This window comes from Bufo gargarizans, chromosome 3 (assembly GCF_014858855.1).
Source record: "Bufo gargarizans isolate SCDJY-AF-19 chromosome 3, ASM1485885v1, whole genome shotgun sequence".
NCBI classification, from domain to species: Eukaryota; Metazoa; Chordata; class Amphibia; order Anura; family Bufonidae; genus Bufo; species Bufo gargarizans.
This window is the reverse complement of record NC_058082.1, coordinates 12,384,185-12,456,273: the sequence shown is the minus strand read 5'-3', so window position 1 is coordinate 12,456,273 and position 72,089 is coordinate 12,384,185. Positions and strand designations below refer to the sequence as shown.

Sequence of the window (72,089 nt, the reverse complement as noted above, 5' to 3'; positions counted from 1 at the left end):
CTCCAAACTAAATGTCAGAATGGGAAAGAAAGGTGATTTAGGCAATTTTGAGCGTGGCATGGTTGTTGGTGCCAGACGGGCCGGTCGGAGTATTTCACAATCTGCTCAGTTACTGGGATTTTCACGCACAACCATTTCTAGGGTTTACAAAGAATGGTGTGAAAAGGGAAAAACATCCAGTATGCGGCCGTCCTGTGGGCAAAAATGCCTTGTTGATGCTGGAGGTCAGAGGAGAATGGGCCGACTGATTCAAGCTGATAGAAGAGCAACGTTGACTGAAATAACCACTCGTTACAACCGAGGTATGCAGCAAAGCATTTGTGAAGCCACAACATGCACAACCTTGAGGCGGATGGGCTACAACAGCAGAAGACCCCACCGGGTACCACTCATCTCCACTACAAATAAGAAAAAGAGGCTACAATTTGCTTGAGCTCACCAAAATTGGACTGTTGAAGACTGGAAAAATGTTGCCTGGTCTGATGAGTCTCGATTTCTGTTGAGACATTCAAATGGTAGAGTCCGAATTTGGCGTAAACAGAATGAGAACATGTATCCATCATATGATGGCTACTTCCAGCAGGATAATGCACCATGTCACAAAGCTCGAATCATTTCATATTAGTTTCTTGAACATGACAATGAGTTCACTGTACTAAAATGGCCCCACAGTCACCAGATCCCAACCCAATAGAGCATCTTTGGGATGTGGTGGAACGGGAGCTTTATGCCCTGGATGTGCATCCCTCAAATCTCCAGCAACTGCAAGATGCTATCCTATCAATATGGGCCAACATTTCTAAGGAATGCTATCAGCATTTTGTTTAATCAATGCCACATAGAATGAAGGCAGTTCTGAAGGCAAAAGGGGGTCCAACACCGTATTAGTATGGTGTTCCTAATAATTCATTAGGTGAGTGTATGTACACAGTGACTGCAGCTGCAGAATAGTGAGTACAGCTCTGGAGTATAATACAGGATGTAACTCAGGATCAGTACAGGATAAGTAATGTAATGTATGTACACAGTGACTGCAACAGCAGAATAGTGAGTTCTGCTCTGGAGTATAATACAGGATGTATCTCAAGATCAGTACAGGATAAGTAATGTAATGTATGTACACAGCGACTGCAACAGCAGAATAGTGAGTGCAGCTCTGGTTGTATAATGAAGGATCTAACTTTGGATCAGTACAGGACAAGTAATGTAATTTACAGTATGTACACAGTGACTCCACCAGCAGAATAGTGAGTTCAGCTCTGGAGTATAATATAGGATGTAACTCAGGATGAGTACAGGATAAGTAATGTATGTACACAATAACTCCACCAGCACAATAGTGAGTTCAGCTCTGGATGTATAATACAGGATCTAACTTTAGATCAGTACAGGACAAGTAATGTAATTTACAGTATGTACACAGTGACTCCACCAGCAGAATCGTGACGAAGTGCAGTACCCCAAAATAGCATAATTGCTAAATTGTTATAATTTTGCATTGATAAGTTAGCGTTAATAATCCTGACTTTGGTCTTGTAGTAGGCTAGAAGATGGACTTAGGTCTGCTCCTAGTTGAGTTTGTTGAGAGATGAGGAAGTGAAAAGAGGCCACTTCTTGTCCAACCCTCAGATTACTAGACTTAAAATCCAGAGAACCTTCATCACTGAGAGAGCTACAGAGAGAAAACATTATTTTATTTAGTGTACTCCAGAACGAGAGAGAAAGGAAGAGGGTTCAGAATCTGCAAGATTGTGCCCCACGTTCAGTCAGTAAGTTACTGCTTTAGTTTAAGAATTATAAACTCTTAACTGCAGTGAGAGGGACATTGCTAAGACATCTTTCACAACTGTACACTGTCTAGTCAGCCTTATCTTAATCCTGTACTGCTCAGCTCGGAATTACATTCAAGTTTACAAGAACCTCATTGCCAGCCTTGGTATCTGCAGAATTTTTAATGATGGAGGAAAAGATTACTACAACCCCTATCCTGCCTATATGCATACATTGCTAAAATGGGAAGATTTAAATGGTGAATTTTCTAGAACTATGTTTGGTACCGTTAGATTTACTACATCCCCCATTGGACATGTCATCCCCCATTCTGTACTTTAGAGACTTGTTTATTTTCTACAACTGGTCTGGTTACTGTCCAGCACCATTCACTTGCCACTGCCCCTATGTTTACTGCCTTGCTCATGCACCAGACCCACAACACCAAAGGCACCCCAACTACCATCATGCAGGAGCCTCAATATCATGGTGTGCCCCAAGGGAAGAAAGAGTGAATCCTAATAACACTGCCTTGGCCTTAAAGAGCATAGGTGTGAGAATTGCCACTGTAAACAAATATTGCAGCCAGAGCCAACCATCTCCCCTCCATCTTGGATTTTCACCATCAGTGCTGAAACTCTGCACATTCAAGTGTGTAAAACAGGAGTGTACATCCTGCAAGGAGCAGGAAGTTCAACTGTACCACATCCCGCTGGAAGTTCAAGACTACTTTCATCTTGGAAATAGGTGTCACGGACGTTCCTGCAACAGGTGGCAGGAGATCAGTGAGACTGGCAACACGTGTTTTGATCCGACTTGTTTTGCGTTTAGATCAAATGACGTCTGTGTTGTTTCTTGTGCTTGCCACACCTTCTTTCCCCAGGTGTGGCTATTAGGGTCATTTAACCGTCAATATTCACAGTTGCTTCTCCCACAATGCTGTGTGGTTTATAGTTTCTGTTTGGACCTTTGGAAAGATTGTGGTTGGATTCCTGTTGCTTCCATTGAAGTTAAGTCTTTCCTTTCCCTTTTTGTATTTTGTTTGAGTTCTGTGTGTTGCATTTCCTTATTGTTTATATTAGGCCTGAAGGAGACTCCTGGTCGTCTTTCCTTTTGGAGAAACAGGTAGTCTCGTCCCTGCCATTAGGACTCTAGGTATTCCTGCGTATGAACTCACCTACCTTTGGGGTCTGTTCATACTGGTAGTCAGTCAGGATTTTTGTTAGGGTTTTCACTAGGAGGTGTCCATTTTCCTTCCCTAGTTCTCAGGCCTGATTTCTTGTCCCCCCCCCCCCCCCCCCCATGTACGGCGTGGTGCTTTCCTCCCACACCAAAGTGTGACAATATAAACCGCCAAAACCGTAACTTTTTTGTTTGTGTGTAACCATGGATTCTATTGTTGCACTGGCAGGTCAGCTATGACCGTCTTGCAGATGCAGAGATCACAGGCTGTTGGACCTGGTGATAGCGGTGGAGACCAGGCCTATCTGGAGCCTAAAATTTCCCTCCCGGACAGATTTTCTGGGGGACATGATAATTTAATTTTGTTTAGTGAGCCGTGCAAGCTATATTTTAGTCTACGTCCACCCTCATCTGGGGATTAGAAACAGTGAGTCGTTGTGAGGACTCCTTGGCCTTTCATAAAACCCCAGTGTCTCTGGAGGCTGCTATGTCTCTGGCTACACGCATGGATAGACGCCTGAGAGAGAAAGATCTAGGGGCTCCCACTCTCAGGACATACTATCACATGATGTATTGTCCTCCTCTGATACTTTGGGTGAAGCTACTCCTGGGTATATGTTTGGGGTTGAACCCTGCAATTATGGGGAGCTACTCCTGGATCCGCTTTTAAGCATACTAGTAATAGGAAGGTAGTATGTTTTTTCTGTGGACAAAAGGAACATTTTATCATAACATTTCCATGCATTCAATGGCAAAAAGAAAAAGAGGAACATTTAATTCCCACCTGACTTTTGGAGAGGTGAGAGAAAAGTCATAAAATGTGCATTTGTCTTTTACCGGTAGTACCAAATTCTTCCTGGCTGCTGAGGTGGCGCTAAAGTCAATAACTCTGGGGAGTGAGGTGTTTTTCGACAGCGGGGCCGGGGTGAGCCTGATTGATGCTCAGTTCGTCCGTATGCACGGGTTGTCACCAAGTAGATTAGAAAAAAATATTTCTGTTTTTGCTATTGATTCTGCACCTCTAGCCCAGAAGTGTTTATCTCAAGTGGTGCATGATATCAGATTAAGATTGGGTGACTTTCATCAAGAATTTATTTAGTGTTTTGTGTTGTAGAGTCTCCCTGCATCGGTGGTTCTGGTTTACTGTGGTTAAGCAAGCACAAGCCAACCATCAATTGGCAAACTAGACAGATTCTGGATTGGGATGATTATTGCATTGACAATTGTCTGAATACATCTTTTTTTGTTTTAACTACTAAGACATTGCCTTCTTTTATATCTAATTTTTCCAACGTGTTTTCTGAGAGTGGATGCCAGGATTTACCTCCGCATCGGGAATATGATTGTCCTATCAATCTTATTCCTGGAGCTAAATTGCCAAAATCTAGGTTGTTTAACCTTTCTGAACCTGAAAGACTGGCCATGAGAAAGTATTTTACCTAGAGTTTGGCACACATAAGACTTTCCAAGTCTCAGGTGGCAGCAGGGTTCTTTTTGTTTAAAAAAAAAGGATGGAGGTCTTCGGCCATGTCTGGATCTCCATGAACTCAATCGGATTACTGTCCGTGATTCTTACCCTTTTCTTTGATTCCCGATTTATTTAACCAGATTATTGGTGCCAAGGTGTTCTCCAAGTTGGACTTAAGGGGGGCATATAATCTGGTTAGGATCAAGGAATGGGATGAATGGAAGACGGCTTTTAATACTCCTGACAGGCACTTTGAGAATCTGGTCATGCCTTTCGGGTGGACCAATGCTCCTGTGGTGTTCCAGCATTTTGTGAATGACATTTTTCATCACCTTGTGGGGAGGTTTGTAGTCGTGTATTTGGATGACATTCTAATTTATTCTCCAGACGTGGAAACACATCAGGATCACGTTAGACAGGTGTTACAGATCCTAAGAGATAATAAATTGTACGCAAAATTAGAGAAGTATGTTTTTGCTGTGCACGAGGTGCAGTTTTTGGGCTACCTGCTGTTATCTTCAGGTTTTCAAATGGATCCAGAGAGAGTCTGTGCTGTATTGGACTGGGATCGACCCGAAAATCTGAAGGCTCTTATGCGGTTTTTGGGGTTCACCAACTATTACCGAAAATGTAACTATTCGACAATAGTAAAACCCTTAACTGACATGACTAAAAGAAAGGGAAATATGTCTCAGTGTGGTCTGACTCGGTGTTGAGAGCCTTTTCTGCAATTAAGGAATGCTTCTCTTCTGCCCCTATATTGGTGCAGCCAGATGTATCACAACCTTTCATTGTGGAAGTGGATGCGTCCGAGGTGGGGGTAGGAGCAGTTTTATCGCAGGGCCCGTCACCTGGTAAATGGCATCCATGTCCCTTTTTCTCTAAAAAACTCTCTTTCGCAGGGAGAAATTATGATGTGGGTAACAGACAGTTACTGGTCATTAAGTTGGATTTTGAGGAATTGTGTCATTGGTTGGAAGGAGTGATTCATCCGATCACGGTGTTCCCAGTTCACAAAAACCTGGCTTACCTGGAGTCGACTAAACGACTAAACCCGAGACAAGCCAGATGGTCTTTGTTTTTCACCAGATTCAATTTCATTGTCAACTATCATCCTGGGATTAAGAACGTCAAGGCAGATACCTTGTCAAGTATTTTTTCGTGGAGGTGGTGATTTTGAAAATCCGAGTCCCATACTGTCAGAAGGAGTGGTGATATCCGCTCTTTACCCTGACCTAGAGGTGAAGGTGTTAGAGGCCAAGGTAGACGCACCCTATTCTTGTCTCTCTGGGAAACTGTTTGTGCCATCGAAATTGCGTCACAAGGTGTTTGAGGAACATCACTGTACAGTTCTTACTGGCCACTCTGGGAGTAAATATCCCGTAGATTCTGGTGGCCGGGGTTGCGTAAGTGTGTTGAGGGCTATGTGTCAGCTTGTAGTACCTGTGCACGTGCTAATTTGACACATACTCGGCCTTCCAGATCTCTACTTCCCTTGCCCATCCCGTCAAGACCATGGACTTACATATCCATAGATTCCTAATTTTTCAGAAAAAGCAGTTATTCTGGTGGTAGTTGATTGCTTTAGTAAAATGGTGCACTTTATAGCGTTGCCGGGCCTACCTAATGCTAAAACACTTGCACAAGTGTTTGTTGACAACATTGTGAAACGCCATTACATTCCATTTGATGTGGGATCGTATCGTTTGTTTCCAGATTTTGGAAGGCATTTTGTACTCGACTGGGGGTACAACTGTCCTTTTCTTCGTCTTTTCATCCACAGTGGAATGGACAGACAGAAAGCACTAGTCAGAGTCTGGAGACTTACTTGAGATGTTTTGTCTGTGAGAACCAGGAGGAGTGGTCTTCGTTTTTGTCTTTGGCAGTGTTTGCCATAAACAATCGTAGACAGGAGTCCACTGGTAAGTCACCATTTTTTGGGGCATATGGGTTTCACCCGCAGTTTGGCACATTTTCTGGTTCTGATACTTCTGGTATCCCTGAGGAGGAACGTTTTTCGTCATTATTGTCATCTATATGGTGAAAAATTCTAAATAACTTGATGAATACGGGCAACAAGTATAAACGTGTGGCTGATAGGAAACGTATGAATGGTCCGGACATAAGAGTGGGTGATTCTGTGTGGCTGTCCACAAGAAATATTAAGTTGAAGGTACCTTCTTGGAAGTTGGGTCCAAGATTTATTGGTCCATATAAGATCACTGCCATTATTAATCCTGTAGCTTTTCGTCTTTAGCTTCATCAGGCTAAATTTATAATGTGCTTCATAAATCTTTGTTGAAGAGATGTTGAAGCTTTGGAGCCGTCTTCCTTGCCACCCGCTCCTGTCATGGTGGACGGTAGTTTGGATTTTCAGATCGCCAATATAATTGTCTCTCGACTCGAGTTCTCCGTAGATCTCTTCAGTATCTTGTTCACTGGAAGGGTTATGGACTAGAAGAGAGGATTTGGGAACCGGCATCTGAAGTGAATTCCAGTCGTTTGGTGAAAGCTTTTCACAGGTTTCACCCTGATAAGGTTGGTCCTGGGTGCCCGGAGGTCAACCGACGTTCCCGTGACAGGTGGCAGGAGATCAGTGAGATTGGCAACATGTGGTTTGATCTGAAAGGATCCTTGTGGATCAATAGGCGTCTGTTTTGTTTCTGGTAATGGCCACACCCCTTGCCTAAGGTGTTGCTTATGTGGTCATTTATTGGAAAAAAGGGATCCGCTCACCTCTATTCTCTCAGGATAGGTGCTCCAAACCAAAAATTGAGTCATCCCTCAAAAATCAGGTATCAATAGTAAAAAAAAGGTATGGGATGGTCACTCATATATGGAATTATATAGGACACTTTATTGAACATATAAATTAAAATTACATTTGATAAAAATGACAATATCTTACAATAATCTATTAAAACAATTTAACAAAGCACAATATACTTGTTCCCTATCAAAGCACAATATACTTATTCTCACTGTGAACAATGATGTATTCTTGTGGGAGAACCGTTTGAGCAGATACTGGTAACTCCAAAACTCTCTCTCCAATGTTCCCAATTGGGCCTATCAGGTCCTGGGTATAATAAATGTATTGCTGATTTGTTTGGAGAGGAAGATTGGTGCAAACAGTCTGCGTCTGTTTAGATAGCTATTCGTCTACTACCTTTGTAGGATAGCAACATTCATCAGGGACAGCGAGGTTAGGAAGAAGTTGGTCAAGTCAGATGCAGGTAGTCGTCCAAGCCGGAATCGGGTCCAAAGCTGGTAGTCATCTAAGCTAGGGTCAGGTCCAAAGCGGGTAGTCGTCCAAGCCGGGGTCAGATCCAAAGCGGGTACGTCTGCCGATGCGGGGTCGAAAGCCAGAGGAAACGTCAGCCAGGCCAGATCATACACAGGAAAACACAAGGAGCTCAGACTGCCAGAGATGCACCTTGGAGAACAAACGCAAGAGCATGAACCTGAAGCAGAGCAGACTGATATAGTCAGGTGTTTTCCACATCATCACTGTGCGATGCCCAGGCAGCAGGCAGGTGATGATGAGACTGCAGTCTGCATATGTCCAAAATGGCCTCTGTGGCCTCATCATACTGCCACCACCTCCAGACTCTGTCATTGTGCCACTCGGTAACCTCTTCATACTGCTGCAACCTCAAGACTCTTTCATTGTACCACTTGGTGGCCTCCCCATACTGCCGCCACCTCCAGACTCTCTCATTGTGCTACTCGGCAGCCTCCTCATACTACTGCCAACTCCAGACTTTGTCATTGTGCCACTCGGTGGTCTTATCCTGATGCTGCCAACTCCAAACTCTGTCATTGTGCCACTCGGTGGTCTTCTGCTGATGCTGCTGATGCCACCTCCAGACTATGTCATTGTGCCACTCAGTGGCCTCCCCATACTGCTGCCAACTCTAGGCTCTGTCATTGTGCCACTCGGTGGTCTCCTCATACTGCTTCCACCTCCAGACCCTGTCATTGGGCCACTCTGTGGTCTCCTCATGCTGCTTCCACCTCACCACTATGTCACAGGTACACTCTTTAAATTTATCACGCTGTTCCCACCCTCCTCACATCATGACTGGTCCACTATTTTGGCTTTCGACCTGGATGACATCATCATTTATTTGACCTATCTTCTGTTCTGTCAGAAGGAAGGAAATATGAGACATACAACGGATCCTGTCTATATAGCAGCTGTAAGGCCTCTATGGTCCCATCAGAATTGGCTTATGATTTGGTAGCCAAAAGCAGGAGTGGGTACAAAACACAGAAGACATGCAAATATTCCATTCACGTGTCATCTCTGTTTTGGATCCACTCCAGTTTTTTTTTTTGCCTTTAGCAATATGGATGGATTATTGAGCAAATGCTGACCAAGTGAAGGTGGATGCTCTACAGACAGGATCCGTTATTATTGGGTTATTGTTCTGACAGATCAGAGGAAGGGCAAAATAATCAGTGACCTTAACATAAACTTACTACTGACACCCTCTCCACTCTGTCAGGGGGCTCTACTTGTATATTCATTTAATAGAACAGGTTCTGTAGACATTGTAGGGATTTGCTCTGGTAGGCAGGGTAAGCGGACGCAATACAGAGGCAAAGCCATGGTTGATAAACAAAAGTCAGTGTTTATTCACACAAAAAGGCAGGATAAAAACACAATACTAGGCAGGGGCCTGGTGTTAATTCACACTGCAGGAATCCTCATGTTAATTCACACAGCAAAAGTCCACAGAAGTCAAAGAAACACGTCACCTGGCAGTCCACAGCAGGCTTTAGGGCGCCTGGCTTCTAGCTGGCAGCTCTCATGCAGCTCTCAGCCTTGTAGTATGGTAGAAATACTCAGCTTCCAAAACATAGAGCTCTACTTTCACCTGGAGGTTCATTCCACACCCAGCTGAGCTGCTGGCTGGGTTTTTAAACTCCAGCCCAAAACCTGGCCTGGACGTGGGGAACAGCCACCCACCCTGCTCTTTGGCTGCTCCCAATAAGAACCGGCCCGAATGTGCTTTTCAGCCACACTAAGAAAAAAGTGTCAGCGAGCACTAGCTGCCGCTGACATACAAAATAACCGGTTCCTATCTCACCGAGGCCAGGAACCTCGGTGACACGTACCTTCCATCAATGACGGACCCTTGCGCCTTCCTACAACATCTATGTGGAATCAGTTGATGACGGTGTAAAAGGAGTGCGCTTCTTCTTGGCGCTAACATCGACCTCTAAGGCTGAGTTGACGCTTCAGTTATTTGGTCAGTTTTGGCCCCGTGACTGCCCAAATAAGGATCGGAGCAAATCTTTTCAAAAAAATTTGAGAAATTCACTCATCTCTAGTCACTACTAAGAGCAGTCGTACAATGGGGGTTTCTATTGTACGAGAGGTCACAATAAGGAGGTCTCCACTGTAATAACCATTATACTATGGAGCTTCTTCATATGTCAGGATGGATTATTTTTTTTTTTATCTTCCTCCGGATGAAGACTGCAGGATTATACAGTAGGTGGAGATAGATGAAGGACTTTTGGCACCTTCTTGCTATGTTAGTTTGGATTTTGGCAGTAGGTAAGTAGTTGCCACCAAGGACATTCACTTTTTGTTCTCCAGAGATCAGCACTCATCTCGTATGAACATATAGACCAATGCTTCATGGCTGATCTGCTGTTTCTGCTTGTCATTATAGCACACACATGATCTAAGCCCCTCAAATAGGGCAAAAATTTGGCAGTACAGGGCTCCAGATGGCAACCAAAATGGTCGCCAATGCGACTTAGAATTTATAAATGGCGACAAGACTTTTTAGTCTTGTCGCCATTTGCCACTAGACCCTCCGCGGCAGCTCTGCAGTAGAACAGCGGCGGGCACAGGAGCTGATAGTTCTCTGCCGCCAATGTTCTTCTCAGTCTGAGTCAGCTCGGTCACAGCACACAGAGCCGCTGGCAGCAGGGAGGGGAGGGGCTCGGGAGGAGTGTAATCTGATCCTAGAGTGGAAGCTGCTTCTGCCAGCCCCTCCCCTCCCCGCCCACCAACCAATCAGAGCTGAGGCAAGGCGAGCACTAGCAGCTCTGAGTCACTGACAAGTACAGGGAGAAAGAATCGAATGAGTCGCAGGTGAAAAGAACTAAAGATCTGACTTAGTGACTCATTCGATTCTTTCTTATTAGACTCCCTGTACAGTGTGCCCCCCCCAACACCCCAGTATAAGAAACATTGGTGGCACAGTGTGCCCCCCCCAACACCCCAGTATAAGAAACATTGGTGGCACAGTGTGCCTCTCCCAACACCCCAGTATAAGAAACATTGGTGGCACAGTGTGCCTCTCCCAAACACCCCAGTATAAGAAACATTGGTGGCACAGCGTGCCCCCCCCCCCCCCAACACCCCAGTATAAGAAACATTGGTGGCACAGTGGGAAGTGCCAATGAGGGTTAAAAAATAACTCACCTCCTCCAGTTGATCGCGTAGCTGCCGGTCTCCTGTTCTTTCTTCAGGACCTGTGGTGATGTCACTGAGCTCATCACATGGTGAATCATGTGACGTATTATGTGATGAGCACAGTGATGTCACCACAGGTCCTTTGACAGGTCCTGAAGAAAGAACAGGAGACGATCAATTGGAGGAGGTGAGTTAATAATTTTTTTTATTTTTTAACCCTCATTGGCACTGCCCACTGCGCCACCAATGTTCATTATATTGAGGGGGGGCACACTGCACCACCAATGTTTATTATACTGGGGTGTTGGGGGGGTGCGCACTGCGCCACCAATGTTTATTATATTGAGGGGGGCACACTGCGCCACCAATGTTTATTATACTGGGGTGTTGGGGGGGTGCGCACTGCGCCACCAATGTTTCTTATATTGGGGGGGCGCACTGCGCCACCAATGTTTATTATACTGGGGTGTTGGGGGGGTGCACTACGCCACCAATGTTTATTATATTGGTGGAGCACACTGCGCCACCAATGTTTATCATACTGGGGTGATGGGGGGGCGGCACTGCGCCACCAATGTTAATTATATTGACCTTCTACTAAGCATTCTGTATTAAAGAATGCTATTATTTTCCCTTAGAACCATGTTATAAGGGAAAATAATACAGTGAATAGACTTTCATCCTAGCAACCATGAGTGAAAATCACACCGCATCCGCACTTGCTTGCAGATGCTTGCGATTTTCACGCAGCCCCATTAGCTTCTATGGGGCCTGCGTTGCGTGAAAAACGAACAACATAGAGCATGCTGCGGTTTTCACGCAACGCACAAGTGATGTGTGAAAATCACCCCTCATGTGCACAGCCCCATAGAAGTGAATGGGTCCGGATTTAGTGCGGGTGCTTTCCGGTATTTTGAATGCCAGATCCGGCACTAATACATTACTATGGGAAAAAATGCTGGATCCGGCATTCAGGCAAATCTTCAGGTTTTTTTCGCCGGAGATATAACTGTAGCATGCTGCGGTTTTATCTTTTGCCTGATCAGTCAAAATGACTGAATTGAAGACATCCTGATGCATCCTGGACGGATTACTCTCCATTCAGAATGCATGGGGATAATCCTGAGATCAGTTCTTTTCCGGTATTGAGCCCCTAGGACGGAACTCCGTGCCGGAAAAGAAAAACACTAGTGTGAAAGTGCCCTAAAATATTACGTTTAAATCCCCCCTTTCCCAATTTTACATATAAAATATATAAAGAATAAATAAACATATTACATAGCGCTGTCCAAACTATTAAATTATAAAAAAATATCTCCTATGCGGCGAGCATTCACCATTTTTTAGTCACCTTGTCACCCCAAAAAATAGGATAGGACTGTTCTATTATGGGCCGAACGTTTCATAAAATGCGAAATGCACGCGGCTTTTTTTGGTGTGTTTTTTTTTTTTTTTTTTTTTGCGCGGTATTGAGTATCGCAATACTTTTCTATGGTGATGAAAGCGAATCAAAATTTTGGTATCAAAACAACCCTGTTTCGGAGTAGCGTTGTCACGATACCAAAATTTTGATTCGGTTTCGATTTGGCGACTAAAAATTTGATTTGGCTCCTAAATTTTTCAGTTCAGGAGCCAATGGCTACCAGGAATTTTTTTTTGTCTGGAGCCCTGCGGTATCAAAGGTGGCATCTGTTTGTAAAACTGAAAGTCATTAAGCTCTCCAGTATGAGCACCTCTGTTACCTTTATCAATGGAGATTTCTTGATATTAGGACCCTGCTATCAATGTGACTCCTAGTGACTTGTCCACCGAAAACAATATCCATTTATATGAGAAGTACAGATGTTGAGAAATGTATTCATTTGTGCAGAACTTTATTGGAATAATTATAATTTTTCCAAACCTGATTGTGGACAATTGTGACAAGTTATTGAGCAACTTTTTATTATATGTTTTTGAAAAGCTTCATCTCTGATCCCATAGATCAGTGGACTGAGGAATCTGGGCACACACATGAAGAACATGTAGTCTGTAACAAATAAGACATACAAGTAATTGTTCACATAGACCTCAGAAACGTTGGACATGAAGGCGACCATACTTAATATGAGTTGGAAGGCATGGAGCATCATAGTTTTACCAGCTTTTAGGGCTGAAGATCTACCGGATCCGATCTTCCTGGCAACCAGCATGACATTAATATAGGAAAATACAATGATCAAAGCGACCCCAGAGAAGCTGAATATATTGATGAACGTGCCAATCTGGCTTATTATGGGGCTTATACTCATCATTGGCCTATCATCACACAACACATAAAGAGAATATAAGGTTCTGTCTGCTAAGCTCAACGCTATAATGAAGTTTACAAGACATAGAGACAAACCTATAACCCAGACCACAAGAATAGCATATTTAGCTCTCTTTGGTGTACAAAACTGTAAGCGTCTCAGTGGGAAACATATGGCTATGTAACGTTCTAGAGACATGAGGGCCAGGTTGTATGGAGTCACTAGAAACATGCAGCCAGTCAAAGTGTTAATGATGAAACAGAGTATTATGGGGAAGTATACAGCATGCATGTAAGACACTACAAGGAAAGTTGTGATGATGATAAACAATGTGTCGTTGATGAGCATGTGGACAAAGAGGATGTATCGAGGGTCCTCCTGCATGTGAGCAGTGGTGAAGAAGACCTTCAGCATAATGGCGATGAAGTAGAAGAAGAAGGTGAAACACAAAAAGGACATAACCAGAAAAACAGTTCGGGTGACATCATCAATCTCATAAGAGAAGTTCAAGGTAACAGTTCCAAGAGCAGATGTGAAATTCTCCATTGAAATCTAGATGGCAGCAATTCTAGGAGATCTCAAACAGGAGCATAATAGTGATGAGCTTGTCAGATGTCTAGAATACAAAGATGTCTGCATTATTAGTCACTCAGACTTCTCTTGTGCTGCACTTACAGTACTTCTAGAATTAATATTTACCTACTGTATCAGATTAACCTCTAACCATAAAGAAGGAATAGGTGGATGACTCAAGTCCACCAGAATGGAACAGAAAAGCTTAGAGGGGTTTTGGAGTAACAGACTCATCCCTATGACATCTATATCACCTAATATAAAAGTTGGCGTAGACCCAGGCATACTGGATCTTTTTTTGACATGTCCCCGTAGTGGTAAAGTCCATAATCTCCTATAACAAAAGGGGTCTTTGGAGCTATACTGTCTGGCTTTAAGCTTGGAGATGGCCATAGACGTTGAGGAGACTGTATTAAACTTCCCCCTTCATTCCAGCCATTGATGTAGTCCTTCCTCATACTGCTAACTCTGGCCATACCTTTGTCTAGAACAGGCATGGCCAAACTGCGGCCCCCCAGCTGTTGCAAAACTACAACACCCAGCATGCCCTAATAGCTGTAAGCTATCCAGGCATGCTGGGAGTTGTAGTTTTGCAACGGCTGGAGGGCCGCACTTTGGACATGCCTGGTCTAGAACAATGTTTTCCAACTTATGACTCTCCAGTGCCATTTCTCTTGGATATGGCAAAAGAAACACAAACTTGGAAGTGGTCACAAACTTCTATCATCTATATATTCAGTATCTACATATCTACATGCAAGTTAATGGATACTCACAGCACTATAGTCAGCATTACAGTGTAGACACACGGGGGGTTCGACTGCATTTCTCTGAGGTTGCTGCAGGGTGCACATATTTATAGTTGTAGGGTGAAGCTCCCAGTAGAGTCCTATGAACCTGGATTCAAGGAATCAGCAAGTGCCATTTAAAATTATAACACCAGAGAAATAGAAAGCTATTTCAGTATCTTAGTTTCGAGGCACTAAATTAGGCTCTGGAGAGTTTTCTCAAAGTTCCTTCACAGCTTTGGTTCTGCATGGCTCAAAGGTGTATTTTTTAAAGGGCATTTTCAGCAGATTTGTACCTATTACACTGGCTGACCTGTTACATGTGCACTCTGCATCTGAAGGCATCTGTGTTGGTCCCATAATCATATGTGGCTGCATTGTTGAGAAAAGTAATGTTTTAAAATGTGCAAATAAGCCTGTATGAGCAATAGGGGCTTTGCCGTTACACCTAGAGGCTCTGTTCTCTCTGCAATGCCACTCTCTCTGCACCTTGATTGGCAGGCCCGGGCAGTAAAAACATCATCACACCTGGCCTTGCCAACCAAAGTGGAGAGGAAGCGTAGAAGAGAAGTAAAAGTTTGTAGAATAGCAACTGCAATTCAGGTATAGAATACAAACTGCACCTCGATATGTACATAGTTACTCCACTAGTAGAATAGTGAGTGCAGCTCTTGAGTGTAATATAGGATAAAACTCAGGATCACTAGAGGATATGTAATGTATGTACACAGTGACTCCACCAGCAGAATAGTGACTGCAGCTCTGGAGTATAATACAGGATGTAACTCAGGATCAGTACAGGATAAGTAATGTAATATCTGTACACAGTGACTGCACCAGCAGAATAGTGAGTGCAGCTCTGGAGTATAATACAGGATGTAACTCAGGATCAGTACAGGATAAGTAATGTAATATCTGTACACAGTGACTGCACCAGCAGAATAGTGAGTGCAGCTCTGGAGTATAATACAGGATGTAACTCGGGATCAGTACAGGATAAGTAATGTATGTACACAGTGACTCCACCAGCAGAATAGTGAGTGCAGCTCTGGAGTATAATACAGGATGTAACTCAGGATCAGTACTGGATAAGTAATGTAATGTATGTACACAGTGACTGCACCAGCAGAATAGTGAGTGCAGCTCTGGAGTATAATACAGGATGTATTCCAGGATCAGTACAGGATAAGTAGTGTATGTACACAGTGACTCCACCAGCAGAATAGTGAGTGCAGCTCTGGAGTATAATACAGGATGTATCTCGGGATCGGTACACAATAAGTAATGTAATGTGTGTACACAGTGATTGCAACAGCAGAATAGTGAGTTCAGCTCTGGAGTATAATACAAGATGTAACTCAGGATTACTACAGGATAAGTAATGTATGTACACAGTGACTGCAACAGCAGAATGGTGAGTTCGGCTCTGGAGTATAATACAAGATGTAACTCAGGATCAGTACAGGTTAAGTAATGTATGTACACAGTAACTGCAACCGCAGAATAGTGAGTGCAGCTCTGGTTGTATAATGCAGGATCTAACTTTGGATCAGTACAGGAGAAGTAATGCAATTTACAGTATGTACACAGTGACTCCACCAGCAGAATGGTGAGCGAAGTGCAGTACCCCAAAATAGCATAATTGCTAAATTATTAAAATTTTGCATTGATAAGTTAGCGTTAATAATCCTGACTTTGGTCTTGTAGTAGGCTAGAAGATGGACTTAGGTCTGCTTCTAGTTGAGTTTGTTGAGAGATGAGGAAGTGAAAAGAGGCCACTTCTTGTCCAACCCTCAGATTACTAGGCTTAAAATCCAGAGAACCTTCATCACTGAGAGAGCTACAGAGAGAAAACATTCTTTTATTTCGTGTACTCCAGAACGAGAGAGAAAGGAAGAGGGTTTAGAATCTGCAAGATTGTGCCCCGCGTTCAGTCACTAAGTTACTGCAACACGTGTTTTGATCCGACATGTTTTCCATTTAGATCAAATGACGTCTGTGCTGTTTCTTGTGCTTGCCACACCTTCTTTCCCCAGGTGTGGCTATTAGGGTCATTTAACAATCTCTAGTCACATTTGCTTCTCCCACAATGCTGTGCGGTTTATAGTTTCTGTTTGGACCTTTGGATAGATTGTGGTTGGATTCCTGTTGCTTCCATTGCTCCATTGAATGTTAAGTCTTTCCTTTCCCTTTTTGTATTTTAATTGAGTTGTGTGTGTTGCATTTCCCTATTGTTTGTATTAGGCCTGAATGAGACTCCTGTTCGTCTTTCCTTTTGGATAAACAGGTAGTCTCGATCCTGCCATTAGTACCAGGGTCCAATAGGGCTTGGTAGGACTCTAGGTATTCCTGCGTATGAACTCACCTACCTTTGGGGTCTGTTCATACTGGTAGTCAGTCAGGATTTCTGTTAGAGTTTTTACTAGGAGGTGTCCATTTTGCATTCCCTAGTTCTCAGGCCTGATTCCTTGTCCCTCCCATGTACAGTGTGGTGCTTTCCTCCCACACCAAAGTGTGACAATATAAACCACCAAAACCGTACATTTTTTGTTTGTGTGTAACCATGGATTCTATTGTTGCACTGGCAGGTCAGCTATGACCATCTTGCAGATGCAGAGATCACAGGCTGTTGGACCTGGTGGTAGCGGTGGAGACCAGGCCTATCTGGAGCCTAAAATTGCCCTCCCGGACAGATTTTCTGTGGGACGTGATAATTTCATTTTATTTAGTGAGCCGTGCAAGCTATATTTTAGGCTACGTCCACCCTCATCTGGGGATTAGAAACAGTGAGTCGTTGTGGTTATTTCCTTGCTTAAGGGGGATGCGCAGTCATGGGCTTTTTCTCTGCCGACTGGATTGCAGTCTCTCTGGTCAGTAGATGAATTTTTCAAAGCTTTGAGTCGTATCTACGATGATTTGGATCGGACCTCTCTAGCCGAAACCAAGCTGCGCGGCCTTCGTCAGGTTGATCGTTTCACTGAGATTTATTGCTCTGAGTTTAGGAGGTGGGCTAGGGATACAGAGTGAAATGATCCTGCCCTCCATAGCCAGTATTGTCAAGGGTTATCAGAGCGGCTGAAGGACGCCTTGGCCTTTCATAAAACCCCAGTGTCTCTGGAGGCTGCTATGTCTCTGGCTATACGCATGGATAGACGCCTGAGAGAGAAAGATCTAGGGGCTCCCACTCTCAGGACATACTATCACATGATGTATTGTCCGCCTCTGATACTTTGGGTGAAGCTACTCCTGGGTATTTGTCTGGGGACAAACCCATGCAATTATGGGGAGCTACTCCTGGATCCACTTTTAAGCATACTAGTAATAGGAAGGTAGTGTGTTTTTTCTGTGGACAAAAGGAACATTTTATCATAGCATTTCCATGCATTAAATGGCAAAAAGAAAAAGTGGGACATTTAATTCCCACCTGATTTTTAGAGGGGTGTGAGTAGAGTCGGAAAATGTGTATTTGTCTTTTACTGGTAGTACCCAATTCTTCCTGGCTGCTGAGGTGGCGCTAGAGTTAAAAACGGTGGGGATTGAGGTGTTTTTCGACAGCGGGTCTGGGGTGAGCCTGATTGATGCTCAGTTCGTCCGTATGCACGGGTTGTCACCAAGTAGATTAGAAAAAAATATTTCTGTTTTTGCTATTGATTCTGCACCTCTAGCCCAGAAGTGTTTATCTCAAGTGGTGCATGATATCAGATTAAGATTGGGTGACTTTCATCAAGAATTTATTTTGTGTTTTGTGTTGGAGAGTCTCCCTGCATTGGTGGTTCTGGTTTACCGTGGTTAAGCAAGCACAAGCCAACCATCCATTGGCAAGCTAGTGTCATGGAACCATGAACCAGACGTACAACAAGAGATAAGTGGAAATAAGAAGGCTTTATTGAAAATCAAGCTGTAAGGCAAAAGTCCAAACGGATGGCTAAACCGAAGCAGGGTCTTGCGAAGCCAGAGGTCAGGAACCAGAAGGGTAGTCAGACGAAGCCTGGATCAGGAACCAGCAGGGTAGTCAGACGAAGCCTGGATCAGGAACCAGCAGGGTAGTCAGACGAAGCCAGGATCAGGAACCAGAAGCAGCAGCAGTCTTAGAAGCATGTGAACACAGGGGGACCAAGCAAGGAACTGAAGCCACAGGCCTCCTATATATATGAGCTGGGCATCCAGCTCCTCCCAGTGGGAAGGAGAAGCCGCAGGGTGGGAGGCTACAAGAAACCCAGAAACCAAGATGGCCGCCAGCACATGTCAAACGAAGGAGAACAGCAAGAAGGTAAGACCATGACAGCTAGACAGATTCTGGATTAGGGTGATTATTGCATTGACAATTGTCTGAATACATCATTTTTTGTTTTAACTACTAAGACATTGCCTTCTTTTATATCTAATTTTTCCAACGTGTTTTCTGAGAGTGGATGCCAGGATTTACCTCCGCATCGGGAATATGATTGTCCTATCAATCTTATTCCTGGAGCTAAATTGCCAAAATCTAGGTTGTATAACCTTTCTGAATCTGAAATACTGGCCATGAGTAGAGTTGAGCGAACACCTGGATGTTCGGGTTCGAGAAGTTCGGCCGAACTTCCCGGAAATGTTCGGGTTCGGGATCCGAACCCGATTCGAACTTCGTCCCGAACCCGAACCCCATTATAGTAATGGGGACCCGAACTTTTAGGCACTAAAAAGGCTGTAAAACAGACCAGGAAAGGTCTAGAGGGCTGCAAAAGGCAGCAACATGTCAGTAAATCCCCTGCAAACAAATGTGGATAGGGAAATAAATAAAAAAAAAAAAAAAAAAAATTAACCAATATCAATTGGAGAGAGGTCCCATAGCAGAGAATCTGGCTTCACGTCACCCACCACTGTAACAGTCCATTGTCATATATTTAGGCCCCGGCACCCAGGCAGAGGAGAGAGGTCCCATAACAGAGAATCTGGCTTCATGTCAGCAGAGTATCAGTCTTCATGTCATAGCAGAGTATCATGCTTCACATCACCCACCACTGGAACAGTACATTGTCAGATATTTAGGCCCCGGCATCCAGGCAGAGGAGAGAGGTCCCGTAAAAGAGAATCAGGCTTCATGTCAGCAGAGAATCAGTCTTCATGTCATAGCAGAGAAACATGCTTCACGTCACCCACCACTGAAACAGTCCTATGTCAGATATTTAGGCCCCGCCATCCAGGCAGAGGAGAGAGGTCCCGTGAAAGAGAATCTGGCTTCATGTCAGCAGAGAATCAGTCTTCATGTCATAGCAGAGAATCATGCTTCATGTCACCCACCACTGGAACAGTCCATTGTCAGATATTTTGGCCCAGGCACCCAGGCAGAGGAGAGAGGTCCCGTAACAGAGAATATGGCTTCATGTCAGCAGAGAATCAGTCTTCATGTCATAGCAGAGAATCAGGCTTCACGTCACCCAACACTGGAACAGTCCATTGTCAGATATTTAGGCCCCGGCATCCAGGCAGAGGAGAGAGGTCCCGTAACAGAGAATATGGCTTCATGTCAGCAGAGAATCAGTCTTCATGTCATAGCAGAGAATCATGCTCCGCGTCACCCAACACTGGAACAGTCCATTGTCAGATATTTAGGCCCAGGCACCCAGGCAGAGTAGAAAGGTCCCGTAACAGAGAATATGGCTTCATGTCAGCAGAGAATCAGTCTTCATGTCATAGCAGAGAATCATGCTTCACGTCACCCACCACTGAAACAGTCTATTGTCAGATATTTAGGCCCCGGCATCCAGGCAGAGGAGAGAGGTCCCGTAAAAGAGAATCTGGCTTCATGTCAGCAGAGAATCAGTCTTTATGTCATAGCAGAGAATTATGCTTCACGTCACCCACCACTGGAACAGTCCATTGTCAGATATTTTGGCCCAGGCACCCAGGCAGAGGAGAGAGGTCCCGTAACAGAGAATCTAGCTTCATTTTAGCAGAGAATCAGTCTTCATGTCATAGCAGAAACTCATGCTTCCCGTCACCCAACACTGGAACAGTCCATTGTCTGCTATTTAGGCCCAGGCACCCAGGCAGAGGATAGAGGTCCCGTAACAGAGAATATGGCTTCATATCTTCAGAGAATCAGTCTTCATGTCATAGCAGAGAATCATGCTTCACGTCACCCAACACTGAAACAGTCCATTGTCAGATATTTAGGCCCCGGCATCCAGGCAGAGGAGAGACGTACTGTAACAGAGAATCTGGCTTCATGTCAGCAGAGAATCAGTCTTCATGTCATAGCAGAGAATCAGGCTTCACGTCACCCACCACTGTAATAGTCCATTGTCATATATTTAGGCCCCGGCACCCAGGCAGAGGAGAGAGGTCCCGTAACAGAGAATCTGGCTTCATGTCAGCAGAGAATCAGTCTTCATGTCATAGCAGAGAAACATGCTTCACGTCACCCACCACTGAAACAGTCCTATGTCAGATATTTAGGCCCCGCCATCCAGGCAGAGGAGAGAGGTCCCGTGAAAGAGAATCTGGCTTCATGTCAGCAGAGAATCAGTCTTCATGTCATAGCAGAGAATCATGCTTCATGTCACCCACCACTGGAACAGTCCATTGTCAGATATTTTGGCCCAGGCACCCAGGCAGAGGAGAGAGGTCCCGTAACAGAGAATATGGCTTCATGTCAGCAGAGAATCAGTCTTCATGTCATAGCAGAGAATCAGGCTTCACGTCACCCAACACTGGAACAGTCCATTGTCAGATATTTAGGCCCCGGCATCCAGGCAGAGGAGAGAGGTCCCGTAACAGAGAATATGGCTTCATGTCAGCAGAGAATCAGTCTTCATGTCATAGCAGAGAATCATGCTCCGCGTCACCCAACACTGGAACAGTCCATTGTCAGATATTTAGGCCCAGGCACCCAGGCAGAGTAGAAAGGTCCCGTAACAGAGAATATGGCTTCATGTCAGCAGAGAATCAGTCTTCATGTCATAGCAGAGAATCAGGCTTCACGTCACCCACCACTGTAACAGTCCATTGTCAGATATTTAGGCCCAGGCACCCAGGCAGAGGAGAGAGGTCCCGAAACAGAGAATCTGGCTTCATGTCAGCAGAGAATCAGTCTTCATGTCATAGCAGAGAATCAGGCTTCACGTCACCCACCACTGTAACAGTCCATTGTCATATATTTAGGCCCCGGCACCCAGGCAGAGGAGAGAGGTCCCATAACAGAGAATCTGGCTTCATGTCAGCAGAGAATCAGTCTTCATGTCATAGCAGAGAATCATGCTTCACGTCACCCACCACTGAAACAGTCCATTGTCAGATATTTTGGCCCAGGCACCCAGGCAGAGGAGAGAGGTCCCGTAACAGAGAATATGGCTTCATGTCAGCAGAGAATCAGTCTTCATGTCATAGCAGAGAATCAGGCTTCACGTCACCCAACACTGGAACAGTCCATTGTCAGATATTTAGGCCCCGGCATCCAGGCAGAGGAGAAAGGTCCCATAACAGAGAATATGGCTTCATGTCAGCAGAGAATCAGTCTTCATGTCATAGCAGAGAATCATGCTTCACGTCACCCAACACTGGAACAGTCTATTGTCAGATATTTAGGCCCCGGCATCCAGGCAGAGGAGAGAGGTCCCGTAAAAGAGAATCTGGCTTCATGTCAGCAGAGAATCAGTCTTTATGTCATAGCAGAGAATTATGCTTCACGTCACCCACCACTGGAACAGTCCATTGTCAGATATTTTGGCCCAGGCACCCAGGCAGAGGAGAGAGGTCCCGTAACAGAGAATCTAGCTTCATTTTAGCAGAGAATCAGTCTTCATGTCATAGCAGAAACTCATGCTTCACGTCACCCAACACTGGAACAGTCCATTGTCTGCTATTTAGGCCCAGGCACCCAGGCAGAGGATAGAGGTCCCGTAACAGAGAATATGGCTTCATATCTTCAGAGAATCAGTCTTCATGTCATAGCAGAGAATCATGCTTCACGTCACCCAACACTGAAACAGTCCATTGTCAGATATTTAGGCCCCGGCATCCAGGCAGAGGAGAGACGTACTGTAACAGAGAATCTGGCTTCATGTCAGCAGAGAATCAGTCTTCATGTCATAGCAGAGAATCAGGCTTCACGTCACCCACCACTGTAATAGTCCATTGTCATATATTTAGGCCCCGGCACCCAGGCAGAGGAGAGAGGTCCCGTAACAGAGAATCTGGCTTCATGTCAGCAGAGAATCAGTCTTCATGTCATAGCAGAGAAACATGCTTCACGTCACCCACCACTGAAACAGTCCTATGTCAGATATTTAGGCCCCGCCATCCAGGCAGAGGAGAGAGGTCCCGTGAAAGAGAATCTGGCTTCATGTCAGCAGAGAATCAGTCTTCATGTCATAGCAGAGAATCATGCTTCATGTCACCCACCACTGGAACAGTCCATTGTCAGATATTTTGGCCCAGGCACCCAGGCAGAGGAGAGAGGTCCCGTAACAGAGAATATGGCTTCATGTCAGCAGAGAATCAGTCTTCATGTCATAGCAGAGAATCAGGCTTCACGTCACCCAACACTGGAACAGTCCATTGTCAGATATTTAGGCCCCGGCATCCAGGCAGAGGAGAGAGGTCCCGTAACAGAGAATATGGCTTCATGTCAGCAGAGAATCAGTCTTCATGTCATAGCAGAGAATCAGGCTTCACGTCACCCACCACTGTAACAGTCCATTGTCAGATATTTAGGCCCAGGCACCCAGGCAGAGGAGAGAGGTCCAGAAACAGAGAATCTGGCTTCATGTCAGCAGAGAATCAGTCTTCATGTCATAGCAGAGAATCAGGCTTCACGTCACCCACCACTGTAACAGTCCATTGTCATATATTTAGGCCCCGGCACCCAGGCAGAGGAGAGAGGTCCCATAACAGAGAATATGGCTTCATGTCAGCAGAGAATCAGTCTTCATGTCATAGCAGAGAATCATGCTTCACGTCACCCACCACTGAAACAGTCCATTGTCAGATATTTTGGCCCAGGCACCCAGGCAGAGGAGAGAGGTCCCGTAACAGAGAATATGGCTTCATGTCAGCAGAGAATCAGTCTTCATGTCATAGCAGAGAATCAGGCTTCACGTCACCCAACACTGGAACAGTCCATTGTCAGATATTTAGGCCCCAGCATCCAGGCAGAGGAGAAAGGTCCCATAACAAAGAATATGGCTTCATGTCAGCAGAGAATGAGTCTTCATGTCATAGCAGAGAATCATGCTTCACGTCACCCAACACTGGAACAGTCTATTGTCAGATATTTAGGCCCCGACATCCAGGCAAAGGAGAGAGGTCCCGTAAAAGAGAATCTGGCTTCATGTCAGCAGAGAATCAGTCTTTATGTCATAGCAGAGAATTATGCTTCACGTCACCCACCACTGGAACAGTCCATTGTCAGATATTTTGGCCCAGGCACCCAGGCAGAGGAGAGAGGTCCCGTAACAGAGAATCTGGCTTCATTTTAGCAGAGAATCAGTCTTCATGTCATAGCAGAAACTCATGCTTCACGTCACCCAACACTGGAACAGTCCATTGTCTGCTATTTAGGCCCAGGCACCCAGGCAGAGGATAGAGGTCCCGTAACAGAGAATATGGCTTCATATCTTCAGAGAATCAGTCTTCATGTCATAGCAGAGAATCATGCTTCACGTCACCCAACACTCAAACAGTCCATTGTCAGATATTTAGGCCCCGGCACCCAGGCAGAGGAGAGACGTACTGTAACAGAGAATCTGGCTTCATGTCAGCAGAGAATCAGTCTTCATGTCATAGCAGAGAATCAGGCTTCACGTCACCCACCACTGTAATAGTCCATTGTCATATATTTAGGCCCCGGCACCCAGGCAGAGGAGAGAGGTCCCGTAACAGAGAATCTGGCTTCATTTCACCAGAGAATCAGTCTTCATGTCATAGCAGAGAATCCTGCTTCACGTCACCCAACACTGGAACAGTCCATAGTCTGATATTTAGGCCCAGGCACCCAGGCAGAAGAGAGAGGTCCGGTAACAGAGAATCTGGCTTCATGTCAGCAGAGAATCAGTCTTCATGTCATAGCAGAGAATCAGGCTTTACGTCACTCACCACTGTAACAGTCCACTGTCATATATTTAGGCCCCGGCATCCAGGCAGAGAAGAGACGTCCTGTAACAGAGAATCTGGCTTCATGTCAGCAGAGAATCAGTCTTCATGTCATAGCAGAGAATCAGGCTTCATGTCATAGCAGGGAATTATGCTTCACGTCACCCACCACTGTAACAGTCCATTGTCATATATTTAGGCCCCGGCACCCAGACAGAGGAGAGATTCATTCAACTTTGGGTTGCCCCGCAATATAATGGTAAACTGAAAATAAAAATAGGATTGCATGAGGAAGTGCCCTGGAGTACAATAATATATGGTTAAGGGGAGGTAGTTAATGTCTAATCTGGACAAGGGACGGACAGGTCCTGTGGGATCCATGCCTTGTTCATTTTTATGAACGTCAGCTTGTCCACATTGGCTGTAGACAGGCGGCTGCGTTTGTCTGTAATGACGCCCCCTGCCGTGCTGAATACACGTTCAGACAAAACGCTGGCCGCCGGGCAGGCCAGCACCTCCAAGGCATAAAAGGCTAGCTCTGGCCACGTGGACAATTTAGAGACCCAGAAGTTGAATGGGGCCGAACCATCAGTCAGTACATGGAGGGGTGTGCACACGTATTGTTCCACCATGTTATTGAAATGTTGCCTCCTGCTAACACGTTGCGTATTAGGTGGTGGTGCAGTTAGCTGTGGCGTGTTGACAAAACTTTTCCACATCTCTGCCATTCTAACCCTGCCCTCAGAGGATCTGGCCGTGACACAGCTGCATTGGCGACCTCTTGCTCCTCCTCTGCCTTGGCCTTGGGCTTCCACTTGTTCCCCTGTGACATTTGGGAATGCTCTCAGTAGCGCGTCTACCAACGTGCGCTTGTACTCGCGCATCTTCCTATCACGCTCCAGTGCAGGAAGTAAGGTGGGCACATTGTTTTTGTACCGTGGATCCAGCAGGGTGGCAACCCAGTAGTCCGCATACGTTAAAATGTGGGCAACTCTGCTGTCGTTGCGCAGGCACTGCAGCATGTAGTCGCTCATGTGGGCCAGGCTGCCCACAGGTAAGGACAAGCTGTCCTCTGTGGGAGGCGTATCGTCATCGTCCTGCGTTTCCCCACAGCCATGCACCAGTGATGGGCCCAAGCTGCATTGGGTGCCACCCGGATGTGACCATGCTTCATCCTCATCCTCCTCCACCTCCTCCTCATCCTTCGTCCTCCAGTAGTGGGCCCTGGCTGGCCACTTTTGTACCTGGCCTCTGCTGTTGCAAAAAACCTCCCTCTGAGTCACTTCAAAGAGACTGGCCTGAAAGTGCTAAAAATGACCCCTCTTCCTCCTCCTCCTCCTGGGCCACCTCCTCTTCCATCATCGCCTTTAATGTTTTCTGAAGGAGACATAGAAGTGGTATTGTAACGCTGATAACAACGTCATCGCCACTGGCCATGTTGGTGGAGTACTCGAAACAGCGCAACAGGGCACACAGGTCTCGCCTGGAGGCACAGTCATTGGTGGTGAAGTGGTGCTGTTCCGCTGTGCGACTGACCCGTGCGTGCTGCAGCTGAAACTCCACTATGGCCTGCTGCTGCTCGCACAGTCTGTTCAGCATGTGCAAGGTGGAGTTCCATCTGTTGGGCATGTCGCATATGAGGCGGTGAGCGGGAAGGCCGAAGTTACGCTGTAGAGCAGACAGGCGAGCAGCGGCAGGATGTGAATACGATACGTACGTCCTATTAGCCATTCTGCAAGTGAATTGTGATTGTTAGATATATATATTTTTTTTTGGGTGTGTATTAACCGCTTCCTGACCGCCTAACGCAGGATTGCGTCCTGGGGACGGTCGGGTTATTCCTCCTGGACTCATCCATGCATCATCTCGTGAGACGCGCTATGACGCTCCAAGCCGGCCCGCACATGCGCAGTGCGGGCCGGGAATCGTCGCAGGAGAAGTTCGTCACCAGCCTGCCAGCCAATGATCATCGCTGGCAGGCTGGTGACTTTTGAAAAATCGAATCAGAAGCCATTTACCACACTATATTTATAAATATAATGTGTTAAATGGCTTCTGTGCTCTCTGTTGGGTCCTTTTCGTCGGTTGGTCCCAGCAGAGAGCACGGATAAACTGTAAGTGCACAAAACACCACACATTTAGCCTCAGATCACCCCATTCCCATCACCCTAATTAACCCCTTGTTCACCCCTGTCAATCACTAGTGAAAGGGAAAAAAGTGATCAGTGTAAACTTTTTTTCCACCAGTATTGACGGTTAGGTTTTAATTTAGTTTAGGCCCCTTTGGTAGGTAGTTAGCGTCAGTTAGCGCCTAGCCCACCGCACCGCAGTCACTCATTCACTGATTAGCGTATCGCTAATCAGCATTTGTACTTTTATAGTATCTGTAAGTGATCAGTACTGATCACAGTCAGATCTATAATAGTATTAGTGTCACCTTAGTTCGCCCTCCACCCAAAACGCCTGATCGGTCGCCCACACGTGCGTTCACCCACGCCCGGCCCGGCTGCAATGACAACATTTTTATTTATTTTTTATCACTGCGCAATCACTACACAAGCGCTGCGGCGATAAAAAAAATCTGTTTTGATATTTTTTATCAATCGCAGAGGCTTCCTGTACTTCGCTAGCCTCCCATTTGTAAGACAGGCTTGTATTTTTTCTTGGGTAGTCTCAGGGAATACCCCCTAAATTTAGTTGACCAAATGTCAAACAAGGGGTATTCTTCTGAAGAGGCCTACAGGCTTCTGACCCAGTCGGATGAGGAATGGGAACCCTCATCTGACGAATCCAGCGGGTCAGAATACGAACCTGTAGAAAGAAGTGGCAGTCTGACCCAAAGTTCGGATGATGAGGTTTAGGTCCCTGATACCACCAGGCGTACCCGGCCCCGTGTTGCTAGACCACGCGTTGCGCAGGATCCACTTCAAGGGCAGCAGAGTGGGGCTGGCGCTGTTGGATTACGTGGTGAGGCATACACCAGCAATGCAGCCCATCCTGGACCTAGTACCAGCACTGCCGTACAGCATGGTGAAGTGGCGAGCACCAGAAGGGCAGTTGAAGCTGGTACGGTGGCACGTGCATTAGTTCCCTCGTCGCAGCCACCGCACAGACAGGCCCGTAGAGCCCCTAGAGTGTCACGGAAGATGTACAGAAACTAGAAGACACAAAATGAAGATCCGACTGTCTGGATCCAAAACAAAGGAACCAGAGGGTAAGCCCTGTAACAGCCCTAGCACTCTCCCTTACTGCTCAGCTTATGCAAAAATCTCTATGGTAGATGATTGCATAGCCTCGTTCCTCGACTGTATGACACCTGAACACCCTATAATAGTGAGGGGACACGACCACCGGCTCCCTACACTTAATACGGAGGGAGTCAGGGTCACCTAGGATCCAGCAAACAGGAAAACACAAATGAATGAACAAACTTATCTGTAGAAGACTCAGTAGTAGCATCCAGCATGCACACACTCCAGGAAGTTGTATAAACCGCAAAGTGATGCAGTATGGGAAGGGATTTAAAGGGATGCAATCAGTGCAACTACATGACAGCTGAGAGAGGCTAACGAGATGAGAAAACAAAAGCAAAACAAAAGGAACCTCAAGCAGGAGGTTCTGAAGAACGTCTGTCAGAGCTTCTCAGATGTCTGGTGGTGACAGTACCCCTCCTTCTACGAGTGGACTCCGGACACACAGAGCCCACCTTCTCAGGATGGGACCTATAGAATGCCCTGATGAGACCAGTGGCCTTAATGTCCGTCACTGGGACCCACATCCTCTCCTCAGGACCATAACCCTCCCAATGAACGAGGTATTGGAGAGAACCGCCGACAACACGAGAATCCACAATCCTAGAGACCTGAAATTCAAGATTACCATCAACCACAATCGGAGGAGGAGGCAAAGACGAGGGTACAATGGGTTGGACATAAGGTTTTAATAAGGACTTATAAAAACATTATGGATCTTCCAAGTCTGAGGAAGATCAAGATGGTAGGCAACAAGATTGATGACGGACAAGATTTTGTAAGGCCCAATAAACTTAGGACCCAACTTCCAGGAGGGAACCTTCAATTTGATATTCTTAGTAGACAACCACACCAGATCACCAACATTTAGGTCCGGACCAGGCACACGTCTCTTATCCGCCACACGTCGTGCCCCTATCAGAGACTATGTCTGAAGGAATACCATGCAATTTGATAATGTGATCAATAAATGCCTGCGCCAGCGTCTTAGCATTGGGCAAGCCAGGAAAAGGAATGAAATGCACCATTTTGCTAAAATGGTCCACCACCACCAGAATCACAGTCTTCCCCGAGGAACGAGGCAGGTCCGTAATGAGGTCCATGGACAGATGTGTCTAAGGACGGGAAGGAATGGGTAACGGAAGGAGAGGACCTGATGGCCGTGAATGAGGGACTTTGGCACGAGCCCACCTTCTCAGGATGGGACCTATAGAATGCCCTGATGTCTTAAAGCGAGAGGCACAAACAACCTCCCTGGAGGACAAAGACCAGGAGCCTCTGACTGGGCTACCTGAACCTCCGACTCCAATTCAGGATAAAGAACAGAGACCACCACACCTTCAGCCAAAATGGGACCCGGGTCTTCAAAATTCCCACCTCCCGGAAAACAACATGACAGGGCATCCGCCTTCACATTCTTAACCCCAGGGCAGAACGTGACAACAAAATTAGACCTTGAAAAGAACAAATACCATATGGCCTGTCTCGGGTTCAGACGCTTGGCTGACTCCAAGTAGGCCAGATTCTTATGGTCAGTAAACACGGTATTAGGGTGTCTGGCTCCCTCTAGCCAATGGCGCCATTCCTCAGAAGCTAACTTGATGGCCAACAACTCCCTATCTCCCACATCGTAATTTCTTTCTGCGGAGGAGAGTTTTTTCGATAAAAAGGCACACGGTCGCCATTTGGCAGGAGAGGGACCCTGAGACAAGACCGCACCCACACCCACCTCAGAAGCGTCCACCTCAACTATGAAGGACAGAGAAATATCAGGTTGTACCAAGATGGGAGCGATAGCAAAACTCTCCTTGATATTAGAAAAAGCCTTACGTGCCTCTACCGACCAGGAGGAAAAATCTACCCCCTTTCTAGTCATATCAGTGAGTGGTTTAACAACAGAGGAATAATTCAAAATAAACTTCCTGTAATAATTGGCAAAACCCAAAAAATGCATTAGCGCCTTCTGATTCTCAGGAAGCTCCCACTCAAGCACAGCGCGGACCTTCTCGGGGTCCATGCGATAACCAGAAGCAGAGAGAAGGAACCCCAGAAATAGAATTTCTGGAACCGCAAACACACATTTTTCCAGTTTAGCGTACAATTTATTCTCCCGCAGGATGAGCAAGACCTGACGTAGGTGGTCCTTATGAGTTTTGAAATCAGGAGAAAAAAATCAAAATGTCATCTAGATACACTAATACAAATTTCCCTATTAAATGATAAAGAATGCTGTTCACAAAATGCTGAAAGACGGCTGGAGCATTCATCAAACCAAAAGGCATAACCAAATTCTCAAAATGGCCCTCAGGGGTATTGAAGGCCGTCTTCCATTCGTCTCCTTCTCTGACCCTGACCAGGTTGTATGCCCCTCTTAGATCCAACTTGGAAAAAACTTTAGCCCCAACAATCTGGTTAAACAGGTCTGGGATCAGAGGAAGCGGATAAGGGTCACGAATTGTGATACTTTTCAGCTCCCTGAAATCCAGACATGGTCTTAAAGAACCATCTTTTTTCTTAACAAAGAAAAAACCAGCGGCAACAGGTGACTTCGAGGGTCGTATGTGTCCCTTTCTCAGACTCTCAGAGATATAAGCATGCATAGCGACCCTTTCAGGTTGGGAGAGATTGTATAAACGAGATTTAGGCAGCTTGGCGCCTGGGGTGAGATTAATAGGGCAATCGTACTCCCTGTGAGGGGGCAAGTCCTGAACACCACTCTCAGAAAACACATCCTAAAATTCAGAGAGAAAAGATGGTACAGTCTTAGTAGAAACCTCTGAAACAGATGTCGTGAGGCAATTCTCTCTGCAAAAGTCACTCCAACCATTTATTTGCCTCGCTTGCCAATCAATGGTGGGGTTATGTTTAGTGAGCCAGGGTAGCCCCAACACTAGAGGAGTAGGCAACCCGCTTAGGACGAAACATGACACATTCTCAACATGAGTATCACTCACAATCAAACGGATATTGTGAACTATGCCCTTTAACGAAAGTGGAGCGGAATCAATAGCAAAAACAGGTATATCCTTTCCCAAAGTGCCTACCTGGAAACCATGTGTTATAGCAAATTGATTATCAATGAAATTGACAGCTGCTCCACTATCTACAAAAATCTCACAAAAAAATTTCTTGCTCTCTAGCACCACCCTGGCAGGTAGGACAAAACGGGAACTACAAGCAAACGGAAAACCTTCAATTTCCGCATCAACCTTGCCAATAGTAACAGATGGAACGTTTTTAGAGGTTTTTTTTCTTTTTGTTTCTTTATTACTCTCAACAAACTGCCTGAATCTCCTAGAGGGACAAACATTTGCCAAATGATGTATACCTCCACAACAGAAACAAACCCTCCTCTGAGAGCTGAGAGCCTATTGTCAGAGGCAAGCAAACCCAGCTGCATGGGCTACTGCTCAGAGGGGATTGAGAGAGACTGAGACCCCTGCGCACTGAATAAGACCGTCGCACAGTCCTTGGACTGAGTATGACAGGAAGGAGTGATCTCTCCTCTCTCTCTAAGATGCCTGTCAATACGAACGGCCCGAGACATGGCAGAGTCCAAGGAGGTAGGTCTCTCATGAAAGGCAAATGCATCTTTCAATCCCTCTGAAAGACCATGGCAAAATTGACTTTGGAGTGCAGCATCATTCCAACCAGTATCAGCTGCCCATCTCCGAAATTCTGAACAGTATATCTCTGCGGACTGTTTACCCTGGCATAAAAGACATAGTCTAGACTCAGCCAGAGCAATACGATCCGGATCATCATATATCTGACCCAGGGCAAAAAAAAAAATCATCCACTGCCCCCACCGGCAGCAAAATGGCCCAAGACTGAGCATTATCCCTGAGCAGCGAGATGATGATCCCCACCCTCTGCTCCTCATCACCAGAGGAATGGGGAAGTAGGCGAAAATCGAGTTTGAAAGCCTCTCTAAAACGAACAAAATTCTCACTACCACCGGAGAACGTATCCGGGAGCGAGATCTTAAGCTCAGAACAAACTCCATGAACGTAAGCTGAACCGGTCACCTGAAATTGAGATACAGTTTTACGGAGATCTGCTACCTCCAATGAAAGACCCTGCATGTGTTCAGTCAAAAGCGAAACCGGATCAATGCTCGAGACGGTTTTGGCGGTTTATAATGTCACGGATGGTGTAACAGAAAACAAGAAGTTACTAATAAGGATCCGACTGGCTTGATCCGAAACTAAGGAACAAAAGGGTGACCCCTATTTAAGCCCTGAAACTCTCCCTGTCTTCTCAGCCCATGATAGAAAATTGCATGCCCTTGTGCCTCGACTGTATGACACCTGAACACCCTATAATAGTGAGGGGACACGAACACCGGCTCCCTACACTTAATACGGAGGGAGTCAGGGTCACCTAGGATCCAGCAAACAGGAAAACACAAATGAATGAACAAACTTATCTGTAGAAGACTCAGTAGTAGCATCCAGCATGCAGACACTACAGGAAGTTGTATAAACCGCAAAGTGATGCAGTATGGGAGGGGATTTAAAGGGATGCAATCAGTGCAACTAGATGACAGCTGAGAGAGGGAAACGAGATGACAAAACGAAAGCAAAACAAAAGAACCTCAAGCAGGAGGTTCTGAAGAACACCTGTCAAAGCTTACCATACCAATACTCAACAGTTCATGAAGGAGACCGGGCTCAGCTCACCCTAGCATTGCAGTGACCCCAGCACCCCACAGTATGCAGTATAGCACCCTTTAGTATATAGCACCCCACAGTATGCAGTATAGCACCCTATAGTATACAGCACTCCACAGTATGCAGTATAGCCCCCTATAGTATGCAGCACCCCACAGTGTTCAGTATAGCACCCCTTGAAATAGCACAGCCAAATAATCCACAGAGCAATACATCGCTAGTATTGCTGGTATCGCCGGTATCGCTGGTATCAACAGTATCGCTGGTATCGCCAAATAAGTCCATACATGAGCCAAAGCTGAATGCTGGAACAAGACTTTACTGGAAGCAACCCAGGCATTCAGAACTACCCTTGCTTTTATGCCCTGCTCCCATGCAAGGTAGACACCCACAACAAATATACATTAACCAATAACACAAAGGTTACAACCCACATAGAATCCTTCCCTCTGCCTGTTATATAATTATGGCACACAATGGTTAACATAATTATCACAGGCAGGAACATACACAGTGTCTTCTGTCCTGGAGACAACCGAGGTGTAATTGAATTATCTCTCAGGACAAAGGGAAATCGCCAATACACACGGGGGGAGACAATAGGACAGACATCACTACTTAAATATACAATGTCCCACCCTTTATAGTACACATAGACATTTACCATCCCAAAATGGCACAAATTAGACCAGGGGTTCAAAAGTTAGTAAAAGTCTCTTTGGCCTGGCTGTACTAATGGTTTTTCTGCCCAAAACCGGTCCTACACCTACACAGTCTTTTGTCCTGGAGACCATTGAGAAGTGATCCACTTATCTTCCAAGGACAGAGGCAAGACTCCATTAGCCACATGGTAGCAAAAGACAGCAAAATACATGAACTTATATAACTATGCAGCTATTACATAAAACAGGTACATTCAACATGGGACCGTAATCACATGGTAAGAGGCTGGCAAGTAGTCCTCTCCAAGTACTCGTGGCAAACTCAAAAGAGGGGAATTTGTCACAGTGGGCAGTGGCCAGCGGGGCTCAAAAGGCAGCTGCCTTGGGCCCCCCAGGAGATACTGGGCTTGGGGCAGCTGCCCATTTTGGCCCGCGTTAAAGACGGCCCTGCCGAGTGTATGTGTGAACTACCGTATTTCTCCCACGGCATCCCTCCCAAACTTCCCAGTGAAGCCACAGTGTCTGGAGATTCAGGGAGTCCAGACGGGAACTCCTCTTGTCCTACATTCCCGATGCACTACCACGATACATTACCAAATTTTATATGCACCTTAAAATACCACAAAAATAATACACCTTATAAACCAGTAATCTTTAGTCAGCTCTCCACATTCATCCCCCACTTTTTCAGCACGGTAAGCACTGTGCTACAGGTCATGGAATTGTTTCTTGTAGTTTTTATTGTCCATCTATTTCTGATGGTGAGCACTTGGGTTAGAGTCCTCCTCAGTTTTTCTCGATAGGCCATCAGCATTGCCATGGACTCTACCCTTTTTGTGGCAAATGATAAAGTTAAAAGGTTCAATGCCAGGCTCCATCGTAACAATCGCCCGTTCTCCCCTGCCACCCGATGTAGCCAGCTTGATGGATTGTGGCCTGTTATGACCGATAATTCCCTCCCGTACACATACGATAACAGTTTTTAAGTGCCCAGACAATGGCCAGGCATTTTTTCTCTATGGTGGCATACGCTTTCCTCCTGTCTAACAGTTTCCTTGAGAGATACACCACCAGGTGTTCCTGACTTTGACCATCCACCTGACTGAGGACTGCCCCCAACACTTGTCTGGCGCATCAGTCTGCACAAGAAATCTCTTTGTATAATTGGGCACAGCCAGCACAGGGGCCCAGTAATCCTCACAGCCAGCTCATCACTCCTTGCCATACTGTTTTCTCAGCGTACACTATGAACCTGGGACACACAGACCCCGTCACTGATTTTTCAATATAAAGTACAGTGATGGAAAGATAATGGGAAATCTATAAGATGATGGTAATTAGATAGACAGTCTGGAATAATCTGCACCGTGAACCAGGGTAAAATGTCCGGGATGGAGAGAATATTCCATCACTCTAGGATATCAGAGAGAGAATTCAGCAATTTATTCTCAATCAATATCATACATGTAATTTCAAATATTTATAACGTGAACAATAATGTGCAATTACATATACAGAGCATAAAAAAGTGAAATACAATAAATGATGAAATATATAAAAGTGTTGAGCAGAGTCACAATCTCATAATCTGTATTTAGTGCTACCCCTTCCTGACACATCCACTTTTCCTTCTTTGTTCCCCCCCATTCCCGAAGCCATAACGTTTTAAAATTTTTCCATTCACATCGCCGCTTGAGGGCTTGTTTTTTTAATTGCGGGATAAAGGCTCATGCACACGACCGTATGTATTTTGCGATCCGCAAAAACTACGGATGACATCCGTGTGCATTCCGTATTTTGCGGAACAGAACAGCTGGCCCCTAATAAACCAGTACTACATTACGGACAATAATAGGACAAGTTCTATTTTTTTTTACTGAGCGGAAATACAGACATACGGAAACGTAATGCACACAGAGTAACTTCTGTTTTTTTTTTGCAGACCCATTGAAATGAATGGTTTCGTTTACTGTCCTAAAAAAAAACGTAACGGACATGGAAAGAAAATACGTTTGTGTGCATGAGCCCTAAGTTTTACTTCTAATGACACCATTTAATATTCCATACGATGCAGCTGGGAGCTGGAAAATAAATCTAACATGGTAACACTGTAAACATTATCACACCATGGAGGTATCTACTGTAAGAGCAGTCACACTATGGAGGTCTCTACTGTAAGAGCAGTCACACTATGGAGGTGTCTACTGTAAGAGCAGTCACACTATGGAGGTGTCTACTGTAAGAGCGGTCACACTATGGAGATCTCTACTGTAAGAGAAGTCACACTATGTAGGTCACTACTATAAGAGCAGTCACAGAATGGGGGTTTCTACTGTACGAGAGGTCACAATAAAGAGGTCTCCACTCAAAGAACCATTATACTATAAAGCTTCTTCATATTTGTCAGGGTGGATTTTTTTTTCTCTTCCTCCGGATGAGGACTGCAGGATTATACAGTAGATGGAGATAGATGAAGGACTTTTGGCACCTTCTTGCTATATTAGTTTGGATTTTGGCAGTAGATATGTACAGTAGTTGCCACCAAGGACATTCACTTTTTGTTCTCCAGAGATCAGCACTCCTCTCGTATGAACATGTAGACCAATGCTTCACGGGTGAGCTGCTTCTGCTGTTTTTGTTTGTCATTATAGCACATACATGATCTGAGCCCCTCAAATAGGGCAACAATTTGGTGGCCATCAGAGGTGGCATCTGTTTGCAAAACTGAAAGTCATTGAGCTCTCCAGTATGAGCACCTCTGTTACCTTCATCAATGGAGATTTCTTGTTTCTTGATATTAGGACCCTGCTATCAATGTGAATGATTCCTATTGACTTGTCCACCAAAAATAATATCCATTTACATGAAAAGTACATATGTTGAGAAGTGTATTCATTTGTGCAGTCCTTTATTGGAATAATTATACATTTTCTAAACCTCATTGTGGACAATTGCCACAAGTTATTGAGCAATATTTTCTTATATGTTTTCGAAAAGCTTTATCTCTGACCCCATAGATCAGTGGACTGAGGAATCTGGGCACACACGTGAACAAAATGTAGTTTGTAACAATTAAGAGATACAAGTAATTGCTCACATAGACCTCAGTTACGGTGGAGATGAAGGCGACCATACATAATATGAGTTGGAAGGCATGGAGCATCACAGTTTTACCAGCTTTAAGGGCTGAAGAACCACTAGATCCGATCCTCCTGGCAACCAGCATGACATTTATGTAGGTAAATACAATGATCAAAGCGACCCCAGAGAAGCTGAAGATATTGATGAAGGTGCCAATCTGGCCTATTATGGGGCTTATCCTCAGCATTGGACTATCACACAACCCATAAAGAGAATATAAGGTTCTGTCTGCTAAGCTCAACGCTATAATGAAGTTTACAAGACATAGAGACAAACATATAACCCAGACCAGAAGAATAGCATATTTAGCTCTCTTTGGTGTGCAAAATTGTAAGTGTCTCAGTGGGAAACATATGGCTATGTAACGTTCTAGAGACATGAGGGCCAGGTTGTATGGAGTCACTAGAAAGATACAGCCAGTCAAAGTGTTAATGATGATACAGAGTATTATGGGGAGGTATACAGAATGCATGTAAGACACTACAAGGAAATTTGTGATGATGATATACAATGTGTCGTTGATGAGCATGTGGACAAAGAGGACATATCGAGGGTCCTCCTGCATGTGAGCAGTGGTGAAGAAGACCTTCAGCATAATGGCGATGAAGTAGAAGAAGAAGGTGAAACACAAAAGGGACATAATCAGAAAAACAGTTCGGGTGACATCATCAACCTTATAAGAGAACATCAGGGTAACATTTCCAAGAGCAGATGTGAAATTCTCCATTGAAATCTGAATGGCTGAAATTCTTCTAGGAGATCACAAACAAGAGCATAATAGTGATGAGCTTGTCAGATGTCTAGAATACATAGATGTCTGCATTATTAGTCACTTAGACTTCTCTTGTGCTGCACTTACAGTACTTCTAGAATTAATATTTACCTACTGTATCAGATTAAGCTCTAACCATAAAGAAGGAATAGGTGGATGTCTCAAGTCCACCAGAATGGAAGAAAAAAGCTTAGAGGGGTTTCTGAATAACAGACCCCTCCCTATGACATCTATATCACCTAATATAAAATTTGGCATAGACCCAGGCATACTGTATCTTTTTTTTGACATGTCTCTGTAGTGGTGGAATCCATAATCTCCTATAAGAAAAGGGGTATTTGGAGCTATACTGTCTGGCTTTAAGCTTGGAGATGGCCATAGACGTTGAGGAGACTGTATTAAACTTGCCCCTTCATTCCAGCCATTTATGGTGTCCAATTTCATACTGCTAACTCTGGCCATACCTTTGTCTAGAACAATGGTCTCCAACTTATGACTCTCAAGTGCCATTTGTCTTGGATATGGCAAAAGAAACACAAACTTGGAAGGTGTCACAAACTTCTATTATCTATATAGTCAGTATCTACATACAAGTTAATGGACACTCACAGCACTATAGTCAGCATTACAGTGTAGACACACGGGGGGTTCGGCTGCTCTTCTCTGAGGTTTCTGCAGGGTGCACATATTTATAGTTGTAGGGTGAAGCTCCCAGTAGAGCGTGATATCCCTGGATTCAAGGAATCAGCGAGTGCCATGTATAATTATAACACCAGAGAAATAGAAAGCTATTTCAGTATCTTAGTTTCGAGGCACTAAATTAGTCTCTGGAGAGTTTTCTCAAAGTTCCTTCACAACCTTTGTTCTGCATGGCTCAAAGGTGTATTTTTAAAGGGCATTTTCAGCAGATTTGTACCTATAAAACCTGGCTGACCTGTTACATGTGCGCTTGGCAGCAGAACACATCTGTGTTAGTCCCATAATCATATGTGGCTGCATTGTTGATAAAAGTAATGTTTTAATATATGAAAATAAGCCGTAGGCACAATGGGGGCTTTACTGTTACACCTAGAGGCTCTGTTCTCTCTGCAACTGCCACGCTCTCTGCACCTTGATTGGCAGGCCCGGGCAGTGAAAACGTCATCACACCTGGCCTTGCCAACCAAAGTGGAGAGGAAGCGTAGAAGAGAAGTAAAAGTTTGTAGAATAGTAACTGAAACTCAGGTAAAGGATAAGTAATGTAATGTATGTACATAGTTACTCCACCAGTAGAATAGTGAGTGCAGCTCTGGGGTATGATACAGTATGCAACTCAGGATCAGTACAGGATAAGTAATGTATGTACACAGTGACTGCACCAGCAGAATAGTGAGTGCAGCTCTAGAGTATAATACAGGATGTAACTCAGGATCAGTACAGGATAAGTAATGTATGTACACAGTGACTCCACCGGCAGAATAGTGAGTGCAGCTCTGGATGTATAATACAGGATATAACTCAGGATCAGTACAGGATAAGTAATGTGATGTATATACACAGTGACTGCACCAGCAGAATAGTGAGTGCAGCTCTAGAGTATAATACAGGATGTAACTCAGGATCAGTACAGGATAAGTAATGTATGTACACAGTGACTGCACCAGCAGAATAGTGAGTACAGCTCTGGAGTATAATACAGGATGTAACTCAGGATCAGTACAGGATAAGTAATGTATGTACACCGTGACTCCGCCATCACAATAGTGAGTTCAGCTCTGGATGTATAATACAGGATGTAATTTTGGATCGGCACAGGACAAGTAATGTAATTTACAGTATGTACACAGCGACTCCACCAGCAGAATAATGAATGTAGTGCAGTACCTCAAAATAGAATAATTGCAAAATTGCTATCATTTTGCATTGATAAGTTAGTGTTAATAATCCTGACTTTGGTCTTGTAGTAGGCTAGAAGATGGACTTAGGTCTGCTCCTAGTTGAGTTTGTTGAGAGATGAGGAAGTGAAAAGAGGCCACTTCCTTTCCAACCCTCAGATTACTAGGCCTAAAATCCAGAGAACCTTTATCACTGAGAGAGCTACAGAGAGAAAACATTCCAGAACGAGAGAGAAAGGAAGAAGGTTCAGAATCTGCAAGATTGTGCACCGCCTTCAGTCAGTAAGTTACTGCTTTAGTTTAAGGCCGAATGCACAAGGCCGTGTTCCGTGGCCGAGAGCGGTCCATGGTAACACGGCCTGGCATCCTGTTGAGAGCAGGAGCGCACAGCATCATTGGTTGCTATGACGCCGTACGCTTCATGCCGCCGCTGGACTACAGTAATACACTCGTATAGTGTATTACTTTAGTCCAGCTGCGGTATGAAGCGCACGGCGTCATAGCAACCATTGACGCCGTGCGCTCCTGCTCTCAACAGGATGCCAGGCCGTGTTACCACGGACCACTCTTGGCCACGGAACACGGCCGTGTGCATTCGGCCTAAGAATGATAAAGTCTTAACTGCAGTGAGAGGGACATTGATAAGACATCCTTCACAACTGTACACTGTCTAGTCAGCCTTATCTTAATCCTGTACTGCTCAGCTCGGAATTACACTCAAGCTTACAAAAACCTCATTGCCAGCCTTGGAATCTGTAGAATTTTTGGTGAGATTTTGGTGAGATTGAGGAAAAGATTACTACAACCCCCAGCCTGCCTATCTCCATATATTGCTAAAATGGGAAGATTTGCATTGTGAATTTTCTAAAACAGTGCTTTGATACCATTGGATGTACTACATCACCCATTGGACATGTCATCCCCCATTCTGTACTTTAGAGACTTGTTTGTTTTCTACAAATGGTCTGGTTACTCTCCAGCACCAATCACTGGACACTGCTCCTTCGTTTACTGCCTTGCTCATGCACCAAACCCACGGCACCAAAGAGACCCCAACTACCATCATGCAGGTGCCCAAAGATCATGGTGTGCCCCAAGGGAAGAAAGAGGGCATCCTAATAACGCTGCCTTGGCCTTAAGGAGCATCGGCATGAGAATTGCCACCGTAAATAATTATTGCAGCCAGAGCCAACCATCTCCCCTCCATCTTGGATTTTCACCATCACTGCTGAAACTCTGCACATTCAAGTGTGTAAAACAGGAGTGTACGTCCTGCAAGGAGCAGGAATAGGTGTCCCGGACATTCCCGAAACAGGTGGCAGGAGATTGGTGACACTGGCAACACGCGGTTTAATTTGACATGTTTTCTGTTTGGATCAAATAAAGTCTGTGTTGTTTCTGGTGCTTGCCACCCCTTATTTCCCCAGGTGTGGCTATTAGGGTCATTTAGTCTTCTCTATTTATAGTTGCTTCTCCGACAATGCAGTGCAGTTTATAACTTCTGTTTCGACCTTTGGATAGATTGTGGTTGGATCTCGGCTGAATTCCTGTTGCTTCCATTGCTCCTTTTAAGTTAAGTCTTTCCTTTCCCTTTCGTATTTTGTTTGGGTTCTGTGTGTTGCATTTCCCTATTATTTGTATTAGGCCTGAAAGAGACTCCTGTTCGTCCTTGCTTTTGGAAGAACAGGTAGTCTCGTCCCTGCCATTAGTGCCAGGGTCCTATAGGGCTAGATAGGACTCTATGCATTCCTGCGTATGAACTCACCTACCTTTGGGGTCTGTTTATACTGGTAGTCAATCAGCATTTTAGTTAGGGTTTTCACTAGGAGGTGTCCATTTTCCTTCCCTAGTACTCAGGACTGATTCCCTGTACCCCCCTTCCCTCCTATGCTTGGTGTGGTGTTTCCTTTCCACACCGAAGTGTGACATTATAAATCGCCAAAACTGTCATTTTTTGTTTGTGTGTAGCCATGGATCCTATTGCTGCACTGGCAGGTCAGCTGCAAGGGCTATCTTTGGAGGTAGCTGACCTCTGCATGACCATTTCACAGATGCAGAGATCACAGGCTGTTGGTCCTGGTGGTAGTGGTGGAGACCAGGCCTATCTGGAGCCTACAACTGCCCTCCCGGACAGATTTTCTGGGGGATGTATTTTAGGCTACGTCCACACTCATCTGGGGATGAGAAACAGCAAGTCGGTGTGGTTATTTCCTTGCTTAAGGGGGATGGCAGTCATGGGCTTTTTCTCTGCCGACCGGATCGCAGTCTCTCCAGTCAGTAGATACATTTTTCAAAGCTTTGGGTCTTATCTATGATGATCCGGATTGAACCTCTCTAGCCGAAACCAAGCTGTGCAGCCTTCGTCAGGGTGATAGTTCCATTGAGATTTATTGCTCAGAGTTTAGAAGGTGTGCTATGGATATGGAGTGGAATGATCCTGCCCCCCATAGACAGTTTTGTCAAGGGTTATCAGAGAGACTGAAGGGTGCTTTGGCCTTTCATGAAACCCCAGTGTCTCTGGAGGCTGCTATGTCTCTTGCTTTACGCATGGATAGACACCTGAGAGAGAGATCTAGGGGCCCCCACTCTCAGGACGTAGTGACGTACTATCACATGTTTTATCATCCTCCTCTGACACTTTGGGTGAAGCTATTCCTGGGTTTATGTCTGGGGACGAACCCATGCAATTAGGGTGAGCTACTCCTGGATCTGCTTTTAAGCATACTGGTAATAGGAAGAGAGGGTGTTTTTTATGCGGACCGAAGGGACATTCTACGTCCATACATTTAACGGTAAAAAGAGAAAAGAGGAACATTTAATTCCCATCTGACTCTTGGAGGGGTGAGAGGAGAATCAGAAAATGTGCATTTGTCTTTGACTGGTAGTACCCGATTTCTCCTGACTGCTGAGGTTGGGTAATGCTAGAGCATGGATGTCAAACTCGTGGCCCTCCAGATGTTGCAAAACTACAACTCCCATCATTCCCTGATAGCTGTAGTATGCCCAGGCATGATGGGAGTTGTAGTTTTGCAACAGCTGGAGGGCCACGAGTTTGACATCCCTGTGCTAGAGTAAAAAACTGTTGGGATTGAGGTGTGTATCGACAGCGCGGCTTGGGTGAACCTGATTGATGCTCAGTTCGTTTCTATGCACGGGTTGTCACCGAGTGCATTAGAAAAAAAAAACATTTCTGTTTTTGCTATTGATTCTGCACCTCTAACTCAGAAGTGTTTATCTCAAGTTGTGCTTGATATCAGATTAAGAGTGGGTGACTTTCATTAAGAATTTATCTTGTGTTTTGTCTTGGAAGATCTCACTGCTCTGGTGGTTCTGGGTTTACCGTGGTTAAGCAAGCACATTCCAGCCATCGATTGGCAAGCTAGACAGATTCTGGATTGGGGTGATAATTGCATTGACAATAACCTTTGAACTCCTATGAATAACCCAAAACACCATACGAAATGCTCACAAAAAATTGTAGTTATTGTAGTACATATCTCAAGACAATAAATATGATGAGGGCCCTTGACAAAGCGTGAAAGCGAAACGTACGTTGGGCCGGTCTCCAGCACCCGGGTATGTATTGTACATATGCCTATTAGCTTGCAGCTGTAACGTTGGTACTCTCTGTCTCTTAGGAGATAGTTTAGGTGTTCCTAGCCATTATGTTATATGGATGCCTGCTGGTACCGATTTATTACAACATTATGGGCAGGTGGACTTAGTCCACATAAGCTGCATAGCTGTGTAATTCAATTGTATTTAGTCCCGGGGTTGCTGGGGACATATGTTTTTCCCTATTCTTGCACTTCTTATTTATGTTTTTTATCATATTTATTGTCTTGAGATATGTACTACAATAAGGTTTTTGGTGAACATTTCGTATGGTGTTTTGGGTTATTCATAGGAGTTCATGGTAATTTTCCATATGTGACTTTTTTTTTTTTTACTTAATTGGAGCTAATTGTATAACCTTTCTGGATCTGAAAGACTGGCCATGAGATTGTATATTGCCGAGAGTTTGGCTAAAGGACACATAATACCTTTCAAATCTTCAGTGGCAGCAGGGTTCTTTTTTGTTAAAAGAAAAAATGACTGAGGTCTTCGGCCATGTCTGGATTTCCGTGAACTCAATCGGATTACTGTCCCTGATACTTACCCTCTTCCTTAGATTACCGATTTGTTTAACCAGATTGTTGGTGCCAAGGTGTTCTCCAAGTTGGACTAAAGGGTGGCATATTATCTATTTAGGATCAAGGAAGAGGATAAATGGAATACAGCTTTTAATACTCCGTAGGGGCACTTTGAGAACCTGGTCATGCCTTTCGGGTTGACCAATGCTCCTGCGTTTTTTCAGCATTTTGTGAATGACATTTTTCATCACCTTGAGGTTTGTAGTCGTGTATAGAGTTGAGCGAACACCTGGATGTTCGGGTTCGAGAAGTTCGGCCGAACATCCCGGAAATGTTCGGGTTCGGGATCCGAACCCGATCCGAACTTCGTCCCGAACCCGAACCCCATTGAAGTCAATGGGGACCCGAACTTTTCGGCACTAAAAAGGCTGTAAAACAGCCCAGGAAAGAGCTAGAGGGCTGCAAAAGGCAGCAACATGTAGGTAAATCCCCTGCAAACAAATGTGGATAGGGAAATGAATTAAAATAAAAATTAAATAAATAAAAATTAACCAAAATCAATTGGAGAGAGGTTCCATAGCAGAGAATCTGGCTTCCCGTCACCCACCACTGGAACAGTCCATTCTCAGATATTTAGGCCCCGGCACCCAGGCAGAGGAGAGAGGTCCCGTAACAGAGAATCTGTCTTCATGTCAGCAGAGAATTAGTCTGCATGTCATAGCAGAGAATGAGGCTTCACGTCAGCCACCACTGCAACAGTCCATTGGCATATATTTAGGCCCAGCACACACACAGGCAGAGGAGAGAGGTCCCGTAACAGAGAATCTGGCTTCATGTCAGCAGAGAATCAGTCTGCATGTCATAGCAGAGAATCAGGCTTCACGTCAGCCACCACTGCAACAGTCCATTGTCATAAATTTAGGCCCAGCACCCAGGCAGAGGAGAGAGGTCCCGTAACAGAGAATCTGGCTTCATGTCAGCAGAGAATCAGTCTTCATATCATAGCAGAGAATCAGGCTTCACGTCACCCACCACTGTAAGAGTCAATTTTCATAAATTTAGGCCCAGAACCCAGGCAGAGGAGAAAGGTCCCGTAACAGACAATCTGGCTTCATGTCAGCAGAGAATCAGTCTTCATATCATAGCAGAGAATCAGGCTTCACGTCACCCACCACTGTAAGAGTCAATTTTCATAAATTTAGGCCCAGAACCCAGGCAGAGGAGAAAGGTCCCGTAACAGACAATCTGGCTTCATGTCAGCAGAGAATTAGTCTTCATATCATAGCAGAGAATCAGGCTTCACGTCACCCACCACTGTAAGAGTCAATTTTCATAAATTTAGGCCCAGAACCCAGGCAGAGGAGAAAGGTCCCGTAACAGACAATCTGGCTTCATGTCAGCAGAGAATCAGTCTTCATATCATAGCAGAGAATCAGGCTTCACGTCACCCACCACTGTAAGAGTCAATTTTCATAAATTTAGGCCCAGAACCCAGGCAGAGGAGAAAGGTCCCGTAACAGACAATCTGGCTTCATGTCAGCAGAGAATCAGTCTTCATATCATAGCAGAGAATCAGGCTTCACGTCACCCACCACTGTAAGAGTCAATTTTCATAAATTTAGGCCCAGAACCCAGGTAGAGGAGAAAGGTCCCGTAACAGACAATCTGGCTTCATGACAGCAGAGAATCAGTCTGCATGTCATAGCAGAGAATCAGGCTTCACGTCAGCCACCACTGCAACAGTCCATTGTCATAAATTTAGGCCCAGCACCCAGGCAGAGGAGAGAGGTCCCGTAACAGAGGATCTGGCTTCATGTCAGCAGAGAATCAGTCTGCATGTCATAGCAGAGAATGAGGCTTCACGTCAGCCACCACTGCAACAGTCCATTGGCATATATTTAGGCCCAGCACACACACAGGCAGAGGAGAGAGGTCCCGTAACAGACAATCTGGCTTCATGTCAGCAGAGAATTAGTCTGCATGTCATAGCAGAGAATGAGGCTTCACGTCACCCACCACTGCAACAGTCCATTGGCATATATTCAGGCCCAGCACCCAGGCAGAGGAGAGAGGTCCCGTAACAGAGGATCTGGCTTCATGTCAGCAGAGAATCAGTCTGCATGTCATAGCAGAGAATCAGGCTTCACGTCAGCCACCACTGCAACAGTCCATTGTCATAAATTTAGGCCCAGCACCCAGGCAGAGGAGAGAGGTCCCGTAACAGAGGATCTGGCTTCATGTCAGCAGAGAATCAGTCTGCATGTCATAGCAGAGAATCAGGCTTCACGTCAGCCACCACTGCAACAGTCCATTGTCATAAATTTAGGCCCAGCACCCAGGCAGAGGAGAGAGGTCCCGTAACAGACAATCTGGCTTCATGTCAGCAGAGAATTAGTCTGCATGTCATAGCAGAGAATCAGGCTTCATGTCAGCCACCACTGCAACAGTCCATTGGCATATATTTAGGCCTAGCACACAGGCAGAGGAGAGGTTCATTCAACTTTGGGTAGCATCGCAATATAATGGTAAAATGAAAATAAAAATAGGATTGAATGAGGAAGTGCCCTGGAGTCCAATAATATATGGTTATGGGGAGGTAGTTAATGTCTAATCTGGACAAGGGACGGACAGGTCCTGTGGGATCCATGCCTGGTTCATTTTTATGAACGTCAGCTTGTCCACATTGGCTGTAGACAGGCGGCTGCGTTTGTCTGTAATGACGCCCCCTGCCGTGCTGAATACACGTTCAGACAAAACGCTGGCTGCCGGGCAGGCCAGCACCTCCAAGGCATAAAAGGCTAGCTCTGGCCACGTGGACAATTTAGAGACCCAGAAGTTGAATGGGGCCGAACCATCAGTCAGTACGTGGAGGGGTGTGCACACGTACTGTTCCACCATGTTAGTGAAATGTTGCCTCCTGCTAACACGTTGCGTATCAGGTGGTGGTGCAGTTAGCTGTGGCGTGTTGACAAAAGTTTTCCACATCTCTGCCATGCTAACCCTGCCCTCAGAGGAGCTGGCCGTGACACAGCTGCCTTGGCGACCTCTTGCTCCTCCTCTGCCTTGGCCTTGGGCTTCCACTTGTTCCCCTGTGACATTTGGGAATGCTCTCAGTAGCGCGTCTACCAACGTGCGCTTGTACTCGCGCATCTTCCTATCACGCTCCAGTGCAGGAAGTAAGGTGGGCACATTGTCTTTGTAGCGTGGATCCAGCAGGGTGGCAACCCAGTAGTCCGCACAGGTTAAAATGTGGGCAACTCTGCTGTCGTTGCGCAGGCACTGCAGCATGTAGTCGCTCATGTGTGCCAGGCTGCCCAGGGGTAAGGACAAGCTGTCCTCTGTGGGAGGCGTATCGTCATCGTCCTGCCTTTCCCCCCAGCCACGCACCAGTGATGGACCCGAGCTGCGTTGGGTGCCACCCCGCTGTGACCATGCTTCATCCTCATCCTCCTCCACCTCCTCCTCATCCTCGTCCTCCTCGTCCTCCAGTAGTGGGCCCTGGCTGGCCACATTTGTACCTGGCCTCTGCTGTTGCAAAAAACCTCCCTCTGAGTCACTTCGAAGAGACTGGCCTGAAAGTGCTAAAAATGACCCCTCTTCCTCATCCTCCTCCTCCTCCTCCTGGGCCACCTCCTGTTCCATCATCGCCCTAAGTGTTTTCTCAAGGAGACATAGAAGTGGTATTGTAACGCTGATAACGGTGTCATCGCCACTGGCCATGTTGGTGGAGTACTCGAAACAGCGCAACAGGGCACACAGGTCTCGCATGGAGGCCCAGTCATTGGTGGTGAAGTGGTGCTGTTCTGTAGTGCGACTGACCCGTGCGTGCTGCAGCTGAAACTCCACTATGGCCTGCTGCTGCTCGCACAGTCTGTCCAGCATGTGCAAGGTGGAGTTCCACCTGGTGGGCACGTCGCATATGAGGCGGTGAGCGGGAAGGCCGAAGTTACGCTGTAGCGCAGACAGGCGAGCAGCGGCAGGATGTGAACGCCGGAAGCGCGAACAGACGGCCCGCACTTTATGCAGCAGCTCTGACATGTCGGGGTAGTTGTGAATGAACTTCTGCACCACCAAATTCAGCACATGCGCCAAGCAAGGGATGTGCGTCAAATTGGCTAGTCCCAGAGCTGCAACGAGATTTCGCCCATTATCACACACCACCAGGCCGGGCTTGAGGCTCACCGGCAGCAACCACTCGTCGGTCTGTTGTTCAATACCCCGCCACAACTCCTGTGCGGTGTGGGGCCTGTCCCCCAAACATATGAGTTTCAGAATGGCCTGCTGACGTTTACCCCGGGCTGTGCTGAAGTTGGTGGTGAAGGTGTGTGGCTGACTGGATGAGCAGGTGGAAGAAGAGGAGGAGGAAGCCGAGAAGGAGGAGGTGGCAACAGGAGGCAAAGAATGTTGCCCTGCGATCCTTGGCGGCGGCAGGACGTGCGCCAAACAGCTCTCCGCCTGGGGCCCAGCTGCCACTACATTTACCCAGTGTGCAGTTAGGGAGATATAGCGTCCCTGGCCGTGCTTACTGGTCCACGTATCTGTGGTTAGGTGGACCTTGCTACAGATGGCGTTGCGCAGTGCACACTTGATTTTATCGGATACTTGGTTGTGCAGGGAAGGCACGGCTCTCTTGGAGAAGTAGTGCCGGCTGGGAACAACATACTGTGGGACAGCAAGCGACATGAGCTGTTTGAAGCTGTCTGTGTCCACCAGCCTAAATGACAGCATTTCATAGGCCAGTAGTTTAGAAATGCTGGCATTCAGGGCCAGGGATCGAGGGTGGCTAGGTGGGAATTTACGCTTTCTATCAAATGTTTGTGAGATGGAGAGCTGAACGCTGGCGTGTGACATGGTTGAGACGCTTGGTGACGGAGGTGGTGGTGGTGGTGTTGGTGGTACATCCCCTGTTTGCTGGGCGGCAGGTGCCAACGTTCCTCCAGAGGCGGAGGAAGAGGCCGAGGCGGCAGCAGCAGAATAGGCCGAGGCGGCAGCAGCAGAAGAGGTAGCAGGGGGAGCCTGAGTGACTTCCTTGGTTTTAAGGTGTTTACTCCACTGCAGTTCATGCTTTGCATGCAGGTGCCTGGTCATGCAGGTTGTGCTCAGGTTCAGAACGTTAATGCCTCGCTTCAGGCTCTGATGGCACAGCGTGCAAACCACTCGGGTCTTGTCGTCAGCACATTGTTTGAAGAAGTGCCATGCCAGGGAACTCCTTGAAGCTGCCTTTGGGGTGCTCGGTCCCAGATGGCGGCGGTCAGTAGCAGGCGGAGTCTCTTGGCGGCGGGTGTTCTGCTTTTGCCCACTGCTCCCTCTTTTGCTACGCTGTTGGCTCGGTCTCACCACTGCCTCTTCCTCCGAACTGTGAAAGTCAGTGGCACGACCTTCATTCCATGTGGGGTCTAGGACCTCATCGTCCCCTGCATCGTCTTCCACCCAGTCTTGATCCCTGACCTCCTGTTCAGTCTGCACACTGCAGAAAGACGCAGCAGTTGGCACCTGTGTTTCGTCATCATCAGAGACATGCTGAGGTGGTATTCCCATGTCCTCATCATCAGGAAACATAAGTGGTTGTGCGTCAGTGCATTCTATGTCTTTCACCGCTGGGGAAGGGCTAGGTGGATGCCCTTGGGAAACCCTGCCAGCGGAGTCTTCAAACAGCATAAGAGACTGCTGCATAACTTGAGGCTGAGACAGTTTCCCTGGTATGCATGGGGGTGATGTGACAGACTGATGGGGTTGGTTTTCAGGCGCCATCTGTGCGCTTTCTGCAGAAGACTGGGTGGGAGATAATGTGAACGTGCTGGATCCACTGTCGGCCACCCAATTGACTAATGCCTGTACCTGCTCAGGCCTTACCATCCTTAGAACGGCATTGGGCCCCACCATATATCGCTGTAAATTCTGGCGGCTACTGGGACCTGAGGTAGTTGGTACACTAGGACGTGTGGATGTGGCAGAACGGCCACGTCCTCTCCCAGCACCAGAGGGTCCACTAACACCACCACGACCATGTCCACGTCCGCGTCCCTTACTAGATGTTTTTCTCATTGTTATGGTTCACCACAACAACAAATATATTATTTGGCCCAATGTATTGTATTCAAATTCAGCGGGATATAAATTTGAGGCCTAGTATTTAGGCGCTGGGTGACCGGTATGGATTTAGTGACAGAATTAGACTTGGAAATGCACAGAAGCGTGTGTGTGAAGTTATTCTGAATGACCCAATGTGCACCTTGAATATTATATACCCTTTTTGGGATAGATTTCAAATAGCTCTGATATAGCAGGAACCACTAAATTATGAAATTGCTAAATTGGGAATTGTACTTCAACCCAGAACAAAAAATGTGCTTTGACGGGCACTAAATAACTTTCCCAGCTACAACAGTACAGCGGTGGGTAACGAGAGATTTAGAGGGATTTAAATTTGAGGCCTAGTATTTAGGCGCTGGGTCACCGGTATGGATTTAGTGACAGAATTAGACTTGGAAATGCACAGAAGCGTGTGTGTGAAGTTATTCTGAATGACCCTATGTGCACCTTCAATATTATATACCCTTTTAGGGATAGATTTCAAATAGCTCTGATATAGCAGAAACCACTAAATTATGAAATTGCTAAATTGGGAATTGTACTTCAACCCAGAACAAAAAATGTGCTTTGACGGACACTAAATATCTTGCCCAGCAACAACAGTACAGCGGTGGGTAACGAGAGATTTAGAGGGATTTAAATTTGAGGCCTAGTATTTAGGCGCTGGGTCACCGGTATGGATTTAGTGACAGAATTAGACTTGGAAATGCACAGAAGCGTGTGTGTGAAGTTATTCTGAATGACCCTATGTGCACCTTCAATATTATATACCCTTTTAGGGATAGATTTCAAATAGCTCTGATATAGCAGAAACCACTAAATTATGAAATTGCTAAATTGGGAATTGTACTTCAACCCAGAACAAAAAATGTGCTTTGACGGACACTAAATATCTTGCCCAGCAACAACAGTACAGCGGTGGGTAACGAGAGATTTAGAGGGATTTAAATTTGAGGCCTAGTATTTAGGCGCTGGGTCACCGGTATGGATTTAGTGACAGAATTAGACTTGGAAATGCACAGAAGCGTGTGTGTGAAGTTATTCTGAATGACCCTATGTGCACCTTCAATATTATATACCCTTTTAGGGATAGATTTCAAATAGCTCTGATATAGCAGAAACCACTAAATTATGAAATTGCTAAATTGGGAATTGTACTTCAACCCAGAACAAAAAATGTGCTTTGACGGACACTAAATATCTTGCCCAGCAACAACAGTACAGCGGTAACGAGAGATTTAGAGGGATTTAAATTTGAGGCCTAGTATTTAGGCGCTGGGTGACAGGTATGGGTTTAGTGACAGAATTAGACTTGGAAATACACAGTAGCGGGTGTGTGTGAAGTTATTCTGAATGACCCAATGTGCACCTTCAATATTATATACCCTTTTAGGGATAGATTCCAAATAGCTCTGATATAGCAGGAACCACTAAATTATGAAATTGCTAAATTGGGAATTGTACTTCAACCCAGAACAAAAAATGTGCTTTGACGGACACTAAATATCTTGCCCAGCAACAACAGTACAGCGGTAACGAGAGATTTAGAGGGATTTAAATTTGAGGCCTAGTATTTAGGCGCTGGGTGACAGGTATGGGTTTAGTGACAGAATTAGACTTGGAAATACACAGTAGCGGGTGTGTGTGAAGTTATTCTGAATGACCCAATGTGCACCTTCAATATTATATACCCTTTTAGGGATAGATTCCAAATAGCTCTGATATAGCAGGAACCACTAAATTATGAAATTGCTAAATTGGGAATTGTACTTCAACCCAGAACAAAAAATGTGCTTTGACGGACACTAAATATCTTGCCCAGCAACAACAGTACAGCGGTAACGAGAGATTTAGAGGGATTTAAATTTGAGGCCTAGTATTTAGGCGCTGGGTGACAGGTATGGGTTTAGTGACAGAATTAGACTTGGAAATACACAGTAGCGGGTGTGTGTGAAGTTATTCTGAATGACCCAATGTGCACCTTCAATATTATATACCCTTTTTGGGATAGATTTCAAATAGCTCTGATATAGCAGGAACCACTAAATTATGAAATTGCTAAATTGGGAATTGTATTTCAACCCAGAACAAGAAATGTGCTTGAACGGACACTAAATAACTCGCCCAGCTACAGCACTAGGGACAGATTTAGCTGGATATAAATTTGAGGCCTAGTATTTAGGCGCTGGGTGACCGGTATGGATTTAGTGACAGAATTAGACTGGGATATGGCCAAAAAATAAACAGACTATTGCTGGTTAAATGCACTTGGTGTGACAGCTTCACCCTGATGTAGGCTTTAGCCAAAAAACAACCACACCATTGAGGGTTAAATGCACTTGGTGACAGGCGCAGCTTGCCCCTGATTTTGTATATGGCCAAAAAATGAACAGACTATTGCTGGTTAAATGCACTTGGTGTGACAGCTTCACCCTGATGTAGGCTTTAGCCAAAAAACAACCACACCATTGAGGGTTAAATGCACTTGGTGACAGGCGCAGCTTGCCCCTGATTTTGTATATGGCCAAAAAATGAACAGACTATTGCTGGTTAAATGCACTTGGTGTGACAGCTTCACCCTGATGTAGGCTTTAGCCAAAAAACAACCACACCATTGAGGGTTAAATGCACTTGGTGACAGGCGCAGCTTGCCCCTGATTTTGTATATGGCCAAAAAATGAACAGACTATTGCTGGTTAAATGCACTTGGTGTGACAGCTTCACCCTGATGTAGGCTTTAGCCAAAAAACAACCACACCATTGAGGGTTAAATGCACTTGGTCGCAGCTTGTGCTGGCGCACCACAAGACACAAAATGGCCGCCGATCACCCCAGAAAAATGAGACTGACAAACGGTCTGTGCAGCCTAAAAACAGTGAGCAATTGAGGATCAGCAGCTCAATGATCCACAGCTGCAGATCGATCAGTTAATCAAGTCCTTTGGAGGAGTTAATCTGCCTAATCTCGCCCTACTGTCGCAGCCGCAACCTCTCCCTACGCTAATCAGAGCAGAGTGACGGGCGGCGCTATGTGACTCCAGCTTAAATAGAGGCTGGGTCACATGGTGCTCTGGCCAATCACAGCCATGCCAATAGTAGGCATGGCTGTGATGGCCTCTTGGGGCAAGTAGTATGACGCTTGTTGATTGGCTGCTTTGCAGCCTTTCAAAAAGCGCCAAGAAAGCGTCACAAAAGCGCCAAGAAAGCGACGAACACCGAACCCGAACCCGGACTTTTACGAAAATGTCCGGGTTCGGGTCCGTGTCACGGACACCCCAAAATTCGGTACGAACCCGAACTATACAGTTCGAGTTCGCTCATCCCTAGTCGTGTATTTGGATGATATTCTAATTTATTCTCCTGACGTGGAAACACATCAGGATCATGTTAAACAGGTGTTACAGATCCTAAGAGATAATAAATTGTACGCAAAGTTAACAAAAGTGTTTTTGCTGTACACGAGGTACAGTTTTTGGGCTACCTGCTGTTATCTTCAGGTTTTCGAATGGATCCAGAGAAAGTCCGTGCTGTATTGGACTGGGATCGATACGAAAATCTGAAGGCTCTTAGGCGTTTTTTGGGGTTCACCAACTATTACCGAAAATGTATTCAGAACTATTCGAAAGTGGTGAAACCCTTAAAGGGGTTGTCCGAATTATGAAAAAAAAAAATATAGCACTGAAAATCTGATATATAACTGAGCTAAGCAAGTTTTATGCAAAAAAAAAAAAAAAAAAATATATATATATATATATATATATTTCCTAATTTCCCAGGTTCTCTTCTGGCCCTTTATTTACTTGCAATAAAAACAATCTCTGCCCCTCCCCCTGCTCTGCTAAAGAAGTGAATACAAGAGCTGCCCTTAGTGACATGTCTGCCTGCTGGGAGACTCTGCAGCATGTTGTATGTGTAGAACTACAAGTACCAGCTGTATAATGACACTGCTAAGGGAGTGAATACAAGAGCTGCCCTTAGTGACATGTCTGCCTGCTGGGAGACTCTGTAGCATGTTGTATGTGGAGGACTACAAGTCCCAGCTGTATAATGACACTGCTAAGGGAGTGAATACAAGAGCTGCCCTTAGTGACATGTCTGCCTGCTGGGAGACTCTGTAGCATGTTGTATGTGGAGGACTACAAGTACCAGCTGTATAATGACACTGCTAAGGGAGTGGATACAAGAGCTGCCCTGAGTGACATGTCTGCCTGCTGGGAGACTCTGCAGCATGTTGTATGTGTAGAACTACAAGTCCCAGCTGTATAATGACACTGCTAAGGGAGAGGCTACAAGAGCTGCCCTGAGTGTCATGTCTGTCTGCTGGGAGACTCTGCAGCATGTTGTATGTGTAGGACTACAAGTCCCAGCTGTATAATGACACTGCTAAGGCTACTTTCACACTAGCGTTTCTCTTTTCCGGCGCTAAGTTCCGTCCTAGGGGCTCAAATCCGGAAAAGAACTGATCAGTTTTATCCTAATGCATTCTGAATGGAGAGTCCGTCGCTCAGGATGCTTCAAGATGTCTTCTGTTCAGTCTTTTTGACTGATCAGTCTTTTCAGAAAAACGTAGCATGCAGTATTTTTACCTCCGGCCAAAAATCCTGAACACTTTGACTAAACGCCTGATCAGGCTTTTTTCCCATTGACTTGCATTAATGCCGGGGACCCGGCGCCGTGTGTTCAGTCAAAACGGATCCGGCTTTTGCATGTTAAACCCGAAAAATAGGAAAAAAAAGTTAAAGTCCATAAATGGCGGATCCGTTTTTTCCAATGCATTTTTCCATTGTGAGCGAAAGCCTGATCAGGATTCAAATGTAATCAGTTTTCACACGTTTTTCCGGATCCAGCGGGCAGTTCCGGTGTCGGAATTGAACACCGGATTCAAACAACGCTAGTGTGAAAGTAGCCTAATACACACATGATCTTCGCCCTACCTTCTTGTGCAATGCTCTCTCTAGTCCTTCAGATCCTGTGCCCAGAATTGTCACTGCTGCAGAGCTGTGCAGCTGAAGGGGTTAAGAATCCCAGCAGAGAGTAGACGGCAGTGAAGGGGGGCGTGGCCAGCACAGTGACGTCTCTATTACAGGCTTCTAAACAACCTTTATCAGAGCAGGGAGAGAAGCTGACATCACAGGTCATGTGACCCTCTGTGAAATCTGAGAAACCAGGCACTGCAGATAAAGTGAGTTAATTGGAAAGCTGTTACATTTGCTTAGTTAGGAACATAGAAAGAACAAAAAAATAACTTGGATAACCCATTCAAGCATATTTTACTGCCTTTTACATCCCTCTAGCCTTTTCAAGGACTATTTTAGTGCCCTAAATTGAAAAAATTCTTATTTTTAATTGTCGGGTGACATTTTACCATTTTTGGCGTATACAAAACCCTGCTGTGCCTGGGTGACAGGGGCCTAAATCTCTCAATATCCTCTGTTCTATTGCTGGGTGACATGAACCCCCTTTTGCCGTGAATGAACCCCTGCTCTCCATTGCTGACAGGGAACTAAATTAAGTGAAAACATCTGTTACTGATCGGAAGATGCGCGACTACAAGCGCACGCTGATGATGATAGCATTCCTACCTGACAGCGGGGGCACAGTGGAAGCACAAGGCGAAGGCAGAGGAGGAGGAAGAGGTCGCCAACGCAGCTGGGGCACCGCCAGCACCTAAGAAGGCAGGGTTAGCATGGCCCAAATGTGGAAAAGCTTTGTCAGCCTTGGAGGTGCTGACCTGCCCTGCAGCCAGTGTATAGTGTGAACGTGTGTTTAGCACGGCAGAGAGCATTATCACCGGCCGCAGCCAACGTGGACAAGCTCACGATTATTAAAATGAACCAGGCATGGATCCCACAGGACTTGTCCGTACCTTGTGCAGAATAGACATGTATACCGGCCTCAACCATCTATTCTTGTACTCAAGTGCACTTATTCTTTGTTTTATTTTGTTATATGTCCCAATATTTTGGGGGATACCCCAATTTAAAAATAAAAAATAACACAAATCAGTGTTGGCTACCTATTCCTCCTTCACCGCCGCTTTCACCTACACCTCCACATCAACCTACACCGCCACATCCACCCATCCACCGCCTCCTCAACCTCCTACTCCTAGATCCAGATTGTTATTTTAAATTTTTCTGTATTTTATGTTATTTTAAGTCATTTCCCTATCCTTCCCATTTGTTTGCACAGTTGCCATGCTCTTAAGCACATTTTGATGCCTTTTGCAGCCCTCTAGCCCTTTCCAGGACTATTTTAGAGCCATTTTAGTGCCCAAAAGTTCGGGTCCCCATTGACTTCAATGGGGTTCGGGTTCAAGTTCGGGTCCCGGACCCAAACTTTTTTTTCAAGTTCTGAAGAACCTGCCGAACCCGAACATCCAGGTGTCCGCTCAACTCTATTTGTGATCTGTCTTCGAGGTCCACCGCCTTTCTTTTAAGATAATTAAAGTCTATCTTTAGGGTGGACACCTCGGTATTTATTTTTTGGGATTCATTTTGCATTATAGCCATAGAACTGTCCACATTGTTAACTCTATCTCGGATCTTTGACAAATCATCTCTAATCAGTCCCTCATGAGCTTGAATTGGCCCGAGTTGGGTTGTAAAGCCTTGTATTAAATCCCCATTCCGTTTTACTGCCAATAATATTTATTTTAGCGAGGTAGAATCTACACTAATTATATCTTCTCCCTCTGTTCCCCCTTCCTCTGGAGGGTACCCAGAAACTTTTTGTGCCTCCGCTTCCGTCACCTCAGTATTATCAATTCTTTTAGAACTAATGTCCTTTTGACCACCTCTGGTATTAACCCTTGGAGACCTTAAGAATTAGTCTATTTTTGTTGCTTCAAAAGGTTTCATAGCCGGTTTCTGAGCAGAGAGCTCTGCCGAGCGCCTACTAGCTTTTGGGGCCATTCCGCGTTCCTCTTCTTTTTTTTTTTCTCTCTCTTTTCTTTCCTCCTCTTCTTCTCTCCTCCCTTTTTCCCTACTTTTTTTTTTATCTCTTCTTCCTTTTCTTTCCTTCCCTTCTTTTATTTTTTAGATACGTCTTTTCCTCTTTCTTTCTCTCTCTCCTTCTCCTTTTTTTTTCCTTTTTCTTCTTTCTTTCCTTCTTCCCTCCTTTCTCTTTATTTTGCTTTTTCTCTCCTGCCCCCCCTTTTCCTGTTTCTTTATCTTTCTCTCCTTGTCCTCCCTCAGAAATGATTCCTGTGAGATATAAGTTAAATGTACATTAGTATCCTTCAATTAACCTTGATTAGTTTGTTACTTTGTTAGTAAATTAATAAAAGAATAGAGGAGCCAAAGAGAAAAACAAAAAAAATGAAACTGTCTCACCAATTTCCACATGAAGGCCAGGCAATCATAGGAGCATTAGGCATTGGAAGAACAGCCAGATGGCAGAAGGGGAGCCAGGAGGCACAGCGACATGGCCGAAAATGAATGTCAGAGGGAACAGCAGACCAAGCCCCGAGAGTTCCATCACGGACAGCCCGGAAAGGAGCAGGAGACACAGGACACAGCCGGAGACGACCTTCAGGAGGAGCAACCGACCAGGCACAGGCGCCGCCACAAGCAGCCAAGGACACAGGCACAAAGAAGATCCGCCAGGAGAAGAGGAACACCGCAACCAGCGGCCACTGGGACCCGCGGACCGAGCCGTGCCGAGCACCGCCGGCCAGGGAAGCAGAAAGGAACGGGCCGTAGCAAAGGAAGAGGCTCAATCCGGGGGAGTTAAGTTGAAGATACAATCTGGTAAGGAGGGAGGGAGAGGAGGAGACACGCTCGGAGGCAGAGGCAGAAGCGGGGACACCACTAGGGCAGGGACCGGGAGTACATCACAAGTCCCTGGGTGTAGGGAGCAGAAGGGAGGCCGCAGAGATGCTCAGAGAGAGCGGGGAAGCCGAGCCACGGGAGGATGGGAGAGCGTGACGTCCTATGTCATCCAACCACCAGGCAGCAAGCACACTTTCAACACGCCCAGGGCCACAGCTTCTGCGTGAACCATCAGCATCATGGCCACTTCCATGTCCCTTACTGCTCGCCTTGAGCATATTAAATGTTATATGCACGCTTGACACATAAGATGTGGCACGGATGTCACAGTTCACAGCAAGCACAGTATATGGAAATAGTATGTAAAATAGATTTCACTTATATTTTTCCTACCTCTGGCCCTGATCTTTTCTTTTTTCTGCTTCTGTGAACACATAATATAACAGTTATATGGCATCCAAAACATGATGTCACAGTAAATAACTCTGCATTTGTATTTAACACATAAACATAGGAACTGTATTAAGGCTATTGGCAGGTCTAGATGTATACACATATAAGCTATACTAGCAACTTAGGACAGGTTTTAGCTGGCCAGCTACTCAAGTCACTGCTGACACCCTCTATAGAAAAAGTTTTTAAAATGATGGAAAAAATATATTAATTTTTAGTTATATTTCTCCAATCTCTGGCCCTGACACACAGAAGGTATTGGACAGATGTCACAAGTCACTGCTGACACCCTCTATAGAAAAAGTATTGAAAATAATGGAAAAAATATAGTACTTTTCAGTTATACTTCTCCAATCTCTGGCCATGACACACAGACGGTATTGGACAGATGTCACAAGTTGTGGCAAGCGGAGCACTATGAAGTGCCTTTTGCGCTGTGGCATTAAAAGAATTTTGATATCTCTGACTCTTAGTCTAACCAGACTGTCTATTACTCTGTAATTCCTCTAGCGCCGTTCTATGGAAACAGTAGGTTTAAAGAGCACACCAAATGCTTGAAATAACTTCTTTATTAACTTCATCTTTTCTTTATATATAACACTGCCGCCAACGCAGCAGATAGTTCATGTAAAAAACATGTGTTGAAAAGATATCACAAAATGGTGGTATGCATAAGATGGTGGTTCAAATGTTCATTCTTGTCATTCAACATAAAATGGTGGATATATTTCTCTCTTCAGTATCTGTACTGTCACTTTAAGTTATTTAAGCGCTTTATGATCTCTCTGAGAGGTATATCTGAGATTTAACAGTTCTACTGGCTGAACTTGGTTTGCAGTTTGCAGTAACTATTTGCAGATTGGTTGAGTATGATCTGGTATGGTTGTATGCAATTTGGATTGCAATATGGAATTTAAATTTGGATTGTGAATTTTGTACTTTGCAATTGTAGCTTGCAATTTGATTTGCAATTTGTATGCTGGCAATTTGAATTTGGTGGAACTGTAAGTAAACACACATATAACTGGTTCAGTATGCAGTTCAAATCACAATACTAACAATATGAACATTATATAACTGTTTTAAATACCTATTTTGGCCTCTTGTTCCCATAAAGCTCAGCTCTCAGTGGAGTAAATGTCTCTTCAGCTCCTGTCTCTAGTGAATAATGATTCTAGCAGCAGGAGCTGGGGGAATTCCCAGACAGGCTGTGTGTGAGGCTGGCTGTGATTGGTGAAAACTCTTCCTGTGTGAGATTAATAACAGACTAAGACTAAACTTTCTGTTGTTTCTGCTGTGTCATTGAGCTTACCTTACATTACAAAATAAATCTTAAAGGCATATTATCTTTTTATGCTTCTGTGAACACAAAATATAACAGTTATATGACATCCAAAACATGATGTCACAGTAAATAACTCTGCTTTTGTCTTTAACACATAAACATAGGAACTGTATTAAAGGTTATTGGCAGGTTTAGCTGTATACACATATAAGCTATACTAGCAACCTAGGACAGGTCTAAGCTGGCCAGCTACACTCCCACTAAAATGACCTATAATAATATGTTCTTAGGGGTAGGACTTGAACATGAATTTGAGGAATTTTCCATTAGGTTCTCAACTTTCAAGTGTCTTTTATCACTCTCAAGTAGAACAACTAACTTCTGTATAGGACGTTATAACTTGAGTGGAGTAGTGAGACATTTTCCTTTTTTATCCAGTTTTGAGTCTCTTACTTGTAACAACACTCTTCTTACTAGTTTGTCTTCATCCTTTTGAACTTCTAGAACTTTGGCCAATTTCCATTGACTTCTAGGTAAATCTTCTTCTATTAACTAACACTATGTCACCGACTTGGACATTTCTTCTGGGTGTTTGCAATTTACTTCTTAGCATAAGATTGGCTAATTACTCTTTCCTCCATCTATTCCAAAACTGATATGATAGATATTGAACTCTTCGCCATATCCTTTTAGCATAGAAATCCTCTTTGGTGAACTTGCCAGGTGGTGGCTGTATGTAATCGGACTTAAAGGGAACCTGTCACCAGTTTTATGGTGTCCTAACTAAGGGCAACATAAATAAGTGACTGATTCACTTAGCAAAATGCTGGGTCACTTTCTTTAATTGACCCAGTCAATCTGCTAACATCTTGTATTGAAAAGCTCCAACTCATAATGATGAGTACTGAATATTCATGAGCTCCTGACTCTCCCCGCCCACCTGCTGCTGAATGACAGTTTGTTTCCATATAAACCAGCCGCAGCTAGGCAGGGGATTGGCTATAGCTCTGAATTAAATATACGCCGGACTCAATGACATCACGCTGGACTCCAATCTGCTCATTAGCATGCGGCATGCAGCATCTTTATGTGTATATTATGAGGTAACCATCTGTCACACCAGTAAGTGAATACATCTAAGGCACTTTTTAGTAGTTAATGATTGTATATAATTAGTTAGATTATAATCAAATATCCACATGACAGGTCCCCTTTAAGATGAAGTAGATGGTTGGGAGTGAAAGGGTCCAAACTTGTTGGGTCAATCAACTGTAAGTGGACGACTTTTAACAATAGACAATCAGTTCTAATCACAATACTAGATTAATAGAATAGGGTCCTAAGTGAAGCATCTATTCTTCCAGCGTTCTTTTTCAACACTGAACTTAACACATTTCTTACAGTTCTGATTTGTCTTTCCCAAACTCCTCCTGTATGGCTTACATGTGGGGCATTCATATGAAAATCACTCTGTTTCTCTAACAAATACTCTGTTACTCTTTCTTTATCGATCTCTTTTACAGCTTTCTTCAATTCATTCTTTGCTCCGACAAAATTAGATCCTTGGTCAGATCTAAGCTCTCTGACGGTACCTCTAATGGCTATGAAACATCTTAAGGTGTTGATAAATGCGTCAGTTGACATATCTTCTAACATTTCCAGGTGAATTGCTCTGGAGCTTAGACAAGAAATGGTGGTGCTTGGTTTACACGATCTGCCGGTACATCTTCCATTTTCTGCCTTTCTGCAGACTACACATTTACTTATATACTTTGCTATAACTTTTCTTCCTTTCACAATCCAGTAACTACCTTCTCTCAAACAGCTTTGGGTAAAGCTTCTTCCTTGATTGAAGGATATGTTGTGGTAGTGATCAATAATTAATCTTGTGAAGGTAGAGTTTTGGGTAGAATTGCTGGATGCTTCACTCTACTAGGTAACAATGCATTTCCCCCTCCCACCTTCAGTAAACCATCCTGCAGAACAAGATTAAGCGTGTACAATGGGTGGTTGTTTGGAAGCCTTTTCGGTTTTTGACTAAGTCTCTTCAACTTTTCACTGTAAAATCTCTGTTGAATAAGTCTTATGACTGTTCCTTCAGCTTTCAGTCTTTCTTCTCCATTCAATGATTCCTTCTTTCTGATTCCTTTTGCCAAACCTTGAATTCGAGCTACTACATTTATGACTATTCTATTTTGAACATCTGGCTAGTCTTTCAAGTATGTCATCTTGACACTTGGCAGCAGTGCTCAATGTTTGTACAACTTTTATTTTTTAATCACCCATAGACAATTCTGTGTAACCTTAACTTGGCATGATTTCCTTTTTCCAAAGGAACTCTGGGCCTGTGAACCAGTTAGAATTTTTCAATTCTGTTACATTCAGGCCTCTTGAAGCATGATCTGCTGGGTTACACTTTGTGTCAACGTGATTTCCCGAATTTTCTCAATTCCGTTGGCGACAAAGATATGGGATCTTCGAGCTTCATTGTTTACGTATCCTATGACAATTTATTAGTCTGTCCAAAAGTATTCTTCATCTATTTTTAACTCCAATTCTTCTCTCAAAAACTTGCTTACTGATGCTGAAACAACAGCTGCTTTCAGTTCAAATCGTGGCATTGTCTAAATACTGGTAGGTGCAACTATGGCCTTTCCCATAACCAAGGCACAGTGTATCTTTTCTTCTTCTATTATTCTGATGTAGGAGCACTGACCATAACCATAACTTCTGGCATCTGAAAGTGATGAAGTTCTATTTTCTTGTACAGTACTTTCCGAAATCATGAGGTACAAAACATCTGGGTATCAGAACTTCTTTCAAGTTTTGCAAGTCTCTTATCCAACTCTCCCACTCTGGCCTCAAATTTTCAGGTATGGGCTCATCCCATCCTAACTTCTGTCTGCAAAATTCTTGTAGTATTTATTTTGCTCTGAGGATTACTGGGGACAAGAATCCCAATCGATAATATATAGAAGCTGTGGAAAGAATGGTGCGTCTAGTTGCAATTTTCTCTTTAATAGATACTTCAAAGAAGAACTTGTCATTCTCTACATTCCATCCCAATCCAAGTACATTCTGAACTGGAAGATAATCATAATTAAGATCTACATTCTTCATTGTTGCTGCACGTTTAGAGTCACTGATGGATTCCAATACCTCTCTGTTGTTTGAGATTAATTTGTGAAGGAGCAGGTTTCCTCTTGCGCATAACTCTTGGTTTTCTTTCACTAGTTTGATGCAGATTCTGTGGACTCTAGACTTATGAGACCATCATCTGCATAAAAGTTTTTCTTCAGAAAATTTGCTGCTGATGGGCAATCCTTTTTATTCTTATTAGCCAGGTACTTCATACCATAATTGATTCAACCTGGAGATGATGATGCTCCAAACAAGTGTACTTTCATTCTATATTCTGCTGGCTCTGTATCTGTATCTCCATCATCCCACCATAGACACCTCAGGAAGTCGCTATCTTCTTTTTTCACATAAAAATGGTAGAACACATGACCGCTATGGGATACTTTCTTAATTTTCAGAGTAATTTAGGCAGAGCTTTTGTAAGATCTGGTCCTTTTAGTAGATGATCATTCAATGCAACACCATTGTACTTTGTTGAGCAAACAAATACTACTCTAATCTTATCTGGTTTCTTTGAGTGGTGAATACCTTGACGTGGGATGTACCACACTTTTCTTTCTTTAGGTTGGTTATTAACTTTCTCTGCATGTCCTTATTCAAGGATGCCTTCCATGAATTTCAAATAATCTTGCTTGAATTTGGGATCTCTTCCCATCTTTTTCTTCAAACATTTCAATCTTGCTAGGGCAATATTTCTGTTATTTGGCAGACAAGGTCGTTTTCTAAAAGGTAAGGGCATTTCAAGATGACCTTGTTGATTCTGCTGAATACTTTCTTCTAGAGTGTGTACAAACTTTATGTCTTCTTGAGATACACTCTTTTCTTCAGAACTTATGTCTGCAAAGTCGGATTCAAGGATCTTGATTACTTTTGCTGGACTTACAATTGGTAACTCTTGGACAGATAATCGATGACACAAACCTGTCACCTGTCTTGAGTTTGCAGTCTGCTGTTTTCCCCCAACAACACCCCATCCTAGATCAGTTTGAACAGTGTAGGGTTCACCCTTTCTTCCTGTGATTATTTTTCATGGTACCAAGGCTTCGGGACAATCGTAGCCTATCAACATTCCAACACCAAACTCCTTCAGCAGGGACATTTCATGAGATATGACAGATAGGTGCTCCCATTCATTGACTGTTCCATAGGTAGGTATGCGATCTCGATCTAGAGGTATATTGTCTTTTATATAAGCTGGAGGTAGATCTAATGTGCAGTTTGAATGAAGTCCTCTAACTCTCAGTCCTTTGACCCTTTGACTGTTCACTAATATGTCTCTCACAGTCATTGTGGGGACTTCACTGGTTCTGTAGCCACTTGTAGTTTCCTGCAGATTTCATGATCAATAAAGGTGACATAACTCTGGGCATGCAGTAGCGCATAGGTGTATACCTTCTTGTTCCTCCTTTTAGGATTTAATATGCACACTTGTACAGCCATTGATGTGCCATTGCTTTCTCCTTCCCTCACTCTGCAAGAGAATACCAATACTTTATTTCCTTCCTCAGTATCTTTAGGTATTGAAGATTTATCTTTCTTTGGACGTTCTTCATGTAGTGGTGTAGGATGGTGTCCTTTGCAAACGCTGCATGTAGCCTTTTTCTTACACTCCTTATTAACATGGCCTTTTCTTAGACAACCAAAACACAGTTGGTTCTCAAGTACAAACCTTTTCTTTTCATCTGGGGACTTCTCCTTCAATTGTTGGCACTTATTTATGGAGTGGTTCTCTCCACAGAACATACACTTGAAGGTAGTCTGAAGATTTTTCGGTTCTGTCTCTCTCTACTGATCCCAGTAGTGACTTTCAACTTGCTCTCATAGGTATTTGGACCTTTAGCTGCTGTGTTGGTTGCAAAGCTAGTCGCTCTTGCAAGTTTTATCTCTCTTGCAGGCCTTTTTTCTAAGGATTTTAAGACGTAAGATGATGTTACTGAATTACATTCTATCTGTGCTTTCTTATTGAAGACCTCAGAGAACTCTTTAAAACTTGGGAAGTTCTTGCCTAGATCTAACTGTTCAGTCACATAGTGATTCTATCTAGAAGCCACTTCTTCAGGTAGCTTAGTTAGCATCCTGTAGTTTTTTAGATAGTCGTTCAGTACTTCCAGTCCTTGAACGTGTGGGTGCTTGCAGGAAGTCACTGTACTCTTGGAATCTAAAGTGTTCTTTAGAACCTATTTTAGGCCAGTTATTCAATTTCTCTCTAAAAGCTCTTTGTACTAAGAAAGGATGACCATATCTTGCATTTATTTTCCCAAGTTTGCTTGTTGGCTTCTTAGTCTTTTCTATAGAAGTTACCTTCACTAACTTTTTTTGCTTCCCCACCAACATATCTCTGAAGGTAGTATAACTTGTCGATTGGACTGAAGCAATGATGCTCAATGATAATTTCAAAAGTTGCCTTCCACTCTATGAACTTCAGTATGTCTCCTGAAAATACAGTGGGTTCCAGCACGGGAAGTCTAGCAAGGACTGTTCTCTGTTGTCCTGTTGGGACAATAGTTGTAACACTCTCTTGAGCATTGCCGTGACATCTAGGAATAGAATCATCCGGTTCTATTTTCTCACTTAGTTCTGAATTAGGTGAGTCCTTTTCTTTATCTTTTCTGGTAGAGATAGAGGGTAAATTCACACACCTTTTTCCTAACACTGGACTAGGCCTCTCTTTGTTTTTCTGAGCAGGGATGGAATGATGATAACTTATTCTCTCACTATAAGCTGGAGATTCCCTTCCATTCTTATCAGCTAAGTAGAAAAGTAGGCGTCTGCTTCTTCACTTAGAACAGATTGGAACCTATGACTACTCTGATTCATATCCTCTTCTTGTACTCTGAGTCTGGCTTCTATGATCTTAACTTATTTTTGCCTTTCCAGACTTTTCATCCGTTGGTGCTGTGCCTCTATTTCAGCTTCTATTTGATGGCGCTGTGCCTCCATTCCAGCTTCCATCTGATGGAGTTGTGCATCCTTTTCATCTTGCTTTTCAGCCATCAGTTGACGCTGCGCCTCGATGGCAGCTTTCATCTCAATTTTTGCTTTCTTGACAGCAAGTTGTTCAGCTAATTCCTTTGTTTTGGCTGAAGTATTTGAGGACTCTGATATATGGGTGGCAATTCTGCTAGCGAAAGAAGTCACACTTGAGATTGTGGTACTACCTAAGGACCTAGCATAGTCTCTCATAAAAAGCTCATTCATTCTACTTCTTGCTTTAACTTCATCATAGTTTTCTGCAGATTATATTTCTGTCATGAGATTTACTAAATCTTTAGTGACCACAGTACATGTGTTCATGTTCCTCACAATATCCTGAGAAGATGTCGTAAATGACCACAGGTTGACATATGCTGCCATAAGCTCTGATTCAGATTCTTCTACCATCTCTACCATATCACTCAAGTTCCATTTTATACTTTTTTACTTTATTTTTCTACGAATGTCTTTAATGTATGATTTCCACCTATCATACATCCAGAAAACCTTTTTCTCCTTTAATGCTGCCTGTTGCTCCAAATTTTCCAGCATCTTTAGGGTCAGATTTCTGGCACATGATGAATCTCTTAGTTCAACTGTTTGGGCTATATTTGTTTGAGGCAAGACTAATGCTGCATCAGACTCTGCTACCTCAGACAGGTTCCCTTGCTCTTCCCCTCTACTCTATCTATCTTTGTATCCTCTAACAGTGGCATGGCAATACTAGGCTCAGACATTTTACTTAAAATGCAATACTGACAATCAATACGAATATTAAGAGTCCTTTCACTTTAAATGCAATATTGACAAATTCAGAAATAAATGACTTTCACTTTAAATGTAATAGCGATAAATGCAGGCAATAAATGACTTTCACTTTAAATGCAATAGAATCCGTGTAATACAAACTGTCCTTTGTTTTACTTGAAAGTCTTTATCTGAACACAAAAATGTCTCTTGATGCCAAAGCCTATATGCAATGATAAGTAATAAAGGAAAGCTTTGACCTTATTCTGAAGAGCAGGATACTGTGATCTGAAGGTTGCTGGAACAAATGTCTGTCTTAAAGGAGACATGTCTTTTCTTGATGTGATTGTGATGCTCTGCGCTGACTTGCGATGCTCTTTGCTGAGTTGCAATGCTCTGTGCAGACTTGCAATGCTTCGTGATGACTTGCGATGATCTGTCATGACTTGCGATGCGCTGCTTGGATACACTGCTGCAGGCTTTGGGCCAAGTGGTGGGAAACTAGCTGACTGCGGTACATGGTCTCTCCATGGATAGTGGTGCAGGCACTCTAACACTGGACTTTTGCCTCCCACCATATGTCTCTTTCTCTCTCTAAGAATCGCAGGAGGGTTGGCGCTCTTTCTCTGACTATTTTGCCTTTGCCAATTTGCCACTTTAAGAGTCGGCTGCAGTTTGACTAATGCGCATGCTCTATGGCCTTTATGGTAGCTCCGCTGAGGTGTCTTTGCTCCCTCACTCAGGGAATAGTTGCTGCGTGGCGGTATATGCTGGCGCTATGCTGCTCTAATGCGCTCCTTACTGTGCAAGTTGAGGAGCACTATCGCTTCGCCCTTTGAGGGCTATAGTTCCACTGTGGCAGGCGCTGCACTATGAAGTGCCTATTGAGCTGTGGCATTATAAGAATTTAAATATCTCTGACTTTTAGTTTAACCAGACTGTCTATTACTTTGTAATTCCTCTAGCGAAGTTCTATGGAAACAGTAGGTTTAAAGAGCACACCAAATGCTTCAAATAACTTCTTTATTAACTTCAACTTTTCTTCATATATAACACTGCAGCCAACGCAGCAGATAGTCCATGTAAAAAACACGTGTTGAAAAGATATCATAAAAAAGACGGTATGCATAAGATGGTGGTTCAACTGTTCAATCTTGTCATTCAACATAAAATGGTGGATATATTTTTTTCTTTAGTATCTGTACTGTCACTTTAAAGCAAACCTTTCACCAGGATTTCACATAATAAACTATTACCAGTACCTTATAGATATCCTCATTGTGTTTCAATGCATTATTGTGCCGCTTTCCTGGGATGGATATTCATGAAAAAAACGAGTTATAAAGTCCTCGTCTCCAGCTCCTGAAGTCACGCTCCTGAAGTCAAGGGGGTAGCCCTTCTCTCACTCCGGGCTGTAACGCCCCTGCCCTAACCCCGCCTCTAAGTAGTGTAACTGACACCCGGCTCAGTCACCGGGACCGCGCTTGTACAGGCGGCGCATGCGCCGTCGGATTCGAACGCGATCCTGTTAAATCGCGCATGCGCAGTCCCCGATGCCTGCCTGTCTTCTCTTTCTCACGCACGATTCAGTTATAGGATCGCGTTCGAGTCCGACGGCGCATGTGCCGCCGGTACAAGCTTGGTCCCGGCGACTGAGCCGGGTGTCAGTTACACTACTTAGAGGCGGGGTTAGGGCAGGGGAGGTACAGCCCGGAGTGAGGGAAGGGCTACCCCCTTGACTTCAGGAGCGTGACTTCAGGAGCTGGAGACGAGGACTTTATAACTAGTTTTTTTCATGAATATCCATCCCAGGAAAGCGGCACAATAATGCATTGAAACACAATGAGGATATCTATAAGGTACTGGTAATAGTTTATTATGTGAAATCCTGGTGAAAGGTTCGCTTTAAGTTATTTAAACACTTTATGATCTCTCTGAGAGGTATATCTGAGATTTAACAGTTCTACTGGCTAAACTTGGTTTGCAGTTTGCAGTAACTATTTGCAGATTGGTTGAGTATGATCTGATATGGTTGTATGCAATTTGGATTGCAATATGGAATTTGAATTTGGATTGTGAACTTTGTAGTTTGCAATTGTAGCTTTGCAATTTGTAGCTGCCAATTTGAATTTGGTGGAACTGTAAGTAAACACACATATAACTGGTTCAGTATACAGTTCCAATCACAATACTAACAATATGAACAATATATAACTGTTTTAAATACCTATTGTGGCCTCTTGTTCTTGTAAAACTCAGCTCTCAGTGGAGTAAATGTCTCTTCGGCTCCTGTCTCTGGTGAATAATGATTCTAGCAGCAGGAGCTGGGGCATTTTCCAGACAGGCTGTGTGTGAGGCTGGCTGTGACTGGTGAAAACTCTTGCTGTGTGAGAAGCTGGCTGTGACTGATCTAGACTTCTGCCCAGCAACAACAGATTAACACTATACTTTCTGCTGTTTCTGCTGTGTCATTTAGCTTACCTTACTTTAAAAAATGAATCTTAAAGGCATATTATCTTTTTTCTGCTTCTGTGAACACATAATATAACAGTAATATGGCATCCAAAACATGATGTCACAGTAAATAACTCCGCTTTTGTCTTTAACACATAAATATAGGAACTGTATTAAGGCTATTGGCAGGTCTAGATGTATACACATATAAGCTATACTAGCAACTTAGGACAGGTTTCAGCTGGCCAGCTACTCAAGTCACTGCTGACACCCTCTATAGAAAAAGTATTTAAAATGGTGGAAAAAATATATTCATTTTTAGTTATATTTCTCCAATCTCTGGCCCTGACACACAGAAGGTATTGGACAGATGTCACAAGTCACTGCTGACACCCTCTATAGAAAAAGTATTGAAAATGATAGGAAAAAATATAGTAGTTTTTATTTATATTTCTCCAATCTCTGGCCCTGACACACAGAAGGTATTGGACAGATGTCTCTAGTCACTGCAGACACACTCTATAGAAAAAGTATTGAAATGATGGAAAAAAAATATTAATTTTCAGTTATATTTTTCCAATCTCTGGCCCTGACAACATGGCTACTGGCATTACAGTGAGGGCAGTACTTGCCTGCATGCTTATTGGCTGCATAGCAGCCGCGAAACATGCAGGGAGGAGAATCGAGTATGGCACTCGAGCACATGCGGTACTCGGCCATGTGCCGAGCATAGCGATGCTCGAGCCGAATGGCAGTTCGACCGAGCATGCTCGCTCAACACTACCTGGGATGCAATGATTATGATGTTGGTTCTCAGCAACCACTTACTTTTAGCTCATGAGTAACACATCTCTGAAATCAGCATTTCTGTCACTATTTAATGCTGCCCTAAGTGAGGCCAGCAAAAGGTTAACGACAGGTTTCCTTTAATGTTTCTTTCTTAATATGCCAAACTGCAGGTGAAAGTAGTCTCCAGACTCTGATTAGTGTTCTTCATCTGTCCGTTCGACTAAGGATGAAAATCCAAAAAAAAGGACAGTTGTACCCCCAGTCGAGTACAGAATGCTTTCCAGAATCGAAACAAACTGAGTCCCTTGATCTGAGACCACGTCAGAGGGAATGCCATGGAGTTTCACAATGTTGTCAACAAACACTTGTGCAAGTTTTTTAGCATTAGGTAAACCCGGCAATGCTATAAAGTGCACCATTTTACTAAACCGATCAACTACCACCAAGAATTCTTGAAGAATTAGGTAGATCAGTGATAAAATCCATGGATAAGTGAGTCCATGGCCTGGGCGGAATGGGCAACGGAAGTAGAGATATGGAAGGCCAAGTATGTGTCACCTTAGTGTGTGCACAGGTACTACAGGCTGTCACATAGTCCTCAACACACTTACGCAACCCCGGCCACCAGAATCTACGAGACATAAGGTCGGCAGTGGATCTGCTTCCAGGGTGTCCCGTAAGAAACGTACAGTGATGTTCCTCAAACACCTTGTGACGCAATTCCGATGGAGCAAACAGTTTCCCAGAGGGACAAGAATCTGGTGCATCTCCCTGGGCCTCTAACACCATCACCTCTAGGTCAGGGTAGAGAGCAGATATCTCCACCCCTTACGACAGTATAGGACTCGGATTTTCAAAATCACCACCTGCAGGAAAACTATGTGACAAGGCATCTGCCTTTGCGTTCTTAACCACAGGACGTTAGGTGACAGTGAAATTTAATCTGGTGAAAAGACCATATGGCCTGCCTCGGGTTCACTCATTTAGCCAACTCCAGGTAAGCCAGGTTTTTGTGATCTGTGAACACCGCTATTGGATGAATCGCCCTTTCCAACCAATTAAGCCATTCCTCAAAAGCCAACTTAATCGCCAGTAACTCTCTGTTCCCCACATCATAATTTCTCTCTGTGGAAGAGAGTTTTTTTTAGAGAAAACTGAATATGGACGCCATTTACCAGGTGACCGGCCCTGCGATAAAACGGCTCCTACCCCCACCTTTGACGTGTCCACTTTCACAATGAAAGGTTGTGATACATCCGGATGCACCAATATAGAGGCAGAAGAGAAGCATTCCTTAATCGCAGAAAAGGCTCTTAACACCGAATCAGACCGCACTGAGACATCTGTCCCTTTCTTAGTCATGTCAGTTAAAGGGGTTATCCGAGTTATTTTTTTGTTCTTTCTATGTTCCTAACTAAGCAAATATAACAGCTTTCCAATTAACTCACTTTATCTCCAGTGGCTGGTTTCTCAGATTTCACAGAGGGTCACATGACCTGTGATGTCGGCTTCTCTCCCTGCTCTGATAAAGGTCGTTTACAAGCCTGTAAACGAGACGTCACTGTGCTGGCCACGCTCCCCCTTCACTGCCGTCTACTCTCTGCTAGGATTCTTAACCCCTTCAGCTGCACAGCTCTGCAGCAGTGACAATTCTGGGCACAGGATCTGAAGGACTAGAGAGAGCATTGCACAAGAAGGTAGGGGGAAGATCCTGTGTGTATTAGCAGTGTCATTATGCAGCTGGGACTTGTAGTTCTACACATAAAACATGCTGCAGAGTCTCCCAGCAGGCAGACATGTCACTCAGGGCAGCTCTTGTATTCACTCCCTTAGCAGAGCGGGGGGAGGAGCAGAGGTTATTTTTATTGCAAGTAAATAAAGGGCCAGAAAAGAACCAGGGAAATGAGGAAATACATATATATATATATATAAATTATTATTTTTTTTGCATAAAACTTGCTTAGCTCAGTTATATATCAGATTTTCAGTGCTATATTATTTTTTTTCATAACTCAAAAAAACCCTTTAAGAGCATGGCAACTGCTCTGCAAACAAATGTGGATAGGGAAATAACTTAAAATGAAATAAATAACTAAAAACTACAAATTATTAACCTGCAACTCAGAGAAGGGGGTGGATATGGAGTCGGAGGTTGAGGAGGCGTTGAATGTGGTGTTGTAGGTGGAGGCAGCAATGGAGGAGGAACAGGTAGCCAACAATGTTTGTTTTTTATTTTTTTATGGGGTAGGTAGCCCCCAAAATATTGGGACAAATAAAAAAAAGAAAACACAGAATCATTGCACTTGACTTGAGTACAAGAATGTATGTTTGATGGTGGTATAAATGTCTATTCTGCACAAGGTACAGACAAGTCTTGTGGGATCCAGGCCTCGATAATTTTAAAGAACGTGAGCTTGTCCACGTTGGCTGTGGACAGGCGGCTGCGTCTGTCTGTAATGACGCCTCCTCCTGTTCAGAGAGTACACTGACTGCAGGGCCGGCCATCACCTCCAAGGCATACAGGGCAAGCACAGGCCATGTGGACAATTTGGAGACCCAGAAGTTGAATGGGGCAGAACCATCAGTCAGTACGTGTAGTCGTGTGCACAGGTACTGTTCCACCATGTTGTTCAAATGCTGCCTCCTGCTAACACGCTCCATATCAGCAGTTGGGGCCGGTTGTTGCGGCGAGGTGACAAAGCTTTTCCACATGTCGGCCATGCTAACCCAGCCTTCTGCTGTCGTTGTGCAGGCACTGCAGCATGTAGTTGCTCATGTGTGCCAGGCTGCCCAGAGGTAAGGACAAGCTGTCCTCTGTGGGAGGCGTATCGTCTGCGTCCTCCGTATCCCCCCAGCCACGCACCAGTGATGGACCCGAGCTGCGTTGGATGCCACCCCACTGTGAACATGCTTCATCCCCATCCTCCTCCTCGTCCTCCAGTAGTGGGCCCTGGCTGGCCAAATTTGTACCTGGCCTCTGCTGTTGCAAATATCCTCTTTCTGAGCCACTTCTAAAAGACTGGCCTGAAAGTGTTAGAAATGACCCCTCTTCCTCCTCATCGTCCTGGGCCATATCCTCTTCCATCATCGCCCTAAGTGTTTTCTCAAGGAGACATAGAAATTATATTGTAACGCTGATAACGGCGTAATCGCTACTGGCCGAGTACTCGAAACAGCGCAACAGGGCACACAGGTCTCGCATGGAGGACTAGTCATTGGTGGTGAAGTGGTGTTGTTCCGCAGTGCGACTGACCCGTGCGTGCTGCAGCTGAAACTCCACTATAGGCCTGCTGCT

The 72,089-nt window shown here is 44.6% G+C and overlaps 1 protein-coding gene across 1 annotated transcript; it reads right to left on the bottom strand.

Moving 5' to 3' along the window:
• Positions 1-13,718: 13,718 nt before the first annotated feature.
• On the bottom strand, positions 13,719-36,949 carry LOC122930788 (odorant receptor 131-2-like). The gene is made up of 2 exons (XM_044284377.1): positions 36,266-36,949; positions 13,719-13,766 (listed from the first exon to the last, which is right to left on the bottom strand). Exons 1-2 carry the CDS (start codon positions 36,947-36,949, stop codon positions 13,719-13,721), a joined length of 732 nt encoding a protein of 243 aa, XP_044140312.1.
• Positions 36,950-72,089: the final 35,140 nt, after the last annotated feature.

Coding starts and splice junctions, on each gene's coding strand:
- LOC122930788 (XM_044284377.1), bottom strand. CDS start 36,949: ATGTCCCTTTTGTGTTTCACCTTCTTCTTCTACTTCATCGCCATTATG. Junction 13,767..36,265: donor CCACCGTAACTGAGGTCTAT/GTGAGCAATTAC, acceptor TTTGTATTCTAG/ACATCTGACAAGCTCATCAC.